This window comes from Salmo trutta, chromosome 14 (genome assembly GCF_901001165.1).
Source record: "Salmo trutta chromosome 14, fSalTru1.1, whole genome shotgun sequence".
In the NCBI taxonomy this organism is placed as follows: Eukaryota; Metazoa; Chordata; class Actinopteri; order Salmoniformes; family Salmonidae; genus Salmo; species Salmo trutta.
Genome location: NC_042970.1, coordinates 39937999 through 40010087, shown reverse-complemented (window position 1 = coordinate 40010087; position 72089 = coordinate 39937999). Strand labels below are relative to the sequence as shown.

Sequence of the window (72089 nt, the reverse complement as noted above, 5' to 3'; positions counted from 1 at the left end):
AGGCCTGATTGGTAGAGTGCTGCAGAGATGGTTGTCCTTCTGTAAGATTCTCCTATCTCCACAGAGGAACTCTGGAGCTCTGTCAGAGTGACCATCAGGTTCTTGGTCACCTCCCTAAGGCCCTTCTCCCCCGATTGCTCAGTTTGGCCGGGTGACAAGCTCGAGGAATAATCTTGGGGGTTCCAACTTCTTCCATTTAAGAATGATAGAGGACACTGTGTTCTTGGGGACATTCAATGTTGCAGACCTTTTTTGGTACCCTTCCCCAGATCTGTGAATTGACACAATCTTGTCTCGGAGCTCTACGGACAACTCCTGCGACCTCATGGCTTGGTTTTTGCTCTGACGTGCACTGTCAACTGTGGGACCTTACATAGACAGGTGTGTGCTTTTCGGAATAATTTTCAATCAATTGAATTTACCACAGGTGGACTCCAATCAAGTTGTAGAAACATCTCAAGGATGATCAAGGGAAACAGATTCACCTGAGCTCAATTTTGAGTCTAATTGCAAAGGGTCTGAATACTTATGTAAATAAGTATTGTCTAAAAACCTGTTTTCACTTCCTCATTTTGGGGTATTGTGTGTAAATTGAAGTGGATGTTTTATTTATTTAATCCATTTTAGAATAAGTCTGTAATGTAACAGAATGTGGAAAAATGGAAGGGGTCTGAATACTTTCCAAATGCACTGTACACTACCGGTCAAATGTTTTACAACACCTACTCATTCAAGGGTTTTTCTTTATTTTACTATTTTCTACATTGTAGAATAATAGTGAAGACATCAAAACTATGAAATAACACATATGGAATCATGTGTAATAGGTAACATCATAGGTAACAAAAAAAGTGTAAACAAATGAGATTCTTGAAATAGCCACCCTTTGCCTTGTTGACAGCTTTGCAGACTCTTGGCATTCTCTCAACCAGCTTCACCTGGAATGCTTTTCCAACGGTCTTGAAGGAGTTCCCACATATGCTGAGCACTTGTTGGCTGCTTTTCTTTCACTCTGTGGTCCGACTCATCCCAAACCATCTCAATTGGGTAGAGGTTGAGTGATTGTGGAGGCCAGGTCATCGGATGCAGCACTCCATCACTCTCCTTTTTGGTAAAATAGCCCTTACACAGCCTGGAGGTGTGTTGGGTCATTGTCCTGTTTAAAAACAAATGATTGTCCCACTAAGCCCAAACCAGATGGGATGGTGTATCGCTGTGATAGCCATGGTGGTTAAGTGTGCCTTGAATTCTAAATAAATCACTGACAGTGTCACCAGCAAAGCACCCCCAAACCATCACACCTCCTCCTCCATGCTTTATGGTGGGAAATGCACATGCAGACATCATCCGTTCACCCACATGGCGTCTCACAAAGACACAGCGATTGGAACCAAAAATCTCAAATTTGGACTCCAGACCAAATGACAGATTTCCACCGGTCTAATGTCCATTGCTCATGTTTCTTGGCCCAAACAAGTCTCTTCTTATTATTGGTGTCCTTTAGTAGTGGTTTCTTTGCAGCAATTCCACCATGAAGGCCTAAAACACACAGTCTCCTCTGAACAGTTTATGTTGAGATGTGTTTGTTACTTGAACTCTGTGAAGCATTTATTTGGGCTGCAATTTCGGAGGCTGGTAACTTATCCTCTGCAGCAGAGGTAACTCTGGGTCTTCCATTCTTCTGGCGGTCCTCATGAGAGCCAGTTTCATCATAGAGCTTGATGGTTTTTGCGACTTGCTTATATGAGTTGTTCTTGCCATAATATGAACTTGGTCTTTTACCAAATAGGGCTATCTTCAGTATACCCCCCATACCTTGTCACAACACAACTGATTGGCTCAAACGCATTAAGGAAAGAAATTCCTCAAATTAACTTTTAACCTTTTCACACGTACCAACACATGGATGTGATCATTCTACAGTGGTCCCTGTAGCATACGATCAAACCGGTGTGATTAGAACGTTTATTTAGAACGGCCAGTTTTGAATGAAGCTGACAAAGTTATGTCCAGAATGTGAGCAGTTTATTTTTGGATGCAATGTTCAGACATTCACAGAAGTATCTACAGCTTAACACAATCATGCAAACCGGAAAAATGTAGGCTACATTTGTTGTAGCACTAACTGAAGAAAGATTGACTTAACACAAGCGGTCATATTTTTCTAACTCTCGGCTGACATAAACTACAATATGAATTAGCTAATAGCAATTACTATTTATAATTACTCACATCACGGGTGCGCTCAACATTGTTTGAAGTAATTGAGTAAAACACTCTCTAGAAATCGAAAGTAATCCGATGATGGGTAGTTTCTGTGCACTGCCATTCTTTTTTCTCTCTCACAGAAACCAAAGATAATAAGAGAAGACAAGATGAGTTTGGTCTGTTTATAGTATGCATGTTGAAGGGGGTGTGTCGTCTACCATCGTTCACATCCCACCATTCACTTCCGGAAGTTCTCAGAAAATGAGTTAACCCTTACCTCATTTTGTTATAACATGTTTGGTCCGACAGACAATTACGTGAAACCCAGAATGCATCGTATGTCAACAAACATGGCTCCACACACAGCTGGAATTAGCTTAGCTCATTATAATCAATACAACCTTCAAAAAAGTATTTTACACACATAATATGTGCCCATTACAATCTATGCAAGAATCGGAATGCCTGATTTGTCATCAATACTTGAAAACGTGAATAAAACAGTAAATATATCAATAATTACCACACAAAACATTTTCTGATCGTGATTTATTGGTACAAGTGGCGCGTGCCGGCAGTCAATCACGTAACCTCTCAATCCCACTCTGAGCTATTCAGTGTTGTTGTTTACAGTTGAAGTCAGAATTTTACATACACCTTAGCCAAATACATTTAAACTCAGTTTGAAGTGAGCTCCACCGGGGCAGTTCTGTTAGTTCTCGTATATACTTCTTACACTGACAAGTTATATTTGCATGATTTATATTATTCATTATTCATAATTAATTCATCATTAACGTTTGTTTCATGTATGTGATTGACCAATACCACACGAGGCTTCTTCTCTCCAAGCTGAGACCTTGAAACTGAGATATTGTCACGGATTCCCCCGGTACTGCTGCCCTTCCATGCACCAGTTCCGGAGGTCTACGTCACCGGCCTCTAGTCATCAGTGAACTGTCTCATTACGCACACCTATTCCAATTCCCCTGATTAGTAATTGTATATATAGTTGAAGTCAGAAGTTTACATACACCTTAGCCAAATACATTTAAACTCAGTTTTCACAATTCCTGACATTTAATCCTAGTAAAAATTCCCTGTCTTAGGTCAGTTAGGATCACCACTTTATTTTAAGAATGTGAAATGTCAGAATAATAGTAGTGAGAATGAGTTATTTCAGCTTTTATTTCTTTCATCACATTCCCAGTGGGTCAGAAGTTTACATACACTCAATTAGTATTTGGTAGCATTGCCTTTAAATTGTTTAACTTGGGTCAAATGTTTCGGGTAGCCTTCAACAAGTTTCCCACAATAAGTCAGGTGAATTTTGTCCCATTCCTTCTGACAGAGCTGGTGTAACTGAGTCAGGTTTCTAAGCCTCCTTGCTCGCACACACTTTTTCAGTTCTGCCCACAAATGTTCTATAGGACTGAGGTCAGGGCTTTGTGATGGCCACTCCAATACCTTGACTTTGTTGTCCTTAAGCCATTTTGCCACAACTTTGGAAGTAGGCTTGAGGTCATTGTCCATTTGAAAGAACCATTTGCGACCAAGCTTTAACTTCCTGGCTGATGTCTTGAGATGTTGCTTCAAAATATCCACATAATTTTCCTTCCCCATGATGCCATCTGTTTTGTGAAGTGCACCAGTCCATCCTGCAGCAAAGCCCCACCACAACATGATGCTGCCACCCCTGTACTTCAAGGTTGGGATGGTGTTCTCCGGCATGCAAGCCTCCCCCTTTTTCCTCCAAACATAATGATGGTCATTATGGCCAAACAGTTCTATTTTTGTTTCATCAGACCAGAGGACATTTCTCGCAAAAGTACGATCTTTGTCCCTATGTGCAGTTGCAAACCATAGTCTGGCTTTTTTACGGCGGTTTTGGAGCAGTGGTTTCTTCCTTGCTGAGCGGCCTTTCAGGTTATGTCAATATAGGACTGGTTTTTACTGTGGATATAGATACTTTTGTACTTCACAAGGTCCTTTGCCGTTGTTTTGGGATTGATTTGCACTTTTCGCACCAAAGTACATTCATCTCTAGAAGACAGAACACGTCTCCTTCCTGAGTGGCATGACGGCAGCGTGGTCCCATGGTGTTTATACTTGCATACTATTGTTTGTACAGATGAACGTGGAACCTTCAGGCATTTGGAATTTGCTCCCAAGGATGAACCAGACTTGTGGAGGTCTACAATGTTTTTTCTGAGGTCTTGGCTGATTTCCTTTGATTTTCCCATGATATCAAGCAAAGAGGCACTGAATTTGAAGGTAGGCCTTGAAATATATCCACAGGTACACCTCCAATTGACTCAAATGATGTCAATTAGCCTATCAGAAGCTTCTAAAGCATTACATAATTTTCTTGAATTTTCCAAGCTGTTTAAAAGCACAGTCAACTTAGTGTATGTAAACTTCAGACCCACTGGAATTGTGATGCGGTGAGTTATAAGTGAAATAATCTGGCTGTAGACAATTGTTGGAAAAATGACTTGCGTCATGCACAAAGTATATGTCCTAACTGACTTGCCAAAACTATAGTTTGTTAACAAGAAATTTGTGAAGTGGTTGAAAACGAGTTTTAATGACTCCAATCTAAGTGTATGTAAACTTTCAACTTCAACTGTATGTTTGTAGCTAGTGAGCTAAGCTGTAGCATTAGCAATGTCTTTCAAAAGGAGACAACTCACAAATGCGGAAATTCTGGAGATTTTTTTAAATTCTGACAATAAGTCTGAAAGTCAGGAATCAGATTCTGACAGTGACAGTGAGGGGCTGCCCCCAACCTTTCAGCCATTGAGAACCCTGAATCTGAGGACCACTTGTCCACTGACGAAGTCCCAGGTCCCTTTGAGATGCTGGTGGTGATTTAGGCAGACCAATAGCGGATGTACAGATGCGGACTCATCAATGCATAGGTCAGGAGTCCTGTGGTAGCTGGAAGGCCACCAGCCATTTCACCCCTCCTGGCCATGCTATTTGCTTTGATGAGTCCCAGTCTGGAGTGCAAATCACCTCGCCATTTCCATCTGAGGCAGAGTGATTCAAGTTGTTTCTGACAGAGGAGCTGGTGGGAGACATAGTAGAGGAGACCAATCGCTATACCTTGGAGCTACATGAGAAGAGAGAACCAGGAGTGAGGGGGAAACTCACTAAATGGGTGACAACCACAATTAGTGAAATGTATACCTTCCTGGTGACAGTCCTTCTCATGGGGATAGTAAAGAAGAACTCCCTAAGAGAATACTGGAGCAGAGATCCTATGTTTGCAACTCCCTTCTTTGCCACCCTCTTTTCCCAAGACCGCTTCCCAGTTCTGCTGCGATGCCTGCATTTCGTCAACAATGCTACTGCCATCCTAAATGGCCAATTATACAAAATAAGAAATGTTCTTACCAGCCTGACTTCAGCATTTGGTCGTGACTTTGTGCCATACAAGGACCTATGCATTGATGAGTCCCCAAAAGGCACAGGTTTGGGGTCAAGTTCTTTGTCATGTGCGACATGAAGACAGGGTTTGTCCAGGACATTATAGTTTACACAGGATCCACCACTGACATCCAACAGTATGAGGGGCTTGGGGTGTCCGGGTCCATGGTGATGACCATGCTGACTCCTCATCTCGGCAAGGGACACACTTTGTATGTGGACAATTGGTACAGCAGTCCCACACTCTTCCAGCATCTGCTCTCCAACAGCACAGGGGCCTGTGGCACAGTCAGGTCAAACAGGAAGGGGATGCCGGCTTTCGGATGCAGGAAGATGCAGAGGGGAGGTGGAGTTCAAGGAGAACGGTCAACAGCTGGCAGTAAAGTGGCATGACAAACAATACGTCCATGTCCTCTCCACTGTCCATACAGCAACCATGTCGGCCATTGGGAAGGTGGACCACCTGACGGGAGAAAGAAAAATCAAACCCAGACTGTGTGCTTGACTATAAACTCAAAATGGGGGCAGTGTATAAGGCGGGCATGATAAACAGCTTTGTGGAATGCACTTGGAAAACGACCTCATGAGTGAACTGCTGGAGGAGGACCACTGGGGGTCGTCCTTCTGCGGAGGGGGAGGGGGGGATGCAGTTATTGTTCAGTCACAGCATGAATATGAAATATGGGTTATGAATATTCCGTTTTTTTCCTCTAGTAAAACCAGTTTGTTGTTGTTGTTCAACCAGCCACCACCAATACTGCAATAAAATAGATGACTATTACATATTGGCATACAGTATGTGTTTTCTTGCTGTGTTTTCATCCAGTGAAACTGTTAAGGAGTGTACACGAGCATACAAAAGCTGGCCTCAATCTTCAGCTCGAAAGATGTTCAGCTCCAGTTCCAGTTATGATATTGACAAATACTGTTTGGGGTTTCTGAAAGTACAGAATAAAGAGGAATTATTAGTAATTAGAATACAATATAAGGATATAGCAATAAAACAATATTACAAAGTAGCATAATAAACACTGCTATAAAAATAGTATATTGCATTGACAAAATCACAAATTTGAGTTACAACAGCAACTTTTGAGCTCCACAAGGGGGCAAGGCAGGGCAGAACAGCGCTGTGCTAAATAGGCCAAATGAAAACAAACCATGGTCATATATTTGTTATTTAACTAGTCACTTAACATCAAATTATTATTTACAACGACGCTAGGCCAATTGTGCACCGCCCTATGGGACTCCCAGTCACGGCCAGTTGTGATACAGCCTGGATTCCAAATAGGGTGTCTGTAGTGACGCCTCTAGCAATGCGATGCAGTGCCGTAGACCGCTGCGCCACTTGGGAGTCGCAGGCCAGGGTAACTTCAAAATACAACATAACCTAATACTTCTGACGCAATTAGCATTGTTTTACAGAGCTAATAGAAGAATGTAGCTAGCTACATAAGCACGATTGAATATAACACCATAAAGGTTCTGAAATTAGTAACGTTACCTCGCGTGTCCGCGGTTATAAGGAATATACAGAAATATATTATGCTCCATACATACAGTGAGAACAGTAGAAACAACATACAGAAACTATTACACTGTAATAAGGCACTTACTTTGATAGAAACGCACACATTTCCAAAGTTATTATTAGTAATGAAAACAACAACGACCGCGATGCGGGCAACAGATGGAAAATGTGAACACGTGTGCAGATCCTGTTCTGACGGGAGATGCGCAAATGTCTACAGACTTGAAGTGCACCAACAATTGGGAAGTGCTTGGGGAATTTTATCTGTTCAGAAATGTCAAAAAAATGTATCATCCACAAAAGTAAAAAGGACTATTTTTATGTGCATGAATGAAGAGGCAGAACACACCTCAATTCAAACTGTTCCTAGAAAATAAACACTTATTAGAAAATCATTTGAATTTGACAAGTTGAAACAACCAATAAATAAAAACAGGCTGCGTGCATTGGTTTGAGGGTGTCGTGGAAAATTGCAAGAGAATGTTACATTTACATTACATTTAAGTCATTTAGCAGACGCTCTTATCCAGAGGGACTTACAAATTGGTGCATTCACCTTATGATATCCAGTGGAACAACCACTTTACAATAGTGCATCTAAATCTTTTAGGGGGGGGTTAGAAGGATTACTTTATCCTATCCCAGGTATTCCTTAAAGAGGTGGGGTTTCAGGTGTCTCCGGAAGGTGGTGATTGACTCCGCTGTCCTGGCGTCGTGAGGGAGCTTGTTCCACCATTGGGGTGCCAGAGCAGCGAACAGTTTTGACTGGGCTGAGCGGGAACTGTGCTTCCTCAGAGGTAGGGAGGCGAGCAGGCCAGAGGTGGATGAACGCAGTGCCCTTGTTTGGGTGTAGGGCCTGATCAGAGCCTGAAGGTACGGAGGTGCCGTTCCCCTCACAGCTCCGTAGGCAAGCACCATGGACTTGTAGCGGATGCGAGCTTCAACTGGAAGCCAGTGGAGAGAGCGGAGGAGCGGGGTGACGTGAGAGAACTTGGGAAGGTTGAACACCAGACGGGCTGCGGCGTTCTGGATGAGTTGTAGGGGTTTAATGGCACAGGCAGGGAGCCCAGCCAACAGCGAGTTGCAGTAATCCAGACGGGAGATGACAAGTGCCTGGATTAGGACCTGCGCCGCTTCCTGTTTGAGGCAGGGTCATACTCTGCGAATGTTGTAGAGCATGAACCTACAGGATCGGGTCACCGCCTTGATGTTAGTGGAGAACGACAGGGTGTTGTCCAGGGTCACGCCAAGGTTCTTAGCACTCTGGGAGGAGGACACAAGGGAGTTGTCAACCGTGATGGCGAGATCATGGAACGGGCAGTCCTTCCCCGGGAGGAAGAGCAGCTCCGTCTTGCCGAGGTTCAGCTTGAGGTGGTGATCCGTCATCCACACTGATATGTCTGCCAGACATGCAGAGATGCGATTCGCCACCTGGTTATCAGAAGGGGGAAAGGAGAAGATTAATTGTGTGTCGTCTGCATAGCAATGATAGGAGAGACCATGTGAGGATATGACAGAGCCAAGTGACTTGGTGTATAGTGAGAATAGGAGAGGGCCTAGAACAGAGCCCTGGGGGACACCAGTGGTGAGAGCACGTGGTGCGGAGACAGATTCTCGCCACGCCACCTGGTAGGAGCGACCTGTCAGGTAGGACGCAATCCAAGCGTGGGCCGCGCCGGAGATGCCCAGCTCGGAGAGGGTGGAGAGGAAGATCTGATGGTTCACAGTATCAAAGGCAGCAGATAGGTCTAGAAGGATGAGAGCAGAGGAGAGAGAGTTAGCTTTAGCAGTGCGGAGAGCCTCCGTGACACAGAGAAGAGCAGTCTCAGTTGAATGCCCAGTCTTGAAACCTGACTGATTAGGATCAAGAAGGTCATTCTGAGAGAGATAGCAGGAGAGCTGGCCAAGGACGGCACGTTCAAGAGTTTTGGAGAGAAAAGAAAGAAGGGATACTGGTCTGTAGTTGTTGACATCGGAGGGATCGAGTGTAGGTTTTTTCAGAAGGGGTGCAACTCTCGCTCTCTTGAAGACGGAAGGGACGTAGCCAGCGGTCAAGGATGAGTTGATGAGCAAGGTGAGGTAGGGGAGAAGGTCTCCGGAAATGGTCTGGAGAAGAGAGGGGATAGGGTCAAGTGGGCAGGTTGTTGGGCGGCCGGCCGTCACAAGACACGAGATTTCATCTGGAGAGAGAGGGGAGAAAGAGGTCAAAGCACAGGGTAGGGCAGTGTGAGCAGGACCAGTGGTGTCGTTTGACTTAGCAAACGAGGATCGGATGTCATCAACCTTCTTTTCAAAATGGTTGACGAAGTCATCCGCAGAGAGGGAGGAGGGGGGGGGAGGATTCAGGAGGGAGGAGAAGGTAGCAAAGAGCTTCCTAGGGTTAGAGGCAGATGCTTGGAATTTAGAGTGGTAGAAAGTGGCTTTAGCAGCAGAGACAGAAGAGGAAAATGTAGAGAGGAGGGAGTGAAAGGATGCCAGGTCCGCAGGGAGGCGAGTTTTCCTCCATTTCCGCTCGGCTGCCCGGAGCCCTGTTCTGTGAGCTCGCAGTGAGTCGTCGAGCCACGGAGCAGGAGGGGAGGACCGAGCCGGCCTGGAGGATAGGGGACAGAGAAAATCAAAGGATGCAGAAAGGGAGGAGAGGAGGGTTGAGGAGGCAGAATCAGGAGATAGGTTGGAGAAGGTTTGAGCAGAGGGAAGAGATGATAGGATGGAAGAGGAGAGAGTAGCGGGAGAGAGAGAGCGAAGGTTGGGACGGCGCAATACCATCCGAGTAGGGGCAGAGTGAGAAGTGTTGGATGAGAGCGAGAGGGAAAAGGATACAAGGTAGTGGTCGGAGACTTGGAGGGGAGTTGCAATGAGATTAGTGGAAGAACAGCATCTAGTAAAGATGAGGTCAAGCGTATTGCCTGCCTTGTGAGTAGGGGGGGAAGGTGAGAGGGTGAGGTCAAAAGAGGAGAGGAGTGGAAAGAAGGAGGCAGAGAGGAATGAGTCAAAGGTAGACGTGGGGAGGTTAAAGTCACCCAGAACTGTGAGAGGTGAGCCATCCTCAGGAAAGGAACTTATCAAGGCGTCAAGCTCATTGATGAACTCTCCAAGGGAACCTGGAGGGCGATAAATGATAAGGATGTTAAGCTTGAAAGGGCTGGTAACTGTGACAGCATGGAATTCAAATGAGGAGATAGACAGATGGGTCAGGGGAGAAAGAGAATGTCCACTTGGGAGAGATGAGGATTCCAGTGCCACCACCCCGCTGGCTCGATGCTCTAGGGGTATGCGAGAACACGTGGGCAGACGAGGAGAGAGCAGTAGGAGTAGCAGTGTTATCTGTGGTAATCCATGTTTCCGTCAGCACCAGGAAGTCTAGGGACTGGAGGGTAGCATAGGCTGAGATGAACTCAGCCTTGTTGGCCGCAGACCGGCAGTTCCAGAGGCTGCCGGAGACCTGGAACTCCACGTGGGTCGTGCGCGCTGGGACCACCAGGTTAGAGTGGCAGCGGCCACGCGGTGTGAAGCGTTTGTATGGCCTGTGCAGAGGGGAGAGAACAGGGATAGACAGACACATAGTTGACAAGCTACAGAAGAGGCTACGCTAATGCAAAGGAGATTGGAATGACAAGTGGACTACACGTCTCGAATGTTCAGAAAGTTAAGCTTACGTTGCGAAAATCTTATTGACTAAAATGACGAAAATGATACAGTACTGCTGGCTGGTGGAGTAGGCTAGCTAGCAGTGGCTGCGTTGTTGACTTTGTTTGTGTAGCTGGCTAGGTAACCTCGATAGTTTCAGTACTACACCTTGTCATGATACAAAAGCAACTTTGTAGCTAGCTAACATAACACTAATCAAGACGTTCCTTTGTAACGTATTTAGTTTCTACAATGCTGCTCGTCGGTAATAGTTGGCTAGGTATGGAACAATGGCGTCGCGGGGGACGGAAATAGCTGGCTAGCTAACCTCGATAATTACTAAACTACACAATTATCAAGCTATGACAAAGACAACTATGTAGCTAGCTAGCTAACACTGCACTAGTCAAATCGTTCCGTTGTAATGTATTAGTATCTACAGCGCTGCTAGTCGGTAACGGTTGGCTAGCTAGCAAACCCACTAGCTAGCAGTGGGTTTGATGACTAGGTAGGTTGACTAAGTCTGGCGTCTGGACAAGGCGTCGCGTCGCGGCTGGCTAGCTAACCTCGATAATTACTCTAAACTACACAATTATCTTAGATACAAAGACAGCAAAGACAACTATGTAGCTAGCTAACTAACACTAACACTACACTAATCAAGTCGTTCCGTTGTAATGTAATAGTTTCTACAGTGCTGCTAGTCGGTAGAGGTTGGCTAGCTAGCAGTGTTGACTAGCTAGCAGCTAGCAGTGTTGACTACGTTAGGAGGACGAAAAAATAGCTAGCCTCGATAATTACTCTAATTACTCTAAACTACACAATTATCTTTGATAGCTAAGAAAAATTGCTCAGATCAAACAAACCAAACCGTTGTAATGTAATGAAGTGTAATATTATCTGTGGAGCGAAGCGAAGTGCGACTGCTCGCTCTGGACCGGAAGTAATGTTATAATGCTTGTATTGTATTATAATGGTTGTTTTATTCGACAGAATAGAGTATTCTGTTAACTATTGTGTGTGTTTTACTGAGGATGGGCCTCTATGAGATAGCACTGACAGAGGAGATTTACGATGTCTTTGGGTGATAAAACCTAAAGAGCATTCCAGAATAACATGAGGTAATGTTTTTGTGCTATGAAGTACCAGGAACGAGATTAGAACATCGTGTTAGGGACCAAACTGAACTATAATTTATAGCGAATGCTATCTGGCTATGGGATACTCCTCTCTCAAGTAAAAGTCTTTCTTTGTGAACTGTTCCTAAGATCTGTTGTTTGTCATGTAGGTTGAGAGGGGTGTATCTTCGCTATAAAAGATCTTTGTACTTTTGTGTTGTCACTTTCAATGGTTCATTAGAAATGGCGCATCATTGAAAGTCATTGCTAATGCAAAGCTCTTATTATTAAAGATGTAGTTTAAGTATAACTGTGACTGGTGTGTGAAGTTTGTAACTCTCCTCATTTGGTAATGCAGAAATTAGCCACCACAAGGGCAGCGCAGGTTAAAGGGGTGTTGGTCCAGTAACCAGAAGTTTGCTAGATCGAATCCCTGAGCTGACAAGGTAAAAATCTGTTGTTTTGCCCCTCAACAAGGCAGTTAAGCCACTGGTCTTAGGCTGTCATTGTAAAGAAGAATTTGTTCTTAATAGCCTAGATAAATTAAAAAAGGTACTGTTGTGTAACAATCACATTCTGGAATGGAGAGAACATGCTGGGGCAACCATTAGAGATATTTGGAACTCATATGAAAAGGTTAAAAAGGGCACACCTGTTAATTGAAATGCATTTCAGGTGACTACCTCATGAAGCTGGTTGAGAGAATTCCAAGAGTGTGCAAAGCTGTCATCAAGGCAAAGGGTGGCTGTTTGAAGAATCTCAAATATACTTAGATTTGTTGAACACTTTTTTGGTTATTACATGATTCCATATGTGTTATTTCACAGTTTTGATGTCTTCACTATTATTCTACAATGTAGAAAATTGTCAAAATAAAGAAAACCCCCTGAATGAGAAGCTGTTTTAAAACTTTTGACGGGTAGTGTACATATAAAGTGGTCAGAACAATATCTAACATTATTAAAGTGCATAGGTCTTCAATCTCTAAGATGCAGCGTAGTGGTAGCCGGCTAGTTCATTCTAAATAGTTTAAGGTACTTACAGCAAGAGTAATTACTTGTCGGCTGACTCTTATCTTCCTTCCTCAGCTCAAATTGATGAGCAATTTACATAAGCCAAGCAGGAAAGAAAATAGCAGGAATTCAGCAAATGAGCTGAAATTGATGAGCGAACGTAGACGCGCAAGAAAAATAGACAAGCAGCAGGAATTGAGCAACCAATGCAGTAGACTGTTTCTGGGAATCTGAAGGATACAGTGGCAGGATTTTTCTCAGAGGTGTCAAGCCAGTAATTAAAAGGACAGTCATTCTGGGGGTAGTTCTTCAGGAATTCACCAAAGGCGCAAAAGCAATATCTCATCCCTTAAAGACAAGGTAAGAGTGATTACTTATCGGCTGTCGATTGTCAAAAGGAGGAGCGGACTAAAGTGCAGCGTGTGTGTCGTTCCACATTTTATTTACACTGCGAAACTATGCAATACATATATAAACTTGAATAACAAAAAACAACAAACCGTGACGCAGAGATGAACACATACACAACTCAAAATGAATCACCCACAAAACCCAGGTGGAAAAAACCCTGCTTAAGTATGATCTCCAATTAGAGACAACAAGGACCAGCTGCCTCTAATTGGAGATCATCTCAAACAAAACCCCGACATAGAAATACAAAACTAGAACCTAAACATAGAAAACATAGAGAAAAAAAACCCATGTCACGCCCTGACCTACTCTACCATAGAAAATAACATCTTTCTATGGTCAGGACGTGACAATTATCTTCCTCAGCTCAAATTGATAAGCAATTTATATAAGCTAAGCAGGAAAGAAAATAGCTGGAATTGAGCAACCGAGCTGAAATTGGTGAGCGAACGTAGACACGCAAGAAAAACAAGCAGCAGGAATTGAGCAGACTGTTTCTGGACATCTGAAGGAAATATTGGCAGGATTGGCAGGTGTCAAGACAGTAATTAACAGGACAGTCATTCTGGAGCTAATTCTTCAGGAATTCACCAAAGGCGCAAAAGATGTTCCACTTCTTATGGAACTTCATGTATGGAACTCCACGTCTTTTATTGAACTCTAGAAGCACATCAAGTTCATTTCAATTCCCGGTAGGACACATAAATTATCCAACCATTAACACCTTGGATTCAACAGATAAAGATAATTGTCCAAATAACACCCTATTCATTCACTTACTGTATTAAATGACAGACTTGATATGATAAGTGGAAAGGTGTGAAATTATCTTGTTAAACTGTCAATTACAGTTATCTTGAAACTGATCTGTTCAAGCTCTTTAGTAATACTCTTTTGTAATGCTGTTATGATACATAACAAAATGTTTTGTTTTATAACACCAGCCAATGAATCAGTATGAGTTAGTTAAGAAGTTAAGAATTAAAATATGCTTATTTTATAGGAATAGGCAGAGGCCTCATGCCCATAGGGGTCACAAGGGATTTTTTTTTAATACCTTTAAATAAAATGTTCAGATGTTAAATGAATTACTAAACTTAATTTTTAAGCCCACGTTATATCAGAATTATTTATAAAAAGATCTTTCAGCTGTATTTTACAAAGGGGGCACACTGGCTTTAAAATAATGGGTGCATGACACCCCCTGCCTTTCATTAAATAGCATAAAACAAATAATTCAGTTGACATTCATTTCAGTCTTAGACTATGACGATATTGTCTATATGAATGCATCTGCCACTGTATTGAAGCCACTGGACGCAGTTTATCATAGCGCATTACTCTTTATTACAGGCTATTGTTTCAGCACACATCACTGCACTCTGTATCAGAAAGACAGCTGAATGAGGACCTTTTTAAGGAAGAAATGTGTTTGTTTCTAATGATTCTATGCTTGGTCTTATGTTTAGCCTTTCTATTGTGTTTGTGTTTTTTTTGCCTGCTTATATATTTTGTATGTTAACTATGTATTTTTACTATGTTTTGTAACTTTCCCCAGGTCATTGCAGTAAATGAGAATGTATTCTCAGTCAACTCACCGGGTAAAGTAAGGAATAAATAAAAAAATTAAAATAAGGCGATATTCTGGGTACATAGACATTTCTGCAATTCTGGGTGAACAAATGTGAGGCAAGGGAATTTTTTTTTTATTGGCTCAAGGTATTAATTGTTTTCTTGTTTTTCTTGTTTTAGAAAAACACAGGACATTGCATTCATAGACAAAACTATTGTTACACCTCTTGTGTGTAATAACGCATGCACTTTTCCCTTCAGGATGCCATACTGATAATTTTTACACCTCTTAATAGTTTTTTAATTATTTAGTGTTTTTATTCTTTTATTTTAAATTGAATGTACATTTGAAATGTATGTAGAATTGAAATGTACGTTTATTATGACATGAACAATTATGGTTAGAGTAGGATTAGGGTGTCACGACACCTACGGAAGGTGGCGCCCCTCCTCACCCGGGCGGCGCTCGGCGGTCGTCGTCGCCGGCCTACTAGCTGCCATCGATTTATGTTTCACGTTCTGTTAGTTAGGCCTAGGTTAGTTGCACACCTGTTTTGTGTTAGTTGTTAGTAGGGAGGGGTATTTTGGCTAGTTAGTTAGGTTTGTTGTTTGTGCGGGATTGTTCGTTTGTCAGGGTGTGTTTTTCATGTGGTTCTGTATATTTTGGAGTTACGCTATTCCTTTTGGGCTGCACCCCTGGTTACGTTCTTTTAAGGGTGGTGCGTTACTTTTGCACACCTTGCACTCCATACCTTGCATATTTTCCGTGTGGATATTTTTATTAAATTCATTAACGGAATCTTTCTGTCTCCTGCGCCTGACTCTTCGGAATCCACAAGCCACCCATTGTGACAGAATCCCGCAACGCGCATGGAGTCAGCAGGAACGTCAACACCAGCCCCGTCCATAGAGGAGCGGATCGATCAACACTCCACCCTCCTCCACCGTCTGGGTACTGCTATGGACCACGTCCTGGCACGCCTAGAGAGTTGGGACCGAAGCGCTTCCGGCCCCACTAACCAGCCAGTCCAACAGCCGACACCTCAACCAGCATCTCCAGTAGCCAGTGTCAGCGGGGTTAAACTCTCCCCTCCCAGGGAGTATGATGGCACGGCCGCTGGATGTAAGGGGTTCTTACTCCAGCTGGAGTTGTACCTAGCGACCGTCCGTCCTCCTCCCTCGGAGGAGGAGAGTGTCAGCGTCCTCGTCTCGTGTCTCACGGGTAGAGCCCTGGTATGGGCCAACGCCGTCTGGGACAGTCCGGACTCAGCCAGGGACAGCTACCCGGAGTTCACCCGTCGCTTCCGGGCAGTGTTCGATCATCCCCCGGAGGGGAGAGCGGCGGGGGAGCGGCTATTCCACCTGAGACAGGAGACGGGGAGCGCGCAGGACTTCGCTCTGGAGTTTCGGACCCTGGCTGCTGGGGCGGGGTGGAATGAGAGGGCCCTTATAGATCACTACAGGTGTAGTTTAAGGGAGGACGTCCGCCGGGAATTAGCATGTAGGGACACTGCTGGCTCTCTGGACCAGCTGATTGACTTGTCGATCCGTTTGGACAATCTGCTGGCGGCACGCGGGCGTCCGAACCGGGCCCTGCTCATTCCACCTCCTAGCCCTCCTGCTCCTACGCCTATGGAGATAGGGGGGGCTGCCGCTAGGAAGGTCGGAGGGGGGGGTCTCTCCTGTACCGCCTGTGGTCGCAGAGGACACACTGTGGACCGGTGCTGGAGGAACTCACCTAGGAGTCTAGATGGCAGGCAGAGCACTTCTTTGACACCTCAGGTGAGTCAGCACCAGCCTCACCCAGATCCCTCTATGAGTCACATGTATGTATTAGTGTCCTTTCCCGCTTTTTCCCCTCACTCCCGGCTTAAGGCACTAGTCGATTCAGGCGCGGCCGGGAGTTTTATGGACCGTGGGGTCGCAACTAAGTTAGGGATTCCCTTGGTTCAGTTGGGCCAACCCTTCACCGTGCACGCCCTAGATAGTCGACCACTAGGGTCTGGTCTGGTCAGGGAGGCGACCGTGCCACTGGTAATGAAAATGCAGGGGGGTCATGAGGAGAGTATCAGTCTCTTCCTCATTGATTCCCCGGCGTTTCCGGTGGTACTAGGGATCCCCTGGCTAGCCACTCACAGCCCTAAGATTTCGTGGGGACAGAGGGCTCTTAAGGGGTGGTCAAGGGAGTGCTTGGGCAAATGCATAGGGGTTTCCGTCAGTGCGACTACGGTGGAGAGTCCAGACCAAGTCTCTACCGTGCACATTCCCTCAGAGTATGCCGATTTGGCTATCGCCTTCAGTAAAACGAAGGCGACCCAATTACCACCTCATCGACGAGGAGACTGTGCGATAGATCTCCAGGTAGGCGCTGCACTTCCCTGTAGTCACGTGTATCCCTTGTCTCAGGAGGAGACGGTGGCTATGGAAACATACGTCACTGAGTCCTTGAGGCAGGGATACATCCAGCCATCTAACTCACCCGTCTCCTCGAGCTTCTTCTTTGTGAAGAAGAAGGAGGGGGGTCTGCGCCCGTGCATTGACTATAGAGGTCTAAATGCCATCACGGTGGGTTTCAGTTACCCGCTACCTCTCATCGCTTCAGCGATAGAGTCATTTCACAGGGCGCACTTCTTCACGAAGTTAGATCTCAGGAGTGCATACAATCTGGTGCATGTCCGAGGGGGAGACGAGTGGAAAACAGCATTTAGTACCACATCTGGCCATTAAGAGTACCTCGTCATGCCGTATGGGTTAAAGAATGCTCCCGCCGTCTTTCAATCCTTTGTGAACGATGTTCTCCGGGACCTGCTCGGTCAGGATGTGGTGGTATACATCGATGATATTCTGATTTACTCCGCCACACGAGCCGAGCATGTGTCTCTGGTTCGTAAAGTGCTTGGACGACTGATGGAGCATGACCTATACGTCAAGGCGGAGAAATGTGAGTTTTCCAAACCAGCCGTCTCTTTCCTGGGATATCGCATTTCCACGTCCGGGGTGGAGATGGAATGTGACTGCATTTCGGCCGTGCGTAATTGGCCGACTCCCACCACGGTGAGGGAGGTGCAGCGATTCTTGGGTTTTGCCAACTACTACCGGAGGTTTATCCGGGGTTTTGGGCAGGTGGCGGCTCCCATTACCTCACTGATGAAGGGGGGCCCGGTGCGGCTGCGGTGGTCGGCGGAGGCGGACAGGGCCTTTAGTCGGCTGAAGGCTCTGTTCACCAATGCTGTTGGCGCATCCAGATCCCTCTTTGCCATTCATAGTAGAGGTGGATGCGTCCGAGGCTGGGGTGGGAGCTGTGCTATCACAACGCTCGGGCGCGCCACCGAAGCTTCGCCCCCTGCGCTTTCTTCTCTAAGAAGTTAAGCCCAGCGCAGTGTAACTATGACGTGGGGGACAGGGAGTTGCTGGCTGTGGTAAAATCCCTGAATGTGTGGAGACATTGGCTTGAGGGGGCACGTCACCCTTTTCTCATCTGGACCGACCACCGTAACCTGGAGTACATCCAGGCGGCGAGGAGATTGAACCCTCGTCAAGCCAGGTGGGCGATGTTCTTTATGAGATTTCAGTTCACAATCTCGTACATCCCAGGTTCCCGGAACACTAAGGCCGACGCACTGTCTCGTCTCCATGACCCTGAGGAACCGTCCGCCGAGCCCACCCCCATACTTCCAGCCTCCTGCCTGGTGGCACCGGTGGTCTGGGAGGTGGATGCGGATATCGAGTGGGCGTTACGGGCGGAACCCACTCCTCCTCAGTGTCCCATGGGTCGTAAGTATGTCCCGCTTGGTGTCCGCGATCGATTGATTCGGTGGGTGCACACGCTACCCTCCTCGGGTCACCCGGGGATTGAGCGTACGGTGCGTGGTCTTAGTGGGAAATACTGGTGGCCCACCTTGGTGAGGAATGTGAGGCGCTATGTCTCCTCCTGTTCGGTGTGCGCCCAGAGTAAGGCTCCTAGGCATTTGGCTAGAGGGAAATTACAGCCCCTCCCAGTTCCGCAGCAACCCTGGTCCCACCTGGCGGTGGATTTCCTCACTGATCTCCCACCGTCCCAGGGCAACACCACGATCCTGGTTGTTGTGGACCGGTTCTCTAAGTCCTGCCGTCTGCTTCCTTTACCCAGTCTTCCTACGTCCCTGCAGACCGCGGAAGCACTATTCACCCACGTTTTCCGGCACTACGGGGTGCCTGAGGACATCGTTTCGGATCGGGGTCCCCAGTTCACGTCCCGGGTGTGGCGTGCATTTATGGAGCGACTGGGGATCTCGGTCAGTTTGACCTCAGGTTTTCACCCCGAAAGTAATGGGCAGGTGGAAAGGATAAACCAGGATGTGGGCAGGTTTCTGCGGTCCTACTGCCGGGACCGGCCAGGGGAGTGGGCGAGGTTCGTGCCGTGGGCTGAGTTAGCTCAGAACTCTCTTTGCCACTCCTCAACCAATCTGTCACCTTTCCAATGTGTGTTGGGGTATCAGCCGGTCCTGGGGCCCTGGCATCAGAGCCAGACGGAAGCCCCTGCGGTGGAAGACTGGGTCCAGCACTCAAGGGAAACCTGGAACGCCGTTAAGGAGTCACTGGAACGGGCCAGGGGACAACAAAAAAAGAGCGCGGACCGTTGCCGCAGTGAGGCTCCAGTGTTTGCCCCAGGGGAGAGAGTCTGGCTCTCAACCCGGAACCTGCCCCTCCGCCTGCCCTGCCGGACACTGGGTCCGCGGTTTGTAGGGCCATTTAAAGTCCTGAGGAGAATAAACGAGGTGTGTTACAGGTTACAACTTCCTTCTTATTATCGTATTAACCCCTCGTTTCATGTGTCTCTCCTCAGGCCGGTGGTAGCTGGTCCGCTGCAGGAAGATGAGGTGCTGGAGGTCCCTCCGCCCCCCCTGGACATCGAGGGGCCCCCGGCGTATAGAGTCCGGTCCATCTTGGACTCTAGGCGCCGGGTGAGGGGTCTGCAGTACCTCGTGGACTGGGAGGGGTACGGCCCGGAGGAGAGATGCTGGGTACCGGTGGGGGACATATTGGACCCTACGCTCATCCAGGACTTCCACCGCCTCCATCCGGATCGCCCTGCGACTCGTCCTCCGGGGCGTCCTCGAGGCCGGCGTTGGCGCGCTGCGGGAGCCGCACGTCAGGGGGGGTACTGTCACGACACCTACGGAAGGTGGCGCCCCTCCTCGCCCGGGCGGCGCTCGGCGGTCGTTGTCGCCGGCCTACTAGCTGCCATCGATTTATGTTTCACGTTCTGTTAGTTAGGCCTAGGTTAGTTGCGCACCTGTTTTGTGTTAGTTGTTAGTGGGGAGGGGTATTTTGGCTAGTTAGTTAGGTTTGTTGTTTGTGCGGGATTGTTCGTTTGTCAGGGTGTGTTTTTCATGTGGTTCTGTATATTTTGGAGTTACGCTATTCCTTTTGGGCTGCGCCCCTGGTTACGTTCTTTTAAGGGTGGTGCGTTACTTTTGCACACCTTGCACTCCATACCTTGCATATTTTCCGTGTGGATATTTTTATTAAATTTATTAACGGAATCTTTCTTTCTCCTGCGCCTGACTCTTCGGAATCCACAAGCCACCCATTGTGACATAGGGTAAGAGTTAAGGTTAGGGAGAGGGTTAGGGTCAATGGATAGTTCGTTGAAATGTTGTTGACAGTTAGTTGAACATCTACAAACAATCTATTTGGGACTATCCAAATAAAGTGCTAGCATTTAATCTATACAGTCTCTATGGTATAACCCTATTGTAGTTCAAGGTCTAATTAGACAAGGCAAGCCACTCTCTTCAATCACACTGGTAACATGACATGATGCCTTCAGCTATTGAGGAAGACAGACATGGTGCAAAAAACATTCTATGAATAAGGCCACCCAGGAACATTCAATGTCGTCTTGGTAAGCATCTCCAGTGTATATTTGGCCTTGTGTTCTAGGTTATTGTCTTGCTGAAAGGTGAATTTGTCTCCTAGTGTCTGTTGGAAAGCAGACTGAACCAGATTTTACTCTAGGATTTTGTCTGTGCTTAGCTCTATTCCGTTTCTTTTTATAAAAAATAAAAAAACTCCCTGGTCCTTGCCGATGACAAGCATACCCACCACCATGCTTGAAAATATGAAGAGTGGCAGTCAGTGATGTGCTGTGTTGGATTTGCCCTAAACATAACGCTTGGTATTCAGGACATTAAGTTAATTTCTTAGCTCAATTTTTTCATTTTTTTTTCATTTTTACCTTAGTGCCTTATTGCAAATAGGATGCATTTTGTTTTCTTTTTTTTCTGTACAGGCTTCCTTCTTTTCACTCTGTCATTTTGGTTAGTATTGTGGAGTAACTACAATGTTGTTGATCCAACTTCAGTTTTCTCCTATCACAGCCATTAAACTCTGTAACTGTTTTAAAGTCACCATTGGCCTCATGGTAAAATCCCTGAGTGGTTTCCTTCCTGTCTGGCAACTGAGTTAGGAAGGACGCCTGTATCTTTGTAGTGACTGGGTGTATTGACACACCATCCAAAGTGTAATTAATAACGTCACCATGCTCAAAGAGATATTCAACGTCTGCAATAGGTGCTCCGAGTCTTTGTGGTCGAATCTGGGTTGGAAACCCACTGCTCGACTGAGGGACCTTACAGATAATTGTATGTGTGGGGTACAGAGATGAGGTAGTCATTAAAAAATCATGTTAAACACTGTAATTACACACAGAGCGAGTCCATGAAACATATTATGTGACTTAAGCAAATTTTTACTCCTGAACTTATTTAGGCTTGCCATAACAAAGGGATGGAATACTTATTGACAGGTCAGCTTTTCATTTTTTATTAATATGTAATAATAAAAACTTTATTCCACTTTGACATTATGGGGTATTGTTCGTAGGCCAGTGACACAAAATCTCAAAAAATCTATTTTAAATTCAGGCTGTAACACAACAAAATGTGGAAAAAGTCAAAGGGTGTGAATACTTTCTGAAGGCACTGTACGTATCATCTCCATCTTTTCATTCAGATTTCATGTCTCATAATAATAATAATCATTATCATCATCATCACATTGAAGCTTACTCAAACCCTGAATCATTTAAACAAATTCAAAACCTTCTGTAGTCTAGCCTGTCAAGTTCCTTTTGCCACTGTTCACCTGTTCACCTGGTTGAAAGAACTCATGTAGGCCTACACTAAAATAAAAAGGAGACATTCCTCATAGCATGAAAGGACAAATACTTTTGACTGTGCTTATTCACTCTCCTCAGCTGTCTTCAGGCTCATTATTTACTAATGGGACACTAGCTTAGGTGTGCCCAATTTAAAGGTGCAGCTAGGAACTTTTGTTCCTAAGGTGAAAGTCAGTGATCGGGACCCACACTTGACCCGTCAGCGCACTTACAGTACCATCACTAATACTGTACACACCCAAAGCACATGAGACAGATACAGAACACGAGATACACGATAAAAACCCTTTTTCATCTATTGTAAAAGAGTATCAATGTATTTCCAAGAATACTGTACCGTATGTAATTCAGGAAATCCAAAGGCTCCTGGTTAGCCTTAAGCCTCATGCCCTAAACCCTATCCTCTCTGTCTGCACTTCTAGGAGTCACCATATGCTGCCTGTCACTCACAGAGCTAAGAAGTCAGCAGCCCTATATACATAAATACCAACCGTATTTCAGGTTGGCCTCCCCATTGCGCTGGCATCTGGGACCTCGAGATATATGCCCTTGATGAACTCAAACCCAGAAGGCACTGGCATAACGATGGACTTAAGGCCCAACCAAGGTCAAGGCTTCAGGAAGGATGTGTTTTCAGTTTGATGTTCCATAGTTTTCCATCGTAGGACTGACATACAGAGGCGGACTTAGTTCTATGTTTCTCCAGTTTCTAATGTAATGGGCCCCCATCGACTGATTCTGAATGCAAATCTGATGATTAAACAGCTTTATAGGCCGTATACACTGTGTAATTGCCTAAAATTAAACACTTATATGAAATAGGTCTTTTTTTAATTGTGGGATAATAATAATCATACCAGTTCATGTACAAGGGGAAAATGGCCCTTTTGAGGGTCCTCACCTGTTTAAATGTGTTAAATGGATCTGTGAGATCCATGCAAAGGTTGGGCCCCCCAGATAGAATATGAAGACTTCAGAGAAATATGAAGACTTCAAGAAATTAGCTTTAAAACAGCAACATTTTCTCTCAGCCTCATGGCAAAATGTGTAGAATAGCATGAGATTAGCTTTAAAACTGCAAATTCTTCTCTTTGCCCAATGGCAAAAAGAAATACCCTCACCCCACACACACACACAAAAAAAGTACTTGTCATTCTGTGTAGCTCTGCTGAAACATCAATCTCTTCCATTCCTGCTAAAAGAATCACAGTCCTACAGGCATTATTTTGGACCGTGTCAAATGATACGTTAGTCACACTAAAGGTGTCGCTCTCATTCAACTATCTAGTCCACATGTCTTTGGGTCCACCCTCAGGCAGAAGCAGCTGGCATCTTGACAGTGCTGTTATCCTTAAAAGCTCCAGCAGCAGCAGACAATTGGACCAACCATTGACTCCACCAGCAGAACTTGCCGACTCTGAACCCTTTCTCTCTCACTCGCAGGATGGCTGCTTCTCTCTCTGCAGGCAAGCATGAGACTCTCCCTGCAGGCAAGCATGAGACTCTCCCAGGGCCGGTGCAGGACACCCAACAAAGTGTGAAGGAGCGTGGCCAGTGGGATAGCAAAATGGAGTTTATTCTAACTGTGGCTGGCGCTATTATTGGACTTGGAAATATATGGAGATTTCCCTATCTTTGTTACAAGAACGGTGGAGGTGAGTCAACAAAGTCTTATTTTTGCTTGTTGGTTAAATATGTGCATACATTTCTACACAGGTCTTCCCTGTGGCTCAGTTGGTAGAACTTTGGTGAACTTCCAAATACTTACCATATTTATGGGTCAGTTTAGTGAAAATAAGAAATAGGTGTGTGAGGTATGTTGCAGCTGATCTAGTCTTTCATAACAGCTTTTCTTACATTGAACCAGTCTGCTAGCTCAAGAGTTGGTTATGGCTCATGAAAATACTGTAAATATAGTCATCAGCTCTGTCTTAATTTTTTTATTTAACAGTTACAGTTTTTTACTTTGTGACTCACTCAAATGTATTGTCGTGTTGTACCTAAATATCTTTCAGTGTCACATCAGAGAACATGAAAATTAACCCAAAATATATTTGATCTTATTTGATCTTTTTCCCCGAGGGTTGTGGTATATGGCCAATATACCACAGCTAAGGGCTGTTCTTAGGCACAACCCAAACCACAAACCCCCAAGGTGCCTTATTGCTATTAGAAAATGGTTACCAATGTAATTAGAACAGTAAAAAATAAATGTTTTTTTCATACCCGTGGTATACGGTCTGATATACCACGGCTGTTAGCAAATCAGCATTCAGGGCTCAAAACACCCAGTTTATAATACAGTTTATAATACAGTGTATTCTACAGGCTTAACTTGTGTGTCATTATACAATAGATACTAGAAAATATAATGTTGTATAACACATATACCATTCCTAATAACATTACATCCAAGTTTTTTATAAAAAAGTTTGGTAGTGAGAGCATAATTATAATAATATGATGATGCAATTATCCTATCCTATTCCAAATTCTCTCTCTCTTGTTTACAAATGCGTTGTTGATTTGTTCCCTGGTCAGATTTTAAATCAGGCAAAAGGAGGAAAGAGGAGGATTGTTTTTTTGTTTAGCTGATATAAAGCTCCTTGAAATGACACAAAGAACCAAATCTGCATCCAAATACCTTAGTGAAGCCCCTGAGAACTGTGTGAACCCAGATAACCCCATGGTCATTGTGCTGGTTTCTCATTCCCATCACTATGCGATAACTAAGTACACATTCATTCACCTTGCATGGTCACAATTTAAAATAATATTGATGATTGTTGAATGACACAGAGGATTTATACCTTTCCATAATTTTCCACACTGCACTTTCAGAAGTTTTCTTGGTTTGCTTGACTCAGATGGAGGCAGTTAGTTGACACTATATTTAGATATCAGTGGCGTGACCTGTTCAGTATTGACGGAGGTTGAACCCGTCTGAGAGGACATCTGTCGCAGGCAACAGGAATGTGATTACTAAAACCGGGTATATTATGAGAGCCACATTGAGGGTGTGAGCCACGAGAGCCAGTTCAAAATGGGATTGTTCAGATGTGTAATGGTGAAAGATAGTCCCACTGTAGCTCAGTTGGTAGAGCATGGCGCTTGCAACGCCAGGGTTGTGGGTTCGATTCCCACGGGGGGGTCAGTATTTAAAACGTAATAAAAATGTATGCACTCTTCTGTAAGTTGCTCTGGATAAGAGTGTCTACTAAAATGTAAAAAAAATACAGAGAACTATGTATGCTGTCAGTGTCAACTAATTTCAACATCCAGAACCAAATAAGCGATATTAAGGCTGTCACAAAAGATGTGTGTCAACTAAAGTTTAACATTTGAAAATAGATTAACATTAAGCATTGAATGGAGGCCTAATATATAGGACTCCTTCCTGTACTATAGGGGCGTTCTTCATCCCATACATCCTGTACCTGGTGACCTGTGGCATCCCTCTGTTCATCCTGGAGACGGCTCTGGGCCAGTACACCAGCCAGGGTGGCATCACCTGCTGGAGATTAATCTGCCCGGTGTTTGAAGGTGAGTTTTTCCTGTACAGTCCTGTACACTTAAGTTAAAAGCTACTTTTTCAAATGCCTTTGCCCCAGCACAGGTAAGTTACATTGTTATCATTGTGACAAACACTCTGGTAGGGTGAGCCTTTATTATCTGCTTCACGGATAACGCCATAGATGTGCTTAGCCTGGTTTTGTTACAACACAGGGAAGTTAAAAGATAATGGTACGTCTATGTATAGTTGAAACGTTATTTAAGTTAAGTAAGGCACACAGCAATGAAGAGTAGAGTGAGTAGGCTCTATGATAGGTTGTGCGTTCGTTATTTGCGGTGAGACACAAAGCAAAAAATTGGTTTGTGATCTTCATTCATTAAGATGTCTGTGCAGTTATATAGGGCCTCTCCCATTCTGAGAACACGTTTAAAACACTAACTCATATATCTAACTCATATTACAACAGTGTCCCTTTCTGAAGACCCAGTCTGCATTACATTTTTATAAAAAATGTTGAATTAATAATAATATATGCCATTTAGCAGACCCTAGGAATTGAACCCATGATCCTGGCGTTGCTAGAACCACACTATTACCAACTGAGTCTGAGTCAAAGCTGAAGCAAGCACACCAGCTTTCAAGGAGTAAAAAAAGTTATTTCCAAAAATGCAAATCAAACAGCATTCAGAAAGTGTACTTGTAACACAAATTGATTTGGATTTTAGACATATTTTCAGAGTGAATGGGGCCCTGTGTAGGGTAAATGGGAAAATCATGTCAGGTTGTTGATTTGTATCAGCATGTTGATATGTTTCTGTTCTTGTCTTCATCAGGAATGGGCTATGCCGCCCAAGTGATTACTATATATGGATGTATGACCTACATTGTGATTCTGGCGTGGGCATTCCTCTACCTGTTCTCATCCTTCACTGTTGACCTGCCATGGGCCAACTGCAACAATGCCTGGAACACAGGTATTTACAGTACCGGTGACTCTACTGAAACTTGGTGCAGAGGCGGACTGCTACGTTTCATAGGTTTCGATTGAAACGGGCCCCAGCTGCCCACTGACTGACTGACTGATAAAAAAGAAATCAAAAACGTTATATGGTCTACGTATTTAATAATTTCTTGAAATTATAAACATATATGAAATAAATATTTTCAGTTGTGGGATAATAATAATCGTTGCAGGTAATGTCCGTGAGAAAAAGTCCCTTTTGGGGGAAATCAAACAGTGCGTTCGATAATCATTGCAGAAGCAACTACCTTCGTAGCTTAGTTGTAAAACACAGAGTGCTGCAAACAAGTAACATCCATCACAAAAATTCAACCAGTCCTAACCACACAAAATTCTAAACTGCTTGCAGGCACAATAGTTCAGTGGAGATCATGAACAGTCAGTGTGTTCAGGTGAACACCTTCTGACAGTTTAAAAGAAGACAGTGAAGACAGACAAACAGTGAGAATAGTGGGGGAGGGGTGCTTTCTGCTGTAGGCTGTCTTCTACCTCTCACTACCACTCCCCCCTCCACACATCAACGTTTTTTTCCTTGTCATCGGACCTCTTTGCTCAGATTGAATTATGTACATTCAAATGTACTCTGGGCGTTCCACCAATTCGGTGCTTTTTGAGAAGTGTAACTTGGTAAAAAAAAACGTTTGATTTCCCCAAATTTTGCCATTCTGTCATAAAGAGCACATGTTCATCAATTTTGCATCTCAAAAGGTTACATACAAAAACAGATGATTAGAGTACGTTCCTATTAAGTGCCAAATAAATGAACAGGGTTAATGATTTAATCTTAAATCAGCCATAAATCACCTTGTGAAAGGGAGAATGGAAGCTTGTGTGCAACAGGGAGTGGCATTTTATTGATTTTTTTTTTTTTTACATTTCTAGCCTGTCTATCTATGGGTAACCTAACATAGCAGCTGTAAAAGAAATGCCTGAAACTAAATCCCCTACATACTGGTCTTGACAAGAAGAAAAACAACTGTTGGGGGAGGTTCACTTCTGCACTGTTCAACTATTCCAGCAAATTTGATGGAGTGTTGCCTTGTTATTCTCCAAAAGCTCTTGTTAATGTACACAGGAACTCTTTCCATTTCCCCTGAAAACCAGAACATCCAGTTGTTGGGGACTCAGCAGAGGCTAGTCTATTGGCAACAGGGTTGACATGTTGTGCTCGACCCGCTCAGGTTTCCACCACTAAACACCAGAAAATGGCCAAAAAGAGTAGAACCAGCTCACCTGCTTTTACGCTATGATCTGACTATTAGATGTTGAATGTTACTTTTGAAAAAAATATTTTAAAAGGAATAGTATCACTATATTAAATTGAGAAATCAGTTCACGTAACAGGGTTGACCTTAAAATGAGGGACAGATGCAAATGACTCACTAATCACATTAAATAAGTAATAATCTTCATAAATGACTTTGTAAACACAACAAAATAACTAGAGCATTGCAATGATGGTGAAAATTTGGAGAAATGTTTGGGGTTAAGTGGGTTAAAATCTTCCTAGAAGTCACAGAGGGTGAAACGTGACACTTTGAATTCTCCATGTGGTCTATATTAAAATGCAATATTGGTGCACTCTTCTCATGGAACGACGCACTCTCTTTTTAAAAAAGTAAACGGACCCTAAAACTGTCCTACTCAAACCAGGTTTGATAATTCTGCCCCATAGCGTTTAGCATTTTAAGTTGCTTTTGAGTCAGTCACATTAAGAGGATCTGGATATTAGCTAGCATATCCACTTAAAGCTGTCAAGTTTATAACATGCTACAACTAGACTTCAATGTATTTCAGATGCTTGTGTGACATTTGGCATCAAGAACGCCAGCAGCAATTGGACTGGTTCTCTCCTGAATTCATCATCTTCCGTTGTGGAGTTTTGGCAGTAAGTCTATAATTCATGCTGTGTTTTTTTTCACCACTGCATCTTTCATGATTAGATGCTTGACTACATTCATGAGAAATGAATCAGGTACCATAGTCTTATTTTTTTTAAAGGGAGTTGTATCATAATGTTTAAATTATTCTTATAAGAATACAATAAACTACAATAGAATGCAACACATTTAGATACAATACATTTTCTTTTGGGATTAAATGTACTGCAGTGTCAACCATTTCTCCTTACAGGCGGCGAGTGCTGCGGATATCAGATGGGATTGAGTCCTTGGGAGGTATTAGATGGGAGCTGGCTCTGTGTCTTCTACTGTCATGGATTGTCTGTTACTTCTGTATCTGGAAAGGAGTGAAGTCTACTGGGAAGGTGAGGGTTATAAGATATAGTAGTCAGATAGTAGTTTCATAATTATGTGTCATTCCAATCTCAATCAAATTTAAAATCAGAGGTAAAAAATAACAAAAACCCCCAGAAAAAACAGTTATTTTCTGTAGCTGTAAAGTTACTTGGTGAGACAATGGGTCCGTCGTTAGTGTGGTAATACCGGTATGTGTGGCTATGTTGTGTTTTCTGTAATGTACTAACCCTGTACTACTAATTCATAGGCAGCGTACGTCACGGCTACCTTCCCCTATGTCATGCTAGTGGTGTTATTTGTCAGAGGAGTGACCCTTCCAGGAGCTAAAGATGGCATCTTCTACTACTTGTATCCCAATACAACACGGCTAGCTGATCCACAGGTATTATCTGTAGTATAACCTGTAGTATAAATCTATGGGCCAGTTTCCCAGACAGATTACGCCTAGTCTTGGACTAAAAAGATCATAGGAACAGGAGCCTACTGTATCTCCTGTCACATGAGGCAGCTTGATGTACAAGTACACCCCCTAAACAGGATGTTAGTCTATCACAGGGCCTTACCCCCAATCTATCTCCTCAAAGCTGAGTAGCAAGCAGAAACACATCAGGTCCCATTTTTACACAGCCAGGGATTGAACTCCCAACCTTCCAATCTTGGGGAGGCCTGTCTAACCACAAGGCCGTTGAGTGTTAGTCCAGGAGTATGCTTGATCAGTGTCCAAGAAACCAGCCCTCTAAGTCTTTCTCCATTCTCACCGCATCTTACTGGTATACATTTCCGTTGTGACATGTTCAGTTTATAACTTCAGTTTAAGTCTTCTTTGTCTGTTTGTTCATCAATAAGGTTTGGATGGATGCAGGAACGCAGATATTCTTTTCATACGCCATATGCCTGGGCTACCTGACCTCTCTTGGAAGCTACAACAAATACAACAACAACTGTTACAAGTGAGTTTTCAACTAGGCTGTGGGCTTAATAAAAAATGTGGTACATTGAAGATCTCGCACAGTTGGCTTATTTAGCAGTGCCATGAGGATCCATAGCCACAAGATTTCTTCAGCCAGTCTGGAGACAGTAAAAAGGCACATCTGGGTAGGCAAGGTTCTGGCTGGAGGAGTAGTTCACTTAGATAAGAAAAGCTGCACAATCTTATGGCTCTGATTCATTCATTCTAGTCACTGAATAATGTTTCGACAGCAAGCTGCGTACATCAGGGCTTCATCTGGTAAACACTGCAGGTCAAGATCTCTTCAGAGCATATAATAAAAGTTGTCTCCTTCAAATACAGTACGCCAGGAGGATTCATGGCACAACATGTCATGTCACAACACTACCTCAATTGCCATGAATGTTAATTAATTTTTATTTACATCTTATTAGACCCTTGCCAATGACAACACTGCATGTTAAAGAGGATGACTATATCATGTGTTGAAAATGGTTGAAAACTGTTTCGTGCCTTGCAGAGACTCCTTCTACCTGTGCTTGTTGAACAGTGGGACCAGCTTTGTATCTGGTTTTGCCATCTTCTCCATACTGGGTTATATGGCTCGAGAACAGGGTGTGGATATCTCTGTGGTTGCTGAGTCAGGTGAGGCTCTAAAGGACATTCATCTACAAGGGTGTGACTCCTTATTATCCTCCTGATCAACCGAAATACCGTCTGACAACATAACTGCCCACTTTCCTCATCTGAACTTCATTTTTGTCTACCTCCTCTGGTAAAAGCACTGGCTGTGTCCGAAGTACTGTACGTCTTGCCTACTACTTACTAAAACAACTGTGTACTAATCGTACTCCATACTATTTAGAACATACTGTTTAGTAAAAACGAATGCAGTAAGCAACAAATATCAACATACTAGGCTCATCCTACTGAGAATGTTGCATTTAATGCACAATTGTGTTGATTCCTGCCATTCCTTTCATTTTGGTACAGAGCGTCCACTCAGCTGATTGTCAGCTCTTGTCAAACACACGTAGGTCTCGAAAGACGATTCTCTTCCTCAATAGTGTGCAGCAAATTCTACAAGATGAAAAGCCAAAATGAGTATGACATTCTGGCATTTAAAGCATACTTTTTTGAAAAACGTCACATATATGAAAAGTTATATTTTTGCATTCCCAAAATGCCTACTATTTAGAACGAAAGCACAGGTATTTGGACACAGCCACTGCCTCACCTCATGGAATCTTCATCTTTTTTTTGTACATACTATTACACATACTGAATGTTTCGTTCAATTAATTCAATCAAATTGTGTTTGGGTACATATATTCTATAACGTTTTCCTTGTTGCCCTGCTGCAGGTCCTGGCCTGGTGTTCATAGTGTACCCCCAGGCAGTGTCCCTGCTCCCCTGCCCTCAGTTCTGGGCTGTCTGTTTCTTCACCATGATCATCCTATTGGGAGTGGACGGCCAGGTTAGAGCTCACCACGCCCTCCACCAACACCTCTTGTCCCTGCTGTTCTTTCCTCTACCTTCCCTTCCCATGTACAGTACATTGCCCTCTCTCATGTTCCCCAGTTTGTCGGCCTTGAGAGCGTAATGACCTCAGTAACGGACGTCTACCCAAACCTCATCAGAAAAGGCTACCGGAGGGAGATGCTGCTGCTGCTCATCTGCTGCTTCTGCTACCTGGTCGGACTCATCATGGTCACAGAGGTGAGAGGTCACAGACGCAGGTCTCCGCTGCACACCAGCTCTCAGACTGTTGTTGTTATTGTGTGACTACAGAGGTGGTTCTCTGATATCTGAACATATAATATCAGGAACATAAATTGAAGCACCTTAGTGAGGTAAGTTAAATAACTTCAAAACAATGGCAATAAAAGGGTGGATCTTGGTAGCACTTTTTGATCCAAGTCCTTTATGGTTGCGTATTACAATAACTATAGTGAACAACAATATAAACGCAAAATGCAACAATTTCAAGGATTTTACTGAGTTACAGTTTATATAAGGAAATCAATAAATTGAAATAAATTCATTAGGCCCTAAAGTATGGATTTCACAAGACTGGGCAGGGGCGCAGCCATGGGTTGGTCTGGGAGGGCATGGGCCCACCCACTGGGGAGCCAGGCCCAGCCAATCTCAATGGGTTTCTCCCCACAAAAGGGCTTTATTACAAACATAAATACCCCTCAGTTTCATCAGCTGTCCAGGTGGCTGGTCTCAGATGATACCGCAGGTGAAGAAGCCGTATGTGGACGTTACACGTGGTCTCCGGTTGTGAGTCCGGTAGGACGTACTGTCAAATTCTCTAAAACGACATTGGATGCGGCTTATGGTAGAGAAATTAACATTCAATTCTCTGGCAACAGCTCTGGTGGACATTCCTGCAGACAGTATGCCAATTGCACACTCCATCAAAACTTGAGACAGCTGTGGCATTGTGCTGTGTGACTAAACTTCACATTTTAGAGTGGCCTTTTATTTTCCCCAGCACAAGGTGCACCTGTATAATGATCATACTGTTTAATTAGCTTCTTGATTTTCCACACCTGTCACGTGGATGGACTACCTTGGCAAAAGAGAAGTGCTCACTATCTGCAATGTAAACAAATTTGTGCACAAAATTTGAGAGAAATAAGCTTTTTGCGCAAATGGAAAATGTCTGGGAGCTTTTATTTCAGCTCATGAAACATGGGACCAACACTTTAAATGTTGTGTTTATATTTTTGTTCAGTGCATTCGGAAAGTATTCAGACCCCTTGACTTTTTCCACATTTTCTTACTTTACAGCTTTATTCTAAAATTGACTAAATGGTTTTTCCCTCATCAATCTACACACAATACCCCATAATGACAAAGCAAAAACAGGTTCTTAAACATTGTTCTTGGGTATGATGCTACAAGCTTGTCACACCTGTATTTGGGGAGTTTCACCCATTCTTCTCTGCAGATCTTCTCAAGCTCTGTCAGGTTGGATGGGGAGTGTTGCTGCACAGCTATTTTCAGGTCTCTCCAGAGATGTTCGATCGGGTTCAAGTCCGGGCTCTGGCTGGGCCACTCAAGGACATTCAGAGACTGGTCCCGACGCCACTCCTGCATTGTCTTGGCTGTGTGCTTAGGGTCGTTGTCCTGTCGGAAGGTGAACCTTCGCCCCAGCCTGAGGTCCTGAGCGCTCTGGAGCAGGTTTTCATCGAGGAACTCTCTCAACTTTGCTCCGTTCATCATTGCCTTGATCCTGACTAGTTTCCCAGTCCCTGACGCTGAATAACATCCCCACAGCATGATGCTGCCACCACCATCCTTCACCGTAGGGATGGTGCCAGGTTTCCTCCAGGCGTGACACTTGGCATTCAGGCCAAAGAGTTCAGTCTTGGTTTCATCAGAACACAGAATCTTGTTTCTCATGGTCTGAGAGTCCTTAGGGGCCTTTTGGCAAACTCCACGCAGGCTGTCATGTGCCTTTTACTGAGGAGTGCATTCCATCTGGCCACTCTACCATAAAGGCCTGATTGGTGGAGTGCTGCAAAGATGGTTGTCATTTTGGAAGGTTCTCCCATCTCCATAGAGGAACTAAGGGAGCTCTGTCAGAATGACTATCGGGTTCTTGGTCACCTCCCTGACCAAGACCCTTCTCTCCCGATTGCTCAGCCAGCTCTAGGAAGAGTCTTGGTGGTTCCAAACCTCTTCCATTTAAGAATGATGGAGGTCACTGTGTTCTTGGGGACCTTCAATGCTGCAGAAATGTTTTGGTACCCTTCCCCAGATGTGTGCCTCGACACAGTCCTGTCTCGGAGCTCTACGGACAATTCCTTCAACCTTATGGCTCTCAACTGTGGGACCTTATATAGACAGGTGTGTGAATTTACCACAGCTGGACTCCAATCAAGTTGTAGAAACAAATTAAACAGGATGCACCTGAGCTCAATTTCGATTAATTTAATACATTTTAGAATAAGGCTGTAACATAAAAAATGTCAATGGGTCTGAATACTTTCCGAATGCCCTGTAGATCTGTAAACATTGATTGTACTGTATATTGAAGCTTAATTTTTTTTTCTCGCAGGGTGGCCTCTACATCATCCAGCTGTTTGACCATTATGTGTGCAGTGGTGCCACTCTGCTGCTCCTCTCCATATGCCAGTCACTCAGTATTGGATGGATATATGGTAAGAATAGAGAAATTACACTATGTAATCATGGGCAAACACATACATATGCAAATCTAGCTTCCTCGCCAGATTTTCTCTCACTATAAAAATAAAAAAGAATTGAAAGTCCTGAAAGAGACATGAGTACGCACTGGGCCCACACTGGTTGAATCAACGTTGTTTCAACGTCATTTGTTAACATATTGTGACATGGAATCAACGTGGAAAATACATTGGATTTTTTTCAAGTCATCAACCAGTACTGTTTTCATCTCACTTCAACCAGTGTTGTAAACATTGAAATAAGGGTAAAACTTCAACTTAAATACATTGATATTACCTGACTAACAGGTTCTTACATCAATCTAATTTCAACATAATCAACAGAACTATCTATACGTTGAAATTGCATAGAAAATTCCACATAGAAACCGAAGTATTTTTCATCCTATATTCAATATACTGTATATTGGGTGCAATGTTCCCTCTAATTATTTTTGGCACTGAGAACATTTCAGGTCTTGTGAGCGGAAACTTGAATATTGTGAGAATTCTGTGCAAGTTCCGGCTTGTGTTTACAGTGAAAACTGAGGCTGTACCCACTTTAAGTTACAGTTTTAGACTGTAGCCAATAGGCTATCGTAGCTATTTGAGCATAATGTAGGTCTATCAGAGTGGCAAATCCTATAGCATTTTCACATGGAAATAGCTTTTGATTTCTATGATATAGCCTACAGCAGCCTATGTGGTGTTCAAAACAGCATACATTCCATCATGAGACTTTGAAAAACTTTTTTAGATGATGCAGGGCTTGACATTAATTTGTGTTTTTTTTTACTTGGTCTGTAACACCATGGGCCAAATAGGTGACTGTAAATAGGTGACTGTAATTATGTGACTGTAATTGCATTGTATTGTCTTGCATGATGCAAGAAACCACTTAAAATTCATAATTAATTATTATTACCATACAGAGAACGAGACAATGTAGGCTACCCTCTGCCTATTGGCGTATTTGCATAATCAAGCCTATCTCAAAATACAACATTGTCCCTTTAATATAAATAAACAAGCTTTTTTTTCCTGACTCGCTTTTCAAAGACAGTTTGAAATGTACATGTTTTGTGCTCTTGTTGGAAGAAGTAATTCCTGGGCTAATAACTCGCTAACTAGCAAAGAACATCAACAAATGTGCACACGCGTGGCTCTGTGCCCTGATCTGAAAAGGGCATCCACTGGCGGGTGATTGAAAGACTGCTCGTGGGCTAGGGTAAATAGAATTCTACTTCGATGCACTCTGGTAGACTACAACAAAATCACAGACTCAATCTTGCAAAGTTGAATTTGGTTTGGTTTGTTGCATTGAAAAGAGGCTGATATTATGTTGATTAGATCACATTAGAGAAAACTTTGATCTGTAGTGGAAACTAATGGGGTGAACTGTGAAGTTCAATCTCCTGCATCTTTGCAAGGGCTGGCATTTCTTTTGCGCGGCAGTCCTGGAGAAGGTGTGTGGCCGCTTAGAGGGAACATTGACTGTGTGGTTGAAATTACACTGATATGTTGTTGGTTACACTGATACACTACATGACCCAAAGAATGTGGACACCTGCATGCCGAACATCTCATTCCAAAATCAGGGGCATTAATATGGAGTTGGTCCCCCCTTTGCTGCTATAACAGCAATCACTCTTCTGGGAAGGCTTTCCACTAGATGTTGGAACATTGCTGCGGGGACTTGCTTCCATTCAGCCACAAGAGTATTAGTGAGGTTGGGCACTGATGTTGGGCGATTAGGCCTGGCTCGAGGTTGGTGTTCCAATTCATCGCAAAGGTGTTCGATGGGGTTGAGGTCAGGGCTCTGTGCAGGCCAGTCAAGTTCTTCCACACCAAACTCGCCAAACCATTTCTCTATGGACCTTGCTTTGTGCATGGGGGCATAGTCATGCTGAAACAGGAAAGGGCCTTACCCAAACTGTTGCCACAAAGTTGGAAGCAAAGCATTGTCTAGAATGTCACTGTATGCTGTAGTGTTAAGATTTCTCTTCACTGGAACTAAGGGGCCAATACCGAACCATGAAAAACAGCCCCAGACCATTATTTCTCCACCAAACTTCACAGTTGGCACTATGCATTGGGGCAGGTAGCGTTCTCCTGGCATCGCCAAAACCAGATTTGTCCGTTGGACTGCCAGATGGTGAAGTGTGATTCATCACTCCAGAGAACCTGTTTCTACTGTGCCAGCGGCCAATGGCGGCGAGCTTTAAACCCCTCCAGCCGACACTTGGCATTGCGCATGGTGTGTGCGGCTGCTCGGCCATGGAAACCCATTTCATGAAGCTCCCGGCCAACAGTTCTTGTGCTGATGTTGCTTCCAGAGGCAGTTTGGAACTCGGTAGTGAGTGTTGCAACCGAGGACAGACGATTTTTCAGCGGTCCCATTCTGTGAGCTTGTGTGGCATACCACTTCGCGGCTGAGCCATTGTTGCTCCAAAATGTTTCCACTTCCCAATAACATCACTTACAGTTGACTGTGGCATCTCTAGCAGGGCAGAGATTTTATGAACTGACTTGTTGACCACCATTTTCGGCACGCAGCGCGACACGTCTCCTACGCATAGAGTTGATCAGACTGTTGATTGTGGCCTGTGGAATGTTGTCCCACTCCTCTTCAATGGCTGTGCGAAGTTGCTGGATATTGGAGAGAATTGGAACCCGCTATCGTATAAGTCGATCCAGAGCATCCCAAACCTGCTCAATGGGTGACGTGTCTGGTGAGTATGCAGGCCATGGAAGAACTGGGAAATGTTCAGCTTCCAGGAATTGTGTACCAATCCTTGCAACATGGGGCCATGCATTGTCATGCTGAAAAATGAGATGAAGGCGACGGATGAATGGCACAATAATGGGCCTCAGGATCTCATCACGGTATCTCTGTGCATTCAAATGGCTATTTATAAAATTCAATTGTCTTTGTTGTCTGTAGCATATGCCTGCCCATACTATAACCCCATTGCTACCATCTGTTCACAACGTCGACATCAGCAAATCGCTTGCCCACACGATGCAATACATGCTGTCTACCATCTGCCTCGTACAGTTGAAACCGGGATTCATACGTGAAGAGCACACTTCTCCAGTGTGCCAGTGGCCATTGAAGGTAAGTATTTGACCACTGAAGTTGGTTACGACACCAAACTGCAGTCAGGTCAAGACCCTGGTGAGGACGACGAGCATGCAGACGAGCTTCCCTGAGACGGTTTCCGACAGTTTGTGCAGAAATTCTTTGGTTGTGCAAACCCACAATTTCATCAGCTGTCCGTGTGGCTGGTCTCAGACGATCCTGCAGGGGAAGAAGCCGGATGTGGAGGTCCTGGTTTGGCGTGGTTACACGTGGTATGCAGTTGTGAGGCCGGTTGGACGTACTGCCAAGTTTTCTAAAACGACATTAGAAGTGGCTTATGGTAGAGAAATTAACATTAAATTCTCTGGCAACAGCTCTGGTGGAAATTCCTGCACTCAGCATGCCAAATGCACACTCCCCCAAAACTTGAGACAGCTGTGGCATTGTGTTGTTTAACAAAACTGCACATTTTAGTGGCCTTTTATTGTCCCCAGCACCTGTGTAATGATCATGCTGTTTCTTGATATGCTACACATGTCAGGTGGATGGATTATCTTGGCAAAGGAGAAATTCTCACGAACAGGGATGTAAAAAATAAGAATGTTGAATTTGAGATTTAACGACGTATTTTAATTGACCTCATTTCAATGTTGATAGTAAAATGGTTTGTTTGAATCAATGTCATTGTTTCAACGTCATGCTACACGAGGCCCCCCAGGAGTGTGTGCTTAGCCCCTCCGGTACTCCCCATTCACCCACGACTGTGTGGCAATGCACAACTCCAACTCCATCAACGCGTGTATTTTCTTTTTCTTTCTTTAACTAGGCAAGTCAGTTAAGTCAGTTAAAAAGAAATTCAAGTTTGCTGAAGGTGCGACGGTGGGAGACCTGATCACCAACGACAATGAGACAGCCTACAGGGAGGAGGTCAGAGACCTGGCAGTGTGGTGCCAGGACAACAACCTCTTCCTCAACGTCAGCAAGAACAAGGAGCTGTCGTGTATTACAGGAAACAGGGGCAGGTGCACACCCCCATCCATATCAACGGGGCCGCAGTGGAGAGGGTCAAGAGCTTCAAGTTCCTCAGTGTACACATCAATGTTCTCTAACTCCAGCACAGTCGGGAAGAAGGCACGGTAGTCCCTCTTCTCCCTCAGGAGGCTGAAACGATTTGGCATGGCCCTTCAGATCCTTAGGAACTTTACAGCTGCACCATTGAGAACATCTTGACTGGTTGCATCACCGTCTGGTATGGCAACTGCACATTAAACTGAAAGTGGATCTACCTAGACCAGTACGGACTATTGGAACTTTGAGAGTTAACCATCCCTGTGAACAGGTTTGGTGTCTCATATTATTATTTTTTACAGAAGCTGTAATGTGTACGCTAAGAATTGGGAAGCAACTACAGGGAGTGCACATTTAATAATAAATTGAACATAGTACAAAATAAGAAACATGAAAAGTGTACATACATGAAACAGAAACAGAGTCAATAACTACCTGGGGAAAGAACCAAAGGGAGTGACAGATATAGGGGAGGTGATCAGGAAGGTGATGGAGTCCAGGCGAGTCTCATGAAGCGCAGGTGTGCGTAACGATGGTGGCAGGTGTGCATAATGATGAGTAAACTGGCGACAACGAGCGCCAGAGAGGAGGAGCGTGAGAAGACGTGACAGTACCCCTTCCCTGACGTGCGGCTCCAGCCTTGGGACGCAGACCAGAGGGACGGTCTCAAGGACCAGGAGCGGGCCGATCGCTTCTGCTGAGTCGCAGGAACCTGCAGAGCCGGGCTGAGGTGCGGGAACCTGTAGAGCTGGGCTGAGGCGCGGGAACCTGTAGAGCCGGGCTGAGGCGCGGGAACCTGTAGAGCTGGGGTGAGGCGCGGGAACCTGTAGAGCCGGGCTGAGGCGCGGGAACCTGTAGAGCCGGGCTGAGGCGCGGGAACCTGTAGAGTTGGGCTGAGGCGCGCGAACCTGTAGAGCCGGGGTGAGGGGCGGGAACCTGTTGAGCCGGGCTGAGGCGCGGGAACCTGTAGAGCCGGGCTGAGGCGCGGGAACCTGTAGAGCTGGGCTGAGGCACAGGAACCTGTAGAGCTGGGCTGAGGCATGGGAACCTGTAGAGCCGGCTGAGTCGTGGGAACCTCAAATGAAATGAAATGAAATTGTATTAGTTACATGCGCCAAATACAACAACCTTTCAGTGAAATGCTAACTTATGAGCCGCTAACCGACAGAGCATTTTAAAAAAAAGTATGGATAAGAATAAGAGATAAAAGTAACAAGTAATTAAAGAGGAGCAGTAAAAAAATATATATATATATATACGGGGGGTGCCGGTACAGAGTCAATGTGTGGGGGCACCGGTTAGTTGAGGTAGTATGTACATGTAGGTTAATTAATTAAAGTGACTATGCATAGATGACAACAGAGTGGCAGTGGTGTGTGTGTGTGGGGGGGGGGGGGGGGGGGGGGCAGGCAATGTGAATAGTCTGGGTAGCCATTTGACTAGATGTTCAGGAGTCTTATGGCTTGGGGGTAGAAGCTGTTTAGAAGCCTCTTGGACATAGACTTGGCACTCCGGTACTGCTTGCCGTGTGGTAGCAGAGACAACAGTCTATGACTAGGGTGGCTAGAGTCTTAGACAATTTTCAGGGCCTTCCTCAAACACCGCCTGGTATAGAGTTCCTGGATGGCGGGAAGCTTGGCCCCAGTGATGTACTGGACCATACGCATTACCCTCTGTAGTGCCTTGCGGTTGGAGGTTGAGCAGTTGCCATACCAGGAATGATGCAACCAGTCAGGATGCTCTCGATGGTACAGCTGTAGAACCTTTTGAGGATCTAAGGACCCATGCCAAATCTTTTCAGTCTCCTGAGTTGGAATAGGCTTTGTCGTGCCCGCTTCACGACTGTCCTGGTGTGCTCGGACCATGTTAGTTTGTTGGTGATGTGGACAGCAAGGAACTTGATGCTCTCAACCTGCTCCACTGCAGCCCCGTCGATGAGAATGGGGGTGTGCTCGATCCTCTTTTTCGTAGTCCACAATCATCTGCTTTGTCTTGATCACGTTGAGGGAGAGGTTGTTGTCCTGGCACCACCTGGCCAGGTCTCTGACCTCCTCCCTATAGGCTGTCTCGTTGTTGTCAGTGATCAGGCCTACCACTGTTGTGTCATCAGCAAATTGAATGATGGTGTTGGAGTCGTGCCTGGCCGTGCAGTCATGAGTGAACAGGGAGACCAGGAGGGGGCTGAGCACACACCCCTGAGGGGCCCCTGTGTTGAGGATCAGCGTGGCAGATGTGTTGTTACCAACCCTTACCACCTGGGGTCGCAGCCCGTCAGGAAGTCCAGGATCCAGTTGCAGAGGGAGGTGTTTAGTCCCAGGGTCCTTAGCTTATTGATGAGCTTTGAGGGCACTATGGTGTTGAACGCTGAGCTGTAGTCAATGAATAGCATTCTCACATAGGTGTTCCTTTAGTCCAGGTGTGAAAGGGCAGTGTGGAGTGCAATAGAGACTGCATCACCTGTGGATCTGTTGGGGCGGTATGCGAATTGGAGTGGGTCTAGGGTTTCTGGGATGATGGTGTTGATGTGAACCAAGACCAGTCTTTCAAAGCACTTCGTGGCTACAGACGTAAGTGCTACGGGTCGGTAGTAATTTAGGCAGGTTACCTTAGTGTTCTTGGACACAGGCACTATGGTGGTCTACTTAAAACATGTTGGTATTACAGACTCGGACAGGGAGAGGTTGAAAATGTCAGTGAAGACACTTGCTAGTTGGTCAGCGCATGCTCGCAGTACACGTCCTGATAATCCGTCTAGCCCTGCGGCCATGTGAATGTTGACCTGTATAAAGGTCTTACATTGGCTGTGGAGAGCGTGATCACACAGTCTTCCGGTACAGCTGGTGCTCTCATGCAGTGTTATTTGCCTCGAAGCGAGCATAGAAGTAGTTTAGCTCGTCCAGTAGGCTTGTGTCACTGGGCAGCTCTCAACTGTGCTTCCCTTTATAGTCTGTGATGGTTTGCAGGCCCTGCCACATCCGACGAGCATCATAGCCGGTGTAGTACGACTCGATCTTAGTCCTATATTGATGCTTTGCCTGTTTGATGGTTCGTCGGAGGGCATAGCAGGATTTCTTTTAAGCTTCCGGGTTAGTTGGTAGAGCATGGTGTTTGCAACGCCAGGGTTGTGGGTTTGATTCCCACGGGGGACCAGTACGGGAAAAAAGAAATGTACGAAATGTATGCATTCACTACTGTAAGTCGCTCTGGATAAGAGCGTCTGCTAAATGACTAAAATGTAAAATGTAGAGTCCAGTTCCTTGAAAGCGGCAGCTCTAGCCTTTAGCTCAATGCGGATGCTGCCTGTAATCCATGTTTTCTGGTTGGGGTATGTACGTACGGTCACTGTGGGGACGACGCCATCGATGCACTTATTGATGAAGCCAATGATAGATGTGGTGTACTCCTCAATGCCATTGGAGGAATCCCGGAACATATTCCAGTCTGTGCTAGCAAAACAGTCCTGTAGCTTAGCATCTGCTTCATCTGACCACTTTTTTATTGATCTAGTGACTGGTGCTTCCTGCTTTAATTTTTGCTTGTAAGCAGGAATCAGGTGGATAGAATTATGGTCGGCTGAGGCGCGGAAGCCTGTAGAGCCAGCTGAGGCATGGGAACCTGTAGAGACGGGTGAGGTGCGGGAACCTGTCGAGCCAGCTGAGACGCAGGAGCCTGATGAGCTGGCTCAGGCATCGGATCCCGGTGAGCCGGCTGAGGCATGGAAGCCTGACGAGCCAACCGAGACTTGAGAACCTGTTGAGCCACCTGAGGCATCCCCGGTAGGGTTGGCAATGACAGCCTGACGAGTCAACCGAGGCTTGAGAACCTGTCGAGCCAGCTGAGGCATGAAAGCCTGACGAGCTAGCTGAGGCATTCCTGGTAGCTTCAGCAATGGAAGCCTGACGAGCCAACCAAGGCTTGTGAACCTGTCAAGCCAGCTGAGGCATGGAAGCCTGATGAGCCAGCTGAGGCATCCCCGGTTGCTCCGGCAGCTGCCCTTGGACCCGACGTCACCAGTAAAAAAAAGCAAAAGAAAACCCCTGTTATTCTGTAAGGCGTTATTCTGTAACGTGTACGCTAATAATCGGGAAGCAAGTACAGGGAGTGTATTTAATAAATAACGGTGAGGAGAGGAGGAGCTGGAGTAGACGTGACACAGGATACCCACTGAGCAGACGCTGGTTGAATCAACGTTGTTTCAAAGTAATTGGTCAACGTATTGTGATGTGGAATCAACTTGGAAAATACATTGGATTTTTTTAAAAAGTCATCAACCAGTACTGTTTTCATCTCATTTCAACCAGCGTTTGTAAACATTGAAATAAGGGTAAAACTTCAACTTGAATTCATTGACTTAACCTGACTAACAGGTTGTTACATCAATTTAATTTCAACATAATCATCAGAACTCTGTATACATTGAAAGTGTGTGGAATATTTCACGTAGAAACGTAAACAAATCTTTTCCATCCTATATTCAATTGTACACGGAGTGTACAAAACATTAAGAACTCCTTACTAACCCTTTCTCCTAACCCTAACCTTAACCCTTTAACCTAACTTATAAACTAGCTAAAGTTAGCCACCTAGCTAGAATTCGTAATTCGTTTTGCAAATACGTAACATGTTGTGCGTTTAGCAAATTCGTAACAAATTGTAATTTGTAACATGTTTTTTTCATTGCACTGTTCCGAACAGCAAAATAAAGTTCTGAAATGGTTCGAACCCAAAAAAAGTACTGCTTTATATCGTTCTTTTCTGTTCCTTTGAAACATATGGCATTGATTTTTTTAAACATTTAGCTTGACATTAAATTACTTCACCAATCTGTGCGGATCGAGCAGCTTGCTATGGAGTGGGTAAGTGATTTAATCTTTACAGGGAAGTCGTTAAGAGCAAATTGTATTTTGCCGTAACAGCATGGTTAAATTTAATCATAATGAAAGACAAACACACACACTGCACTGTGCTGCCAGTCAGTATAGACAGACAAGTGTAGGGTGCGAGATGCGACTGAAATTTTGCGGGTGGGGAGAGAGGGTGGAGGAGGAGGCTTGGCTTGAAGTGCTGGGCATCTTGTTATGACATGATTTACCGGAATTAGGCTTCTATGGAGGAATTTTGAATGTCTTTGAACTTCAGAGATTACCTGTCTGGGATAGGGGGCAGTATTTTCACGGCCGGATAAAAAAAACGTACCCGATATAAACTGGTTTCTACTCTTGCCCAGAAACTAGAATATGCATATTATTAGTAGATTTGGATAGAAAACACTCTAAAGTTTCTAAAACTGTTTGAATGGTGTCTGTGAGTATAACAGAACGCATATGGCAGGCAAAAACCTGAGAAGATTCCAAGCAGGAAGTGGCCTTTCTGCAAATTTGTAGTCCTTCTGTTGCTTGTCTATCGAAACTACAGTATCTGAGCTGTTACGTGACACTTTCTAAGGCTTCCATTGGCTCTCTAAAGCGTTCAGAAAGCGGATTGACGCGTCTCCTGTCTCTGGGCAGATAACAGCAGCACAGTTTGTCAGTGGACTGCCTGGTGACAGAGAGATTGGAGATGCGCGTTCACGAGACCTCGCCATTTTTTCTCTTCCTTTGTCCGGTTGGAATATTATCGCAATTTTACGAGAAAAATAGCATAAAAATTGATTTTAAACAGCGTTTGACATGCTTCTAAGTACGGTAATGGAACATTTTGAAATTTTTTGTCTGGAAATGCGCTCGCGCGTTACCCTTTGGATAGTGACCTGAACGCACGAACAAAACGGGGATATTTGGACATAACTATGGATTATTTGGAACAAAAACAACATTTGTTGTGGAAGTAGCAGTCCTGGGAGTCATTCTGACAAAGAACAGCAAAGGTAATACCATTTTTCTAATAGTAATTCTGAGTTTAGTGAGCCCCGAAGTTGGCGGGTGTCTGAATAGCTAGCCTGTGATGGCTGAGCTATGTACTCAGAATATTGCAAAATGTGCTTTCGCCGAAAAGCTATTTTAAAATCTGACATAGCGATTGCATAAAGGAGTTCTGTATCTATAATTCTTAAAATAATTGTTATGTATTTTGTCAACGTTTATGATGAGTAATTTAGTAAATTCACCGGAAGCTTTGGGTAGGAATGCTAGTTCTGAACATCACATGCTAATGTAAAAAGCTGTTTTTTTATATAAATATGAACTTGATTGAACAAAACATGCATGTATTGTATAACATAATGTCCTAGGAGTGTCATCTGATGAAGATCATCAAAGGTTAGTGCTGCAATTAACTGTGTTTTGGGTTTTTGTGACATATATGCTTGCTTTGAAAATGGCTGTGTGATTATTTTTGGCTGTGTACTCTCCTAACATAATCTAATGTTGTGCTTTCGCTGTAAAGCCTTTTTGAAATCGGACAATGTGGTTGGATTAACGAGAGTCTTATCTTTCAAAAGGTGTAAAATAGTCATATGGTTGAAAAATTGAAATTATTGCATTTTTGAGGTATTTGTATTTCGCGCCACGTTCTTCCGTTGGATATTTGGCGAGGCGTTCCACTAGCAGAACGTCTCGATGCAAGAGGTTAATTGATGGTTTCAAAGTTCTTAAAATGTTCCGTATTGACTGACATTCATGTCTTAAAGTAATGGTGGACTGTTCTTTCTCTTTGCTTATTTGAGCTGTTCTTGCCATAACATGGACTTGGTCTTTTACCAAATAGGGCTATCTTCTGTTTACCCCCCCTACCTTGTCACAACACAACTGATCGGCTCAAACGCATTCAGAAGGAAAGACATTCCACAAATTAACTTTTAACAAGGCACACCTGTTAATTGAAATGCATTCCAGGTGGCTACCTCATGAAGCTGGTTGAGAGAATGCCAAGAGTGTGCAAAGCTGTCATCAAGGCAAAGGGTAGCTATTTGAAGAATCTCAAATATAAAATATATTTTGATTTGCTTGTTCTATAATTCACGCAAAAAATGTCTCAGATGGACAACACATTTACTAATTGGAATCGTTCTCTCATTGAGTGGGTTCCCGCCTATAAATATCTGGGCATTTGGATTGATAAAGATCTAATGTTTAAAAAACATACGGAAGAGCTACTTAAAAAGATACGATTTAAAGTGGGCTTCTGTCACGTCTACTTCCGCTCCTCTTCTCTGGTGCTCGTTGTCGCCAGTTTACTCATCATTACTCACACATTTGCCACCATTGTTACGCGCACCTGCGCTTCATGAGACTCACCTGGACTCCATCACCTTCCTGATTACCTCCCCTATATCAGTCACTCCCTTTGGTTCATTACCCAGGCATTATTGACTCGGTTTCATGTCTGTACACTTTTCTTGTTTCTTGTTTTGTACTAGTTTCCATTTATTATAAAATTTACACTCCCTGTAGTTGCTTCCCGATTCTTAGCATACACGTTACAGAATAACGCCTCACCAAAGGGAAGCAACAGGGATTAATTGTATTTTTTTTGCTTTTTTACTGGTGACGTCAGGTCCAAGGGCGGCTGCTGAAGCAACTCGCCACAGCCGGCTCTGTGGGTTCCCGCGCCTCAGCCGGCTCGTCGGGCTCCCGTGCCTCAACAGAAACGACCAGCCTGGTCCTTGGGACCGTCCCTCTGGTCGGTGTCCTGCGGTTGGAGCCATGCGTCAGGGAAGGGGTACTGTCACGTCTACTCCCGCTCCTCCTCTCTGGCGCTCATTGTCCCCAGTTTACTCATCATTACGCACACCTGTCACCATCGTACGCGCACATGTTGGCTCATCAGACTCCCATACCTCAGCTGGCTCGTCGGGCTCCCGTACCTCAGCTGGCTCATTTGGCTCCCATGCCCCAGTCGGATTGTCGGGATCCCACGGGCTCATCGAGCTCCCATGCCTCAGCCGTCTCTGTGGGTTCACGCACCTCATGCCGGCTCGTTGGGTTCCCGCGCCTCTGTTGGCTAGTCGGGTTCCTCAGGGAGGAGGTACTGTCACGTCTACTCCCGCTCCTCTCTGGCGCTCATTGTCACCAGTTTACTCATAATTACACACACTTGTCACCATCGTTACAAGCACCTGTGCCTCATGAGACTCATCTGGACTCCATCACCTTCCTGATTACCTCGTCTATATCTGTCACTCCCTGTGGTTCTTTCCTCAGGCGTTATTGTTTCTGTTTATATGTTTCATGTCTGTACGCTACTCGTGTTTCTTGTTTTGTTTAACGTTTATTAAATACACTCCCTGTACTTGCTTCCCAATTCTTAGAGTACACGTTACATCCTGTAACATGTCTGTCTCTTTCGAAGGTGCTGAACGTTTCTGTGACAACATTGAGGATATGATTGGCTATAGGCCCTCCTCCCTGGTCAAGTATTGTTGGCTCTACATTACCCCTACTATCTGCACAGTGAGTTTAAACACAGTCCATTTTTATCATTATTTCATTCTTTTTTTGTTATGGATACAACTGCAATTATGCTTACAAAAGTTTCTGCTGTCTATCAATGGCAAGGCAAGACATAATCAAAACAACAATGAAACAACATATATCTGACATCTTCTTTTCTCTCTTCAAGGGAACCTTTGTATTCTCCCTGCTGAAGTACAGCCCTTTGAAGTTCAACAACACATATGTGTACCCGTGGTGGGCCTACTGGCTAGGCTGGTTCCTGGCTATGTCCTCCCTATCTCTCATCCCCATCACCATGGTCTACAAATTGTACTGGGGCAAAGGGACTTTCTGGCAGGTCAGTATGATGGGAAGTTTTCCCTGGAACATTTAAAAGTGTGAATGATTGCATCAAATTCATATTCTTGTTGTTGCACTTTGTCATATTTACAAAGTTAACAATCTAGAAAATTTAAATTAGAAAGGCTAAATAAAATAAAGTTAATCTGATCGGAAAGGCTGGGACCTTTCATCTGGTTCTTTCATCTCTAGCATAGAGTTTATGCGCTATTCTGAGATTTTTAAGAATACTTTTGAAGCACATTGATTATACTTACTTTGAGACCACTTTGCTCCCAAGCGCCTCCAGACAATCTGTCGGCCAGCAGATGACCTTCCTATGATGATGAAGGAGGAGATGGTAGGTCTCTATGCTCTGGACCGTGTTACTGACGATGAGAAGACATACAGCAAGAATCTATAGACTGGCTGTTCTACTACTACTTTTCAGGCTGGTTTCCCAGACACAGATTAAGCCTAGTAGGACTGAGACCATGCTTTTTTCGTCCAGGACAAGGCTTAATGTGTCCGGGAAACCAGCCTTTTTTTTGTAACTTAAAAAATATATATATATACACACACAGTGGCAAGAAAACATATGTGAACCCTTTGGAATTACCTGAATTTCAGCATAAATTGGTCATCAAATTTGATCTGATCTTCATCTAAGTCACAATAATAGACAAACAGTGTGCTTAAACTAATAACACTAGAATTATTGTTTTTTTGTTATCTATATTGAATACATCATTTAAACATTCACAGTGTAGGTTGGAAAAAGTATGTGAACCCCTAGGCTAATGACTTCTCCAAAAGCTAATTGGAGTCAGGAGTCGGCTAACCTGGCGGCAGGGTAGCCTACTGCTTAGTGTTGTACTAGTAACCGAAAGGTTGCAAGTTCGAATCCCTGAGCTGACAAGGTACAAATCTCTCGTTCTGCCCCTGAACAAGGCAGTTAACCCACTGTTCCTAGGCTGTCATTGAAAATAAGAATTTGTTCTTAACTGACTTGCCTAGTTAAATAAAGATAAAACAAAACCTAGAGTCCAATCAATGAGATGAGATGAGATTGGAGATGTTGGTTAGAGCTGCCTTGCCCTTTAAAAAAACACTCACATAATTTGAGTTTGCTATTCACAAGAAGCATTGCCTGATGTGAACCATGCCTCGAACAAAAGAGATCTCAGTAGACCTAAGATTAAGAATTGTTGACTTGCATAAAGCTGGAAAGGGTTACATTAGTATCTCTAAAAGCCTTGATGTGCAAGACAAATTGTATATAAATGGAGAAAGTTTGGCACTGTTGCTACTCTCCCTAGGAGTGGCTGTCCTGCAAAGATGACTGCAAGAGCACAGTGTAGAATGCTCAATGAGGTTAAGAAGAATCCTAGAGTGTCAGCTAAAGACTTACAGAAATCTCTGGAACATGCTAACATCTCTGTTGACTAGTCTTTGATACGTCAAACACTAAACAAGAATGGTGTTCATGGGAGGACACCATGGAAAAAGCCACTGCTGTCCAAAAAAACCCATTGCTGCACATCTGAAGTTTGCAAAAGTGCACCTGGATGTTCCACAGTGCTACTGGCAAAATATTCTGTGGACAGATGAAACTACAGTTGAGTTGTTTGGAAGGAACACACAACACTATGTGTGGAGAAAAAGCCACAGCACACCAACATCAAAACCTCATGCCAACTGGTAAGTATGGTGGAGGGAGCATCATGGTTTGGGGCTGCTTTGCTGCCTCAGGGCCTGGACAGCTTGCTATCATCGACGGAAAAATGAATTCCCAAGTTTATCAAGACATTTTGCAGGAGAAAGTTAGGTTACCTGTCCGCCAATTGAAGCTCAACAGAAGTTGGGTGATGCAACAGGACAACGAACCAAAACACAGAAGTAAATCAACAACAGAATGGTTTCAACAGAAGAAAATACGCATTCTGGAGTGGCCCAGTCTCAATCGGGTTGAGGTCAGGACTCAACCCGATTGAGATACTGTGGCATGACCTCGAGAGCAGTTCACACCAGACATCCCAAGAATATTGCTGAACTGAAACAGTTTTGTAAAGAGGAATGGTCCAAAATTCCTCCTGGCTTTTGTGCCGTTCTGATCTGTAACTACAGAAAACGTTTGGTTGAGGTTATTGCTGCCAAAGGGCAGGGTCAGCCATTTATTAAATCCAAGGGTTCACTTTTTCCACCCTGCACTGTGAATGTTTACACGGTGTGTTCAATAAAGACATGAAAACGTATAATTGTTTGTGTGTTATTAGTTTAAGCAGACTGTGTTTGTCTATTGTTGTGACCTAGATGAAGATCAGATTACATTGTATGACCAATTTATGCAGAAATCCAGGTATTTCCAAAGGGTTCACATACTTTTTCTCGCCACTGTATATATATTAAGGGTTTTTGGGGGCTTTGTGTTTTATATCGTTCATGTAGCTTGTTTAGAGTTGTGCTTGAGTAATGTGGGGTATTAGGTTTGAACTGCAGTATGATGTATAGTGAGTGTAATATCAGTTTTATTTAGCTTAATCAATTTAATATCTATAGCATAATGTGTGAAATCGTAGAAACATATTTTTCTTATGATTGAAATGATTAGTGGGTTGTAGACCAATCATAAAATAGCTACACCTAGTTCACCTAAACATTCTGGCCTGGTTTCCCACACACAGAGAATCTCCATTGAACATGCTTTTTAGTCCAGGATTAGGCTTAATCTGTGCATACACTCAGTATACAGTAGTTCATCAATCCAAGGCGTTGACGTGTACCTTTTATTTTACTGGGTAAATTGACATGCAATCACCCCATTTGTAATGAACTATTCTTATTTGAACAACCAAAATGAACAACCTCAGGATCTAATTCTAAATAATAATGTTATAAACCCCTCTGTGTAATTTGGTCACGAAAAGATAATGCATTGCAGTCTACTGTTAAACTTCAAATCCATTTCTGATGTCTGTATCATGTATCTTGCTGAAGTGTTGGTCTTGCAATACAAATCTACCACAGCAGGGTTTTTTTAATGTATTTTTTGAAAGTCAACAAGTACACCTGGAACATTGTATTTACAGGTAACTGCCAAAAGAAAGGAAACACTTAAGGGATAAATGAGGGATACAAGGTCAATTGAAAGCAGTTGCTTTCACACAGGTGTGGTTCCTGAATGAATTAAGCAATTAAAACATCCCATCATTCTTAGGGTCATGTATAAAAACTCCCAGTTGCCCATTATTTTGGCTACCATGGCTAGAAGAAGATTTCTCTGACTTTGAAAGAGGGGTCTCAAAGGAGCAAAGAGGGGTTTAAAGTGTGTTTGTGTGTCTCAGTCACCAGATCTCAACCCAATTGAACACTTATGGGAGATTCTGGACTGGTACCTGAGACAGCGTTTTCCACAACCATCAACAAAATACCAAATTATAGAATTTCTTGTGGAAGAATGGTGTTGCATCCCTCTAATAGATTTCCAGACACTTGTAGAATCTATGTCGATGCGAATTGATGCTGTGCTGGTGGCTCGTGGTGGCCCAACACCCTATTAAGACACTTTATGTTGGTGTTTCCTTTATTTTGGCAGTTACCTATAACTCATTATATCAACTTATGTAGAAATGTTCTATTTTAACTAATACTGTTTTATAAGATATTTTTGTTAACGTTTCTATAATAAAATACTTTAAAACACAACACTGATCCTTCTTATTCCTTATTTGTATTTATTTTACTAGGCAAGTCAGTCAAGAACAAATTCTTATTTACAATGATGGCCTATGAAAAGGCCTCCTGCAGTGACTGGGGCTAGGATTAAAAATACAAATACATTTAATTAAAATATAGGACAAAACACACATCACGACAAGAGAGACAACACAACACTACATAAAAAGAGACCTAAGACAACATAGCATCCAGGACAAGGCTTATTCTGTGTCCATGAAACCAGCCCTTTTTTTGTCTATTCTAGTTTATTTTTGTAACTTAAAGAGAGACCTAAGACAACAACATAGCATGTATTACGTTCTCCCCTCGGGTGTAGCTCGTCTGAGGAGGAGACGTAAATGCCTGGGCCTAAACACACCAGGTAACACGGATGAAATGGGAAGAAATGTGGGGTGCAACGGGCGATGAATAAATCAGACCACAACCAGAACTCAATGTTAACCCTCAGGGGATGTTTAGTAAATTATTTAAAATAAACAATATAACACACCCATAAATAAATCAGTAAGACACAACAACAAGGGAAGGTTAGAGAAGGGAATGTTTGGGATCGGGGTCCAAGTAATGAAAATAAACAAAAGGTCCCTCCTCTTCTACACACCTAAACCTTCCTAACACATTCTAAACCCTAACCCACTGTCCTACCTGGTTCCAAGAAAAATACAAGGGTGACACCCGCCCGGCTAACCTAGTGTATAAAACAATGGGTTATCTACGTGAGAATGTACACCCATGGGCAGATCTACCTTTTCCCTTCTCCAGGACCTAGGTAGGGTGGAGCGCCTCAGGAGGACAGGCTGAAACACAAAGAAATTAACACCAATAGTCAAACAAAAAAACAAGTGTCCTCTCTCTCTCCCCCTCTTCTCACACAGCAAACAGATATCCTCTCTGTAATCAGCTACAGCCACGCCCACCATCGTTAGCCGCAACTCGGTACACCTGTAATGCTCAGGACAAACACACTAACAGGGGAAAATGGGGAACAAGAAAAATGTAACACGTAACAGCATGGCACAACACATGACAACACAGCATGTTAGCAACACAATATGACAACAACATGGTAGCGGCACAACATGGCAGCAGCACAACAGGGTAGCAGCACAAAACAGGGTACAAACATTACTGGGCACAGACAACAGCACAAAGGGCAAGAAGGTAGAGGCAACACATCACGCAAAGCAGCCCCAACTGTCAGTAAGAGTGTCTGGTGGGATGTAGGCCAATGTATCATATAGCCTGCAATATGTGATACATTCCAGGGTTGGGGTCAATTCGAATTTAAGTCGTTCAATTGAGGAAGGGATTTGAATTGAAAATGCCAAAATTGAAAAGAGTTTGACATAAATACACTACATGACCAAAAGTATGTGGACACCTGCTCGTCAAACATCTCATTCCAAAATCATGGGCATTAAATGGAGTTGGTTCCCCCTTTGCTGCTATAACAGCCTCCACTATTCTGGGAAGGCTTTCCACTAGATGTTGGAACATTGCTGTGGGGACTTGCTTCCATTCAGCCACAAGAGCATTAGTGAGGAAGGTCACTGATGTTGGGCGATTAGGCCTGGCTCGCATTCGGCATTCCAATTCAAACCCATTAACCCCAACTCTGATCCAGACCTCTGCTTGAAGAGGACAAAGGGGAACGTTTCATAACACATCTGTTTGGTCTGATGGACTTAACAAAAATGTGTACGCTCAACTGATTAGAAGAAGATAGCACTTTTCTTAGCTGAGTGAGTTTGGTGGAACAGTAATGCACCGCTTTATCTCCCAGAGAATAGCTAAGGTCAGCAAAAAAAGTGAGGGGCGACCACAAATCGATTTAATTAAAATATGTTGATGTTTTTTTTATGGAGACATTTTTGTTGATGGAGGATTTGTGTTTAATGTTGTAGGTGTGTACAGCCCCATGAAAACATTTTAGTTTTGCTTCTTCTCCTGGCATGATTAAGTCATGTAAAGTCGACGGCAGGCTGTGAAAACCAACTTCTCTTTACTTTGTCAAAAAAACCTGTTAACACTTAATTCGGTTATAAAAGATTTGCTTGCTCATGGAGAAACTCTACCTCAGATTCATTATGATGAGTTACAGATATGGCAGTGGTCTCCTACTAATGTTGGAATCTTGTCTTAGCTATTACTTCCTTATACCTACTTCCTTATACCTTCCTGTAACTGATCCAAATTTGCTTACACATTGAATGCTAAAAATTATAATTGAAAATGTCATGAATAAAGAAATGTTATCTCTTAGGACACGTTCTGTCTTTGACCCAGTTGTGTACTCGAGACTCCGAACTGTGTTATAATAAAGCCTACGGACAAAATCAGGATCCATAAAATCCTCCTAAATTGGCAGATTTCCAAGGTTGTATAAGGGACCTTTTAGATGTTACAAAACGTTTCAGTGAATTTGGTCCTTTGTCAAATTGGCACGCAAGTTTGGCATCCTATGCAATGAACCGTGGGAGCCGGTAAATGAGTAGTCGAAACCCTGCTAAGGGCAGGTGCCAGGTGAACTTGGATACCCTTAAACCAGGGATCATCAACTAGATTTAGCCGCCGGACGATTTCTTCTTGAGTGGATGGTCGGGGGGTGGAACATAACTACAAATAATTTGTAGACTGCAAATTGACCGCAAGAAGCCCATACAGATATAATATATAATGATATAATATTTGCTCAGAAAACTTGTGGGGCCAAATAAAAAAAAAATGCCACTTGGGGAACCCTGCCTTAAGCTATAGGGAGATTACCAAACATTATAACCAAAACATCCTATCTGTGCCCACAAGAGTTGGCTATTTCTTATGTCACATAACTGTCTAATCAAATAGAAGGCCTACAGTATGCTTTGTTGTTTGTCTCCCTCCAGAGGTAGTCTGTTCAAGTTATAGGATGAGACTTATCTGCAAGCATCAGATAAGAAACAGCAGGCATATTTAAAGGTTCTCAGCTAAGCTGTGAAACCTGTTATTCTTAGATTTATTTTCCCTTGACATGGTCAAATAACTCAAGCCTAGATTGATAACTTTTTTTTCTAGATTTGCACACAGAAACTAGAGGCCATGAGAAAATTGTTCTAAAAGAATGCCACCGATTGGCCTATAGTTGGAACTGTTAAAAGCAGTCTCACATCCTCATATCCGCCGCCCCGTTCGACCTAGACTTAAAACTTTGTATGTAGGTGTCTTTCCTCATGTCGAACAAATTTGCCTCAATTCGATTGGTTAAGACATGGCTGAGAAACTGATAAATCAGGAAATCCGATTTGACGTGTCCATTTAAATCGTTTGTAAATCCACTTCACAGTGGCCTATCAACTTTAAACATTTAAGTGTCATCAAAGACATTACCATGATTACCATGTTAAGTTTGACATTGAAATCTTAAAAAATTTGTAAAATTACCTATTCCCCTTTTTAAAAATTGTAACGCTAATGCTTAAAACAATCATAAAAAAAGTTTAAAAATCTTCTTCTGATAGACTAAAAGTCAGATTCACTCCAAATGTGGTCTTTGGACTCATCACAATAGTCCCTAAAGAGTTTGAGAAAATAACTTTGATGCATTCAAAGATGGCCACATAGATGCATATTAGCACATACGCAAAAAAAATATTGAATTCTTCCTCATGAACTATAGGACCAAATGACACCAAATGTGGAATATAGGCTCATTAGTTTGAGAAAAGATGGCTGAGTAACAGTGCCTTGCAAAAGTATTCATCCCCCTTGCCGTTTTTCCTATTTTTTTGCATTACAACCTGTAATTCAAATAGATTTTTATTTGCAACGGACATCCAAATTTGAGAAGTGAAATCAAAAAAATTACTTGTTACAAAAAATTCAAAGAAAATTTACAACGGAAAAATGGTGCGTGCATATGTATTCACCTCCATTGCTATGAAGCCCGTAAATAAGATCTGGTGCAACCAATTACCTTCAGAAGTCACATAATTAGTTAAATAAAGTCCACCTGTGTGCAATCTAAGTGTCACATGATCTGTCACATGATCTCAGTATATATATACACCTGTTCTGAAAGGCCCCAGAGTCTGCAACATCACTAAGCAAGGGGCACCACCAAGCAAGCGGCACCATGAAGACCAAGGAGCTCTCCAAACAGGTCAGACAAAGTTGTGAAGTACAGATCAGGGTTGGGTTATAAAAAAATATCAGAAACTTTGAACATCCCACGGAGCACCATTAAATCCATTATTAAAAAATGGAAAGAATATGGCACCACAACATACCTGCCAAGAGAGGGCCGCCCACCAAAACTCACAGACAAGGCAAGGAGGGCATTAATCAGAGAGGCAACAAAGAGACCAAAGATAACCCTGAAGGAGCTGCAAAGCTCCACAGCGTAGATTGGAGTATCTGTCCATAGGACCACTTTAAGCCGTACACTCCACAGAGCTGGGCTTTACGGAAGAGTGGCCAGGAAAAAGCCATTGCTTAAAGAAAGAAATAAGCAAACACGTTTGGTGTTCGCCAAAAGGCATGTGGGAGACTCTACAAACATATGGAAGAAGGTACTCTGGTCAGACAAGACTAAAATTGAGCTTTAGGCCATCAAGGAAAACGCTATGTCTGGCGCAAACCCAACACCTCACATCACCCCGAGAACACCATCCCCACAGTGAAGCATGGTGGTGGCAGCATCGTGCTGAGGGGATGTTTTTCCCATTGGCAGGGACTGGGAAACTGGTCAGAATTGAAAGAATGATGGATGGCGCTAAAAATCAGGAAATTCTTGAGGGAAACCTGTTTCAGTCTTCCCGAGATTTGAGACTGGGATGGAGGTTCACCTTCCAGCAGGACAATGACCCTAAGCATACTGCTAAAGCAACACTTGAGTGGTTTAAGGGGAAACATTTAAATGTCTTGGAATGGCCTAGTCAAAGCCCAGACCTCAATCCAATTGAGAATCTGTGGTATGACTTAAAGATTGCTGTACACCAGTGGAACTCATCCAACTTGAAGGAGCTGGAGCCGTTTTGCCTTGAAAATGGGCAAAAATCCCAGTGGCTAGATGTGCCAAGCTTATAGAGACATACCCCAAGAGACTTGCAGCTGTAATTGCTCCAAAAGGTGGCTCTAATGAAGTATTGACTTTGGGGGGGTTAACAGTTATGCACGCTCAAGTTTTCAGTTTTTTTGTCTTCTTGTTTGTTTCACAATAAAAAATATTTTGCATCTTCAAAGTGATAGGCATGTTGTGTAAATCAAATGATACAAACCCCACAAAATAGGAAAAATGCCAAAGGGGGTGAATACTTTCGCAAATCAAAAATCTGATTGTACGTGTCCATTAAAACCACTGTAAATCAACTCCACAGTAGCTTTTCAACTTTAAACTTGTCATCGCTATCATGGACGTCCCCAAGATTAACCACACTTAATTTGTTATTCAGTTTTTTATATCTCAAAAAATAAGGAAACAATTCATGCAAAATAATCTGCAATCACCTTCTCATGAACCAAACTTCAGATTCACTCCATTTTGGATTTAGACTCATGATTGCACATAAATGAAGATAGTTCCTACATGATAGAGTTCTTACTTTGTTATCCAACTGATCTTGTGTCCTTTCAGTCATACTGTGAACCCCGTTCATTGCTGCTCGCAGCTTTATTTCAAGTGTGTCACTTCGACCATGTCACCCACAGTGGTGTGTATTCAAAATTGACCAATAAAAATAATTCAGAAAAATAAAATAATGTATCTTTCGTTTCTCTGTGCTTCATAATTTTCTTTCAGTTTGCAAGAGGCTGAATGTACTGTATCTCACCAGAGAAAGCATCCGAGGGAGCGAAACAGCGCCCCTCTATATCTGTATGTGTAGGCCATCTATCTGATGCTGTCTGGTCAAAAGGAATATGACATTGTTGCCGCCCGTAGCATTGTATGCAAGGGAAGCCAGCGAGCATTTGACCTCCCTTGATAAAAAAAGTATAAAACAATAGCCAATCAACCGTTGAGCTAAACTGAAGGAACTCAGCTATGAATGGTCCAGGCGCATCACAAAAAAGTGTCAAGGGAAGCCAGTTTGGATTTGGATTCACTAAAGTCACATCAAGAGCAAAACGCATTTGACAGAAAATAAAACTTGAATTGTAGCCTTGTGTTGTTGTCCTCTGGTTGCTAGTTCCCTAAATTAGACATGGATGGAAATAGGGATTTGGACTTGTGGTTTTACTTAATTCTCCGTACTGGCCAATAACGTCAAATCTGATCCAACCATAAATTCATACATTGCACTCCTGGCTTAGCTAGATGTAGTAGGCTAATGTTAACTAGCTGGCCTGGCGCATTGTTGCCAATGAAAGAAAGTTAGGCTTGCGAGAAAGCATTTTAGCCAGGTAACCTACGAAAACAAAAAATAAAAGCGTGTACTGTACGACAGTCACTGTTTCGTCAACATGAGAGGAAGATGGTATTGGCATTTCTCTACAAATAGGGTGTCAGCATGTTTTTCTACTTGCACAAACACGTGCATGCACATACGCACAGAGAAATCAGAACCATGGACAGCTACATCATATTTAGCTTACTTTGATTGCACTAAATTGTTCTTGGTATCATTTAGTTGCAGACTAAGCATAGGTGATTTGATGATGTTGAAATGGTTGCTGGAAGAGTGGAGGCAGCTCCTGTTTTCTTTGCGACTTGCGGTAACTCTGTGGTTCTAAATCAAGTTGTTTAGTAGTCCGAAAATGTTGGAAGCATTCACTTGCATGACCATGCTGTAAGTCATGTAACTGAGGTTGCTCTCCGGATTTATGATGAAACATAGGTGTGGTTGAATTTATTCTGCCACTGCGTCTTCTTGTCTCGGCAATTATCACAACATATAGGTTGTAATATGGTAAAAATAAAAGATGGGAGTGGGCCTTGCCCAGTGATTTTACCCACGCACCACTACTGGTCACCCACAACAATTTAAGCAATTATGACAATGGTTACATTATTGATTTGAGAATACCAAAATTAATTAAAGGCAATTTTATTACAAAAAAATCATGACAAAATGACTGTACAAATAAAAAATGTTGCCCTTGGTTGTATGAATGCATCTCAGTTGGGTACAGTCGTCCTGAGGATTTTTATGTCATCGGCAGGTCGGTCTTGTGTGTTTGTTTCCACCATGCCGACGCGGTTGACCACTGCCATACCTTGGCATACCCTCCCAAAGATACTGTGCTTCCCATCCAACCACTGAGTAGGCCCCAGGGTCAGGAAGAACTGGCTTCCGTTTGTATCTGGTCCTGCATTGGCCATCGCTAGGATCCCTGCACCTAGGGAGAGAGCACCATAAGAGAGCATTAGAAAGCACCAGAAAAATACAACATTTTGGTACTATGATGTTTTTTTCCATTTCATTACTGTGAGACTATTGTTACCTGTGAATTTCAGGTCAGGGTGAAGTTCATCTTCAAACTCTTTGCCAAATATGGAGGCACCGCCACGACCTATAAGCAACACACATTACAGGGAGTAAGAATCTGATGTTGACATCAACAGATTTAGTCATCATTTGAGTTAGTGAGTCTTCTTTTCTGTCTCCCTGGAACATTCTGAATGCATCTATAAAAAAGAAATTTTTAAAAAGAGTACAGCTGATTGATGCTCAGGAAGACAAAAGCATGGCAGTGGAACAAGTGGCATTTTGAAGAATTTCTCCAGGCCTCATCTATGCTAGTGTGTGTATATCTGTGTGTGTGTCTGTCTCACCTGTTCCTGTGGGGTCTCCTCCCTGCACCATGAAGTCCTTGATGATACGATGAAACTTGGTGTTGTTGTAGTAACCTCTCCTGGCCAACTCAGAAAAGTTTTTGCAGGTTTTGGGAGCATGTCTCCAGTATAGTTCCACTGCAATTGTACCCATTCTGGAACACAAGAGGGCATGAAATGTTGCTAAGATTGAGCATTCATTTTCCATCGGATATTAAATGAACCAATGGACAGCATTTAGTATTCGAAAAACATGACTGATCAGCAACCATTCGCGTAACTCCTAACGAGTTAGCTAATCAGCTAACGTTAGCTATTCATTCACTCAAAACATTTAGCTAAGGTTAGCTAGCTAACGTAGGCTAGCAAGCTATGAGAACTTACGTTGTCTCCAGGCTCACTGTGGGTGGCTGCCAGGTATCTGGTGGTATTCCCGACATGGTGACTTAACAAATCTAGAGTAATTGTATAAATAAATATACAAAAACTGCTATGTAGCCAATGTTGTGCGATTTATCAATGAAAACTGTCTAACGGCTACTGTGGTAGAAACCGGAAGTAACTCCGTATGTACACTGTGCCGGAAATGCATTTTTTTTATTGCCTGAGTTCAGAATGGAACTTTACCGCCACCTAGTGCACAAAAAGTATAGTACAACCACTGTAGATTTAAGCATTTTTTTAGAGGTAGATATAAAAATGAATTGAGACTCCCATCTATGCTTCATGTGTGGCAGCATCAGTCTGTTCTAGTTGGTGTAATCATGCTTCATCAGCAATTATAAACTGGGTGGTTAGAGCCCTGAATGATGATTGGCTAACAGCCGTGGTATATCAGACCGTATACCACAGGGTATAACAAAACATTTTTTTTTACTGCTCTAATTACGTTGGTAACCAGTTTCTAATAGCAATAAGGCACCTCAGTGGTTTGTGATATATGGCCAATATACCACGGCTAAGGGCTGTGTCCAGGCACTCCGCGTTGCGCATAAGAACAGAGAGTCATGCCTAAGAACAGCCCTTAGCCGTGGTGTATTGGCCATATACCACACCCCTTCTGACATTATTGCTTAATAATATGTGTGTGTGAATTGCACACACATGAACCACGCTCAGTGTGTGTGTGTGTGTGTGTGTGGGTCTGAATTCGTGGGCACTCGCTCATGCTGTTTATAATGATTCATATGATAATGAAAAGCACAAAAGAACGTTGATGACCTTTATTAACATAATCAACAAAATACTGTTAGCAAATATCTGTTCAAGACATTTTACATACAAATACATAATAAACATTCTAAGCCAGTAATTGGAGAAATCATTGAGGGGTAAAAAAACATCACATGACCCAATACCAGTTCATTTGTACAGATTGTCCAAGAGACTGACAGAGAAAGAGCGATGAGACACCTTGTAATGGACGGCATTACCAGACAGTATTAGACAGAGTAGCTAGATCTAAACTTGTCTGGTAAGACGACAATTACAAGGTTTAGGTAGGAGCATCAGAGGAAAGTAGCCAGGGTCTTTGTTGCTACAGCAGCTTGATGACAGACAAGCTGTAAAGACAGAAGACAGAAATAAGTTGGAGAATTGGAATAGTTTATAGAAATACATCCTCAAGATACCAGTGGTGAAAAATGTAAAAATCTATCAGAGGTAATAGTTTATCAGTGGAGCAAAACATGTCAAAAAGCAAGATGACACAATCTTTCAATAATTTGAACTTTAAAAGGACATGCAAATGAATTATGTAACTGGCCTACAATTTCAGAGTTCAGAATGAATACGCAAAGGGGTGATTCGATATGTGTGTGTTAAACCAGAACTCAGAAGTACAGCCCTTGACAAACATCACCTTTGAAACACCTCAATCACCTTATGCTTTTATCTCTGTTGTCCATTGACTTGTACAGTCAACCTATTGTTTGAGAACACACAGTCTGAAAAAATTATTCAAATTATAATATATGCTATTGAGCAGACTCTTTTATCCAAAGTGAATTACAGTCATCCGTGCATACATTTTCAAATCAAAGTTTATTGGCCGCATACACAGATTTGCAGAAATTATTGTAGATGCAGCGGAATACAAAAAAACAAAACAATATAAACATTATCCAGAAAAAAAATTAAGAAATTAAGAAAATCTGAAGTTTCTATGTCAAAGACTGGAATATAAATATATAAATATATACCAGTCAAACGTTTGGACACACCTACTCATTCAAAGGTTTTTCTTAATTTTTTATATATCTTCTACATTGTAGAATAATAGTAAAGACATCAAAACTAGGAAATAACACACATGGAATAATGTAGTAACCAAAAAAGTATTTTATATTTTAGATTATTCAATGTAGCCATCCTTTGCCTTCATGACAGCTTTGCATACTCTTGGCATTCTCTCAACCAGCTTCATGAGGAATGCTTCTCCAACAGCCATGCTGGTTAAGTGTGCCTTGAATTCTAAATAAATCACTGACAGTGTCACCAGCAAAGCACCCCCACACCTCCTCCTCCATGCTTCACGGTGGGAACCACACATGCAGGGATCATCTGTTCACCTACTCTGCGTCTCACAAAGACAATGTGGTTGGAAACAAAAATCTCATATTTGCACTCATCAGACAGATTTCCACCAGTCTAATGTCCATTGCTCATGTTTCTTGGCCCAAGCAAGTCTCTTATTATTATTGGTGTCCATTAGTAGTGGTTTCTTTGCAGCAATTCCACCATGAAGGCCTGATTCATGAAGTCTCCTCTGAACAGTTGATGTTGAGATGTGTCTGTTACTTGAACTCTGTGAAGCATTTATTTGGGCTGCAATCTGAGGTGCAGTTAACTCTAATGAACGTATCCTCTGCAGCAGAGGTAACTCTGGGTCTTCCTTTCCTGTGGCGGTCCTCATGAGAGCCAGTTTCATCATAGCGCTTGATGGTTTTTGCGATTGCACCTGAAGAAACTTTCAAAGTTCTTGAAATTTTCCACATGGACAGACCTTCATGTCTTAAAGTAACGATGGACTGTCGTTTTACTTTGCTTATTTGAGCTGTTCTTGTCATAATATAGACTTGGTCTTTCACCAAATAGTGCTTTCTTCTGTATACCACCCCTACCTTGTCACAACACAACATTGTCTCAAAAGCATTAAGAAGTAAAGAAAGTCCACAAATTAACTTTTAACAAGGAACACCTGTTAACTGAAATGCATTCCAGGTGACTACGTCATGAAGCTGTTTGAGAGTATGCCAAGAGTGTGCAAAGCTGTCATGAAGTCAAAGGCTGGCTACTTTGAAGAATCTCAAATATAAAATAACACTTTAACACATTTTTGGTTACTAGATAATTCCGAATGTGTTATTACATAGTTTGGATGTCTTCATTATTATTTTACAATGTAGAAAATGGTCAAAATAAAGAAAAACCCTTGAATGAGTAGGTGTGTCTAAACTTTTGACTGGTACTGTATATGCATATAATGTAGTGTGTTAAACAGCATATGAATAGAAAATATGTGTACAACAGTAGTTATATAGGATGATCCATGACTAAAATACAGTATATACACATAGAGTGGGTAAAACAGTATGTAAACATTAATGTTAACAGTTTTCAATGACTCTATGTACATAGGGCAGGTGTCTCTAAGGTGCAGGGTAGAGTACCAGGTGGGAGACGCCTAGTTCCTCGTCTCCCTTCACTTTTCCTTGAGAATAGTGTGTTGAATAGTAAAACAGACCAATTGGTTAAGAGTTATAAATAGGTTGAGAGTTATAAAAGAGAATAGAGAGAGAGAGAGAGAGAGAGAGAAAGAGAGAATAGAGAGAATAGAGAGAAGAGAGAGAGAATAGAGAGAGAGAGAGAGAGAATAGAGAGAGAGAGAAAGAGAGAATAGAGAGAAGAGAGAGAGAGAGAGAGAGAATAGAGAGAAGAGAGAGAGAATAGAGAGAGAGAGAAAGAGAGAATAGAGAGAAGAGAGAGAGAGAGAAGAGAGAGAGAGATAGAGAGAGAGAGAGAAGAGAGAGAGAGAGAGAGAGAGAGAGCGAGAGCGAGAGAGCATGAGAGCATGAGAGCAATAGAGGTCGTTGTGTTTATTTTTCTCACACAGATCTCAGGTGTCAGCTGCACAATATGCCACGCAGGTACAGTAGCGCTGGACCAATCACAAGCCAACAAAAGCCCAGGCTCAGCTCTGACTGGGGGAGGGGTAAAGGAAGTGGCTCCTACTGCAACAGTAATTTCACTGGTATTCTTTAACTACTGGGTGGGGTGGAAAATCTACACAAAGGGCAGGAGGCAGTGAGGAACTACCTATCACAAAAGGGGGGTTAGGCAGAAGGTGTTCACCACAGACAGCGTCAATCTCTTATCCTATGGGACTATCTCTGTCAGCCTTCACTGTCTAGTGTGTGCCACCTTTCTGGTTGCTTCCTCCAGCCAGTTGTTCCATCATCTTATTGTTTACCTATGTAGTCCTTTAAAAATAACTACCCTACTACAGCATCCATATTTTCATGTGCTGTACTGTAAACTGGAGATCACCTGATTTGGAGTGTACAGCTGAACTATGATAATGCCATACAAGGGCCTCACTATTAAACATATTTACAAACAGCAAATGCTTCCTGCTTCAGGTATGCTACAGTGCCGTTGCACCCCTATTGGTTGTTGGGATTATTGATGTGGTTGTTTGAAGGGCTTTCAGGGAACATCATTACCAGACAGTGTTAGAACATCTATGTACAGCCAAGCACTGTCAGGTAAGATGTGTCCTGAAAGCCATAGAAAGTGAATATCAAAAGCACATAACTATATCTATCTATATCCAACTCAGAGCATATCTAAGTCTACACAACCCTTAGAATACTACTCAAAGCTACCAGCAACTCATAAGATATTACTACCCACTGGCTCAAGGACTAAGAAAATACAGTGCTAAACGGGATTGTGTTTGTGTGTTACGTGTTTACTCTGATGCTTGCAGAGGGTCATCATCATCATTACCAGGCAGTATTAGAGAGAGTTATGACATCCAAAACTGCCTTGTAAGATGGAGATGGCCATCCAAATATCAATATTTCATTTACAAGAGCAACACAGATGCGGACAGTGTCAATAGGGGAGGCTACTGGTCCAGAAAAGCACTTACTGACTGCTGTGCTTTACCAACCTTGTCGGATTTTTTTTGATGGTTTCATTCTATAATTGTGCAACAACATCAGTAGACTAAGTCACTGTTAATAATTATCCAAACACTACAAAACCGTTCCTTTTTATGATCTAAGAACCTAAACTATAATTTAAGAGGCTGCGGTTTTACAAAAGTTACTTGACGTTATGCGATCTGCGCTGTTAGTTTAAAAAAGTATGGCACTGGGCCATCGCAAAGTCAAGCTTCATCTGCATCAAACCGCTAAAGTATGATGTCGATAATTTAGTATTCTAGAGTACCACAGTGACAGGAATATCAGAAAAACTGGACTGACATCAGAAATCAGATTACTGTCATGTCTAGATTTATCAGAGTATGTCATAGTTAGGGTTGCAAAGCCACCGGTAATTTACTGAAGTTACTGGAATCTTCAGGAATTTTGGTAATGAACAGAAAATCTATGGCAATCTATCGCAACGTTGGTAATTTATACTTGAATAACTTTTTAAAAATGTATTCATATATAGTATTCATTTTTTTTATATATATCTGTGGCCACGCTGTCCATGAGTTTCTAGTAAATAGGCCATATGGTTCAAGAGAAAATCGCCTAATTAATAATAAAAAGCATCTAATCAACAATGGCATTATTTTCAATGGCATTATTTTCGTTGACATTATTTTTAATGCAATTCTTCTAACTATTCACTGTCTTCCATATACTCACAACTGCCACCAATTTGAAGCTAAAATATTGACAACAAATACATAATGACATAGTCAAATAAATAAAAGTGTGTAAAAAAAAATATTAAGGATATTTCATGCTTGAAACCCTTATATTAAACACCAATGGTATTCACTAAGTTGATGGTTTATATTTAGGATAATGTTTTACAGCTTTGCCATTGATTTTTTTATTTGTTTATCTCTTATTTCATTATTTCATATATTTTACATGTGATAAAGCCACACAGAGGGTCAGAGATTATTACAGACATCTGAAGTACCCAAATGGGCCACTAGATGTCTTTCAATAGATTACGCAACATCCCTGAAAGAAACCAAAAGTCTGGTAGTTTACTGGTAAATGTGAAAGTTTCCAGTAATATACCCTCCCTTTGCAATCCTAGTCATACTAGATTATGACTGTTGAACCAAAGTACAATTAACTGTATTATTTCCTTTTCATTGCCACATTGGCAAACTGCCACCAATGTTGTAGAATGCCCTCATTGACAAACTGCCACCAACGTTGCAGAATGCCCTCATTGACATTTCATGGCAAACATGATACATTACACAACATCTATAGTGCCTTCAAGAAGTATTCAAACCCATTTGCTTTTTACACATTTTGTTGTGTTGCTGTAGCCTGAATTTGAAATGGATTAAATTGAGATTTGGTGTCAATGATCTAAACACAATATTGTATAACGTCAACGTGGAATTAAAAGCTGAAAAGTCTTGAGTCAATAAGTATTCAACCACTTTGTTATGGCAAGCCTAAATACCTATATGTACAACCTGTATGCACTGTGCACAAATCACACTGTTCCTGCACTGGTAAATACACTATCATAGCATTTAAAAATTGCTGTTGTGTTATTTTACCATATACATATTGTCCGATTACATTAGCCCTTTCATGTAAAGTAACATTACTTTCAGTAGTAGACGTTTGACAGTCTACAAGTAAAATATTGTTTGCTTTCTTTCTTTCGGGGGGGGGCAGGTAGCCTAGTGGTTAGAGTGTTGAGCCAGTAACCAAAAGGTTGCTGGATTGAATCCCCTGAGCTGACAAGGTAAAAATCTGCCCCTGAACAAGGCAGTTAACCCACTGTTCCCCGGCAGGCCATTATTGTAATTTAAGAATTTGTTCTTAACTGACTTGCCTAGTTAAATAAAGGTGAAAAAAATATATTTAAAAATAAATTAATGTTCAAAATACATAGCTTCCATTGCTGTCAGAACAAGCATAAAGAAAAGGTTTTGCTCTAAAACAAGCAAAGCAAACATTACTTGATGCAAATGTGAGAGCAGGAAAGGTTGTATGGCAGCGGGAGCAGGTAAAAATGTAGGACTATACTCTGGGAGAGGGGGGAGGAGGGGAGGGGGGGACTGAGAAGGAAATCAAACAGAAACACCTGTAATCTTACCGTTGTGAATAGAGCAGTAAAGAAAAAAAGTTATTAAAAAAAGTGAGGAGTTGTAAAAGGAGAAAGCAGAGGGGGACATATCTCAAATTTCCCCTTGGAGCCCAAGAGAGAGCCACATCCAGTCTCTCTCGGGTCATTCAAGGCCCCATGAAAGGCAAACCCCACAGACATGCCCTGCTCCCTCCCAGTCTTCAGCCAGGCACCATTTCAGTAGACAGACCAGCACTAGAGGCCCTCAATGGGAGAAAAGGAGAGAGGGAAAGAAAATACAGAACGAATATTTTAGGAGGCTGAAAGCACAATTAAATAAGGAAGCAATTTGATATACAAACAATTTACATATTTGGACTCTATCAGATAATAATCTGATCCTTATCCCTAGTCTTGTCCCTAATCTATCCTCGGGGCTAAGGAGGATGTGATATTATATTCTCCTTGGATGAAACTTGTTTTCAATACTCCTGAGTAAAACCTTACTATAGGGTTTACATGACGTTTTAACAATTAATAGCTTTGTTCTTGAATCATTTAATAAACCTCTAAATTGTTTGAACAGTATATTGATACATCTCAACTAATACAAATATAGATATGACTTTACGCAATATGCAAAAAATCTATTTCGCTTCAAAGCCATACTGGTAAATCAGCATCTGCATGGTCACCACCTACCCTGAGTGTTTTGCATGCGGGAACAAACAGAAATCAAACAAAGGACCCAACCGGGTGCTTAGTCATTCTGACAAAATGGCTGCATGGTCTTAACCACACAAAACCAAGCTATGCACTACTTGACCTCTCACCTGTGAACAACATCATATCTTTATACATTTTTACCACACGTCGTGTATATGAGGCTATGCACATCGCCACATGATGCATCTTATTCTCGCAGGAGGAAATCATAAAAAGCCATATGCAATGATATCTTGAGAAAATGACATTATCATTACCTGTAGATGACAGGTGTTAGTTGTGTATACAGTAGCATCAACTACTGCGAAAAACAAACTGTTTTAATGCATTTTCCTATTGTATCTTCTAGTTGAATGAGGAGGAAAGCTCTTATTTAGTCTCTTCTCTATTCATACCAGTAAGAAACAAGTAAGAACAAGCCTGACCAGAGCCTTTTGAAGTTATTCTGAGAGAAATCTGGAGCCGAACAATTGTCTGAGTAGAATAAAAAAAAAAATCATTGAATAGAGAAACTGTCTCGTTACAGCATATCAACCACAGCATCAAGTAAATTCATCCATGAGGCCATCATGATTTGCTTATCCTGTACATAGTAGTATTGAGAAACTGTTGACACAACTCGTTCTGTTTAGTCTTTAGACATATGTGCCATAACTGGTTTGTCTAGTCAAAGAATAGAGGTTTTCCATTCTCCTCTGTTCAGAGCACAAGCTAGGGAGAGAGGCTTCCTCAGTGAAATGACAGGTGTCTCTAATCTGATGCCATCACAGTCAAACACCCTTCAAACTAGACTTAATTTTTAAGAAAAATCTTACTGCAGATAAGTAAAACAGGAAAATATACAAATACGGTCCTTAAAATAATATTATTCTGTGGTAGTGATATGATTATTTTCAAAAAGTCCCTTGCATAAAAGTTAAAGTAAAAAATCTGACAACAATTAAGAAAAAAGTATAAAGATAGGACTCTTTAAAAACGTTGGTTTTATAGTTACGAGTTACTCTATCCTTCCTTGGAGCAGCCAGAGAGCCAGAAGACATAACAAGAGATACCATTGTGTTGCCGGGTCTTGTTGCGTTTTTTTCTTCCTCTTCCCTCTTTCCTCCTCTTGTTGAACGATGAATGATTTCTTCCATTACTGGGTCAGATTCAAAAGGCAGAGGCCTCCGAGATTCAGGAGATCAGTTGATCAGTTGATGTAGAAGGAAGACATCAGAGGTAGTGGTTTCGCTGATGTCCGTCGACAAAGGGCCCCCGAAGTGGTAGTGATGTTACCTGGTTAAGCTCTTAATGCAAAGAGTCTGAGTTTGTAAAGGGCTTGGTTTACATGTACACCTACCAGCCCTACCTCAGTGTCTCTCCATGATGTAACCAATCACCTTGCACCAAGCAGCAAGCAGGTGTGTCTCCTTCACTGTGATTGGTCGGGCCAACCTACTGAGAGTCCACTGGGGTATGTGTGTTCGTGCATGTATGACATCAGCTTTACAGTCGAGAACCACGCCTTATCCGGCATGGCTTCTCTTCCTCGTCTCAAACACGCCTTTCCCCTATGACCTGAGTTCACGTTGAAGATTAAAATGAATTAACAAAGTGCATGGGTATACAGAACAACATCATAATTGAACTCTTATTGGAGTGTCACACAGTAAAAGGTATAAGGTATAAGTAATAGTAAAACCTTGAGGTAAAAGTACATTCTTGGTCAGAATACATACATCTAACTAATCTATACATATTCTCTAAAGCAGTATCTAAACATATTCTCTAAGGCAGTACTAACATACAGTACCTCGCTCAACTGATCAAGGGCTTGATGATTAGATGATTTGTTAAACTCAGGTGTGCTGGACTAGTACTAAACTGAAATAAAATAAGCCTGCGCACTGTTTGGGTCCCTGCAGGTAAAACTGACAAAAGGCCATGGAGTCATAGACATGGTGGTACTGAAATTAACTGAGAGAAAAGACCACCAGACCAGCTTTACAAACCTGTAACACTGACTGGAAGTTTATACAGCTGAGCTATTTAGGGCTATGTCAATTTAGCTGATAGCCTAGCAACAGTTTTCTTTTTTGACTGGTTTAACTATACACTCCCCTACTTATTTATTTGGACAGTGAAGCAAAAACGTTTCATTTGCTCTATTCTCCCGAATTTTGGATTTGAGATCAAATGTTTCATATAAGTTGACAGTACAGAACATAACCTTTTATTTGTTTCACCATTTAGAAATGAAAGCACTTTATGTATCTTGTCCCCCCATTGGAAGGTGTCATAGGTATTTGGACATATTCACTTATATGTGTATTAAAGTAGTCAAAAGTTTAGAATTTGGTCCCATATTCATAGCACGCAATGATTACAGCTTGTGACTCTATCCACTTGTTGGGTACATTTGCTGTTTGTTTTGGTTGTGTTTCAGAGTATGTTGTGCCCAATAGAAATGAATGGTACATAATATATTGTGTAATTTTTGAGTCACTTATTGTTAATAAGAATAAAATTTGTTTATGAACAGTGCTACAACCCATTTAATCCCATCGGTCACAATTTACAGGCTCTAGAGATTAAAGTTGTACTTATCAACAAAGTCATGTATTATGCATTACTAACTTGTGTAGTATGATACAGAGAAGTTTCATAGGATTTCTCTAAATTGCACCAAGAACAAGCATACTGTAATGATATGCGCTAAGAGTCGGGAAGCAAGTTCAGGGAGTGAGTGTTTTAATAAAATAAACATAATCCAAAACAAGAACCACTAACAGCACACAGCCATGAAACAAACAGAAACAATGACACCTGGGGAAGGAACCAAAGGGAGTGGCATATATAGGGAAGTTAATCAGGGAAGTGATGGAGTCCAGGTGAGTCTGACGACGCGCAGGTGCGCGTAACAATGGTGACAGGTGTGTGCCATAACGAGCAGCCTGGTCACCTAGAGGCCGGAGAGGGAGCACACGTGACACATACATCTCCAAGGTCTACTTTTACGGACAAATTTGGCACCAGAAGTCTGTATTCAACAGCTTGAAAAACAAATACTTGGTCGATTTTGTTTTTGTAATAGATTTTTTTTGTCAATATAATGTTTAAAGGGTCTAGCTACTGTAGATAACATATGTGCCTTCATTTTCAATACATTGAATCCATGATACTTGTGGTATATGAAAATATCTCAGCAGTTACATTTATGACCAATGAGAAAATACAGTGGCTCTAACTTATTCTATATATTTAATCATAGAAGATAATTAATTTTTTCAGTAGATTGAAGGTGAGTTGGTTATAGATATACTTGATCAAGATGATCTTACAGATGATTTTACCATTATCCATTAGCCTTTACATACAATATATATATATATACACAAAAGTATGTGGACACCCCTTCAAATCAGCGTATTCAGCTTTTTCAGCCACACCAGTTGCTGACAGGTTTATAAAATCGAGCACACCGCCATGCAATCTCCATAGACAAACACTGGCAGTAGAATGTCCTTACTGAAGAGCTCAGTGATTTTCAACGTGGCACCATCATAGGAAGTCAACTTTCCAACAAGTCCGTTCGTAAAATGTCTGCCCTGCTAGAGCTGCCCCGGACAACTGTAAGTGCTGTTATTGTGAAGTGGAAACGTCTAGGAGCAACAACGGCTCATCCACGAAGTGGTAGGCCACACAAGCTCACAGAACAGGACCTCCAAATGCTGAAACGCGTAGCAACACTCACTACTGTGTTCCAAACTGCCTCTAGAAGCAACTTCAGCACAAGAACAGTTTGTTGGGAGTTTCATGAAATGGGTATCCATGGCCAAGCAGCCACACACAAGCCTAAGATCAACATGCGCAATGCCAAGCGTCGGCTGGAGTGGTGTAAAGCTTGCAGCCATTGCACTCGGGAGCAGTGGAAACGTGTTCTCTGGAGTGATGAATCATGCTTCACCATCTGGCTGTCCGATGGACTAATCTGGGTTTGGTGAATGCAAGGAGAGCGCTACCTGCCCCAATGCATAGTGCCAACTGTAAAGTTTGGTGGAGGAGGAATAATTGTCTAGGGCTGTTTTACATGCTTTGGGCTAGGCCCCTTAGTTCCAGTGAAGGGAAATCATAACGCTACATCATACAATGACATTCTATACAATTCTGTGCTTCCAACTTTCTGGCAGCAGTTTGGGGAAGGTTGGTGTGGAAGAACTTGACAGGCCTGCACAGAGCCCTGACTTCAATCCCATTGAACACCTTTGGGATGAATTGGAAAACCAATGGCGAGCCAGGCCTAATCGCCCAACATCAGTGCCCGACCTCAGCTCTTGTGGCTGAATGGAAGAAAGTCCATGCAGCAATGTTCCAACATCTAGTGGAAAGCCTTCCCAGAAGAGTGGAGGCTGTTATAGCATTAAAAGGGGGACCAACTCCATATTAATGCCCATGATTTTGGACTGAGATGTTTGACAAGCAGGCGTACACATACCTTTGGTCATGTAGAGTATGTTTAAATCACTGATTTTGACTGTAAAACTTCATATGTTGTTATTTCAGGGGGAATATGTTTGTGTCTCTTGCACAAGGGTAGACCTGGTTTATCAGAGGACATAGCCACAGGTGTAAACCTGGTTTGTATGTGTATGTGTATTTGGGCTGAGACATGCAAGTGTAGATCTTCTTTATATTAGTATTGGGACTCAATCAAAGGTGTACACCTGGTTTGTAGAAGTACTGGAGCTGAGTTGCAGGAGTAGACCTAGTTTACAGTTTATGAGTATTCAGGCTTTGGCACATTTAGACCTGGCTTAGTTGACTAATTGGGTTCAAGCACAGGTGCAGACATTGTATATCTGTAAATTGGAGTTGAAGTACAGGTGTATACCTGGTTTGTATGAGTATTGGGACTGAAATGCACAAGTACACCTACTTTTATGACAAGTGGGGTTGACATAGCAGTAGACCTGTTTTAATTTTTTTTAAATCAATATTGGGCTAGACATACAGGTGTACATCTGGCCAGTAAGAATATTGGGGCTGATATACTAGTGTAGACCTGGTTTGTATGACAGTGGAGGTTTGGGCACTGGGGTAGAACTGTTTTATATGAGTATGCCCATGGATTTACCTGGTTTATATGCGTAATGTGGTGTAGGGATAGTCAAGTCTCACACAGGTAATGGGTCTGGATGGACCACACGTTTGTGGTAAGAAAAAAGTGAATGGGGCTGCGGCACGTGTTATACCACTGTACTGAGTGAATCTATGAAATTAATAGCGTATACAGGTCAGAAGTCACAGGAATAAGATACGCAAATAACAAGGTCGGGGTGTGCAGCGAATAGCTGGATATAGGTTACTGTTGGCGACTTGAGCAATATAGGCCTAAGGAAAGTTGAAAACAGGGCCGAGATAGGCAAGCAACACGGATGAGGTGTATTGGCAAAGGAACTGGGGTCTGTGAGTAACAAATAGGTCATTTAAGGGTAGGATATGGGGGTTAGGGCATGGGGTAACAGGGCTGGGGTGTGTGGGTAATTGGGCTTGGGTGTGTGGGTAATTGGGCTGAGGTATATAGATATTGAGGCTGAGGAATAGTGGTAAATTGTATTATAGGCAGAGCACTGTATGTTCACATCGGTTACAATTGTGACCAAGAATAAAACATGCCTTTTTACGTGTAAAAAAATAAACATGGATTACATTTTAGTGTCACTAATGGCA

The 72089-nt window shown here is 42.8% G+C and overlaps 2 protein-coding genes and 1 non-coding gene across 3 annotated transcripts; 2 read left to right on the top strand and 1 right to left on the bottom strand.

Moving 5' to 3' along the window:
* The first annotated feature begins 23324 nt into the window (after positions 1 to 23324).
* On the top strand, positions 23325 to 47472 carry slc6a11a (solute carrier family 6 member 11a). The gene is made up of 14 exons (XM_029775808.1): positions 23325 to 23732; positions 25486 to 25620; positions 26425 to 26565; positions 28410 to 28500; positions 28746 to 28878; positions 29118 to 29252; positions 29717 to 29820; positions 30340 to 30464; positions 31184 to 31296; positions 31401 to 31538; positions 33892 to 33994; positions 46458 to 46558; positions 46728 to 46898; positions 47181 to 47472. The coding sequence occupies exons 1-14, from the start codon at positions 23522 to 23524 to the stop codon at positions 47301 to 47303; spliced, it is 1824 nt and encodes a 607-aa protein (XP_029631668.1). The 5' UTR covers positions 23325 to 23521; the 3' UTR covers positions 47304 to 47472.
* On the top strand, positions 25157 to 25229 carry trnaa-ugc (transfer RNA alanine (anticodon UGC)). The gene has a single exon. It is a non-coding gene; the product is annotated as a tRNA-Ala (tRNA).
* A 10151-nt stretch (positions 47473 to 57623) lies between the features above and the next one.
* ppil1 (peptidylprolyl isomerase (cyclophilin)-like 1) lies at positions 57624 to 58949 on the bottom strand. Its single transcript, XM_029775807.1, has 4 exons — positions 58752 to 58949; positions 58368 to 58522; positions 58037 to 58105; positions 57624 to 57931 (listed from the first exon to the last, which is right to left on the bottom strand). The coding sequence occupies exons 1-4, from the start codon at positions 58805 to 58807 to the stop codon at positions 57711 to 57713; spliced, it is 501 nt and encodes a 166-aa protein (XP_029631667.1). The 5' UTR covers positions 58808 to 58949; the 3' UTR covers positions 57624 to 57710.
* Between the last annotated feature and the right edge of the window lie 13140 nt (positions 58950 to 72089).

Coding starts and splice junctions, on each gene's coding strand:
- slc6a11a (XM_029775808.1), top strand. CDS start 23,522: ATGGCTGCTTCTCTCTCTGCAGGCAAGCATGAGACTCTCCCTGCAGGC. Junction 26,566..28,409: donor CAACAATGCCTGGAACACAG/GTATTTACAGTA, acceptor AATGTATTTCAG/ATGCTTGTGTGACATTTGGC. Junction 31,539..33,891: donor GACTCATCATGGTCACAGAG/GTGAGAGGTCAC, acceptor TTTTTCTCGCAG/GGTGGCCTCTACATCATCCA.
- ppil1 (XM_029775807.1), bottom strand. CDS start 58,807: ATGTCGGGAATACCACCAGATACCTGGCAGCCACCCACAGTGAGCCTG. Junction 58,523..58,751: donor ACAGTGAGCCTGGAGACAAC/GTAAGTTCTCAT, acceptor CTTGTGTTCCAG/AATGGGTACAATTGCAGTGG. Junction 58,106..58,367: donor AGGAGACCCCACAGGAACAG/GTGAGACAGACA, acceptor TGTTGCTTATAG/GTCGTGGCGGTGCCTCCATA.